General features: G+C 34.1%; 3 protein-coding genes and 2 long non-coding RNA genes across 5 annotated transcripts; 4 read left to right on the forward strand and 1 right to left on the reverse strand.

The window, feature by feature from the left end:
- Positions 1-3,695: 3,695 nt before the first annotated feature.
- LOC123564554 (uncharacterized) lies at positions 3,696-10,800 on the forward strand. The gene is made up of 5 exons (XR_008368078.1): positions 3,696-4,110; positions 4,580-4,702; positions 7,054-7,146; positions 7,351-7,435; positions 8,472-10,800. It is a non-coding gene; the product is annotated as an uncharacterized LOC123564554 (long non-coding RNA).
- A 7,832-nt stretch (positions 10,801-18,632) lies between these two features.
- LOC128550118 (heat shock 70 kDa protein 12A-like) lies at positions 18,633-25,602 on the forward strand. Its single transcript, XM_053528347.1, has 5 exons — positions 18,633-18,949; positions 20,581-20,905; positions 21,575-21,793; positions 22,187-22,319; positions 22,469-25,602. Exons 2-5 carry the CDS (start codon positions 20,588-20,590, stop codon positions 23,743-23,745), a joined length of 1,947 nt encoding a protein of 648 aa, XP_053384322.1. The 5' UTR covers positions 18,633-18,949; positions 20,581-20,587; the 3' UTR covers positions 23,746-25,602.
- A 4,068-nt stretch (positions 25,603-29,670) lies between these two features.
- On the reverse strand, positions 29,671-56,862 carry LOC123537217 (uncharacterized). The gene is made up of 20 exons (XM_053528346.1): positions 56,588-56,862; positions 56,181-56,438; positions 55,523-55,753; positions 54,192-54,359; positions 53,634-53,810; positions 52,793-52,906; positions 52,061-52,177; positions 49,469-49,654; positions 48,746-48,948; positions 46,997-47,118; positions 45,880-46,061; positions 44,205-44,342; positions 43,734-43,850; positions 39,169-39,705; positions 37,498-38,545; positions 36,026-36,552; positions 33,824-33,951; positions 32,971-33,019; positions 31,788-32,023; positions 29,671-30,725 (listed from the first exon to the last, which is right to left on the reverse strand). Exons 1-20 carry the CDS (start codon positions 56,817-56,819, stop codon positions 30,588-30,590), a joined length of 4,908 nt encoding a protein of 1,635 aa, XP_053384321.1. The 5' UTR covers positions 56,820-56,862; the 3' UTR covers positions 29,671-30,587.
- Positions 56,863-62,175: 5,313 nt separating this feature from the next.
- LOC128550027 (plasminogen-like) lies at positions 62,176-63,517 on the forward strand. Its single transcript, XM_053527871.1, has 3 exons — positions 62,176-62,436; positions 62,583-62,840; positions 63,276-63,517. Exons 1-3 carry the CDS (start codon positions 62,205-62,207, stop codon positions 63,515-63,517), a joined length of 732 nt encoding a protein of 243 aa, XP_053383846.1. The 5' UTR covers positions 62,176-62,204.
- Positions 63,518-64,700: 1,183 nt separating this feature from the next.
- On the forward strand, positions 64,701-66,243 carry LOC128550250 (uncharacterized). The gene is made up of 3 exons (XR_008368177.1): positions 64,701-64,858; positions 65,255-65,431; positions 66,130-66,243. It is a non-coding gene; the product is annotated as an uncharacterized LOC128550250 (long non-coding RNA).
- Positions 66,244-72,089: the final 5,846 nt, after the last annotated feature.

The raw sequence follows: 72,089 nt of genomic DNA on the forward strand, positions 1-72,089 counted from the left end.
GGCATTTTCAGTAACGCGTGTCCCTGCGCCAATTTTCCTTCAAAACTGATGTCGCGACATAATTTTTAACCAGTTCTTGTAGCCAGAGCTGGTTTTTGCCCTATTTCATAAATTTTCACCATAATTTGCAAGCAAATTACACATTAACACTTTGAAATATACCAAATGTCCCCTCTGAAAGGTATAGATGGGCATAATTTAGAGAGCAAATTTGCATTTTTTAAAAAAAATACCCCCGAGACAGTGAAAATGTGATTTTTTGGGTTTTTACCAATTTTTGCAGCAAAATTTCAATGAAATGCTCATTTTTTACCAAAATCTGACCAAACTAGTTCATTTATATCAGTATCTGGACAAATCTCATTTTTTGCCCACATTTTCTTATAGGTCACAATAGCCTAAATAGTTTCCCCTATATATTCTATATAAAACTGACCTTTTTCAAAGTGCTACCAAACATAGCTAGACCCATTTCAGAGAACAAATCCTTACCTCATTTTAAAGAGTTATGATAAAACTGATATAAAATGAAGAGAAAAGTAGGGGTCATGTATCTTCTAAGAAAGATTTCTCTGGTCACATTTACTTACTGTAAACTGACATCAAAATCACACTGCTGTGACCTGGAAGTACTACTCATACTAAAATGGAGCTTGACTTCACCAAATACAACCTGCTCTCCCATTTTTCCTACCAAAATGTCAACAATACATCCACAATGAAATTTAAACAAAAACTAGCCTCAATTTAGATCTCTGTTGCCATGCCAAGTGAAAAATTAGTGTTCAAATACCTGGCAGCCCTTACGCGACTAGACCAGATGGCTCCCACGCTGGTTCCTTTAGTTTAGTTAGGCCTAAAGCGTCCGCATGATATTCATGACGACCTTTTCTGCCGATTCGTTCTTTAATAACTACATTACTTGCTAGGATTCCTTTTATTTTTTTTTGCCTACAATTTAAATTAATGATTGTAAACTATAAATACAACTTGTAGTCTCTGTAATTTTTGAAATACTGATATCTACTAGATGTATAAAATTTCTGATACATTCATGATTTCCCCCAACAACAAAATAATATTTGCCTGTCGGAAGTTCATGTAAACATGTTATTATGTACTGTCATTATGTTTAATCCCCATATTGTATAATTACTTGGGTGTAATAAAGATCATGTTCTGTTCTGTAGAACTTTTTTCTATGATGAGATAAACGCTTGTTTAACAATCTAACATCTATTAAATCAGTCGATCATAATTCGCACCTACTTTACTCTTAATGACTGGCTGGAGAGCAAATAGGTCACACTTCCTATTAATGACTTAATAACAGGCGCTGGTGTCATAAGATAAGGTAAGATTAAATATTTTATTAGAGTCTCACTTTCCATGATACATATACTATACATTGTTAACATAGGATTTATCAAGGAAACCTTTCTTAAAATAGAAATACGAGAGACTATTATTAAATTTGTACACTTTCTATGTTTAAAACACAGTAAAACATATACCAAACATTGCATATCAAAATAGCAAAACATATTACATAATATTATTTACTTTCTCATAGCTGAGGTAATAGAAACTGCTATTAATTACATTCCCTGTTTAAAACTTTGTAAAACCTAACGCACATTTTGCATCCTAAAATAGTAAAATGTTTTAGTATTTAAGTATCTACATATTCAGGGTTAACCTGTTTACTTACTTTAAAATTTAAGAGTATAAAAAGTTCCTTCTTTTAACTAAAATTTCATGGCAGATTCTGCTCCAGATGACAGAGTCATACAGTTTTGAGAAACTATTGAATGGCAGACCACCAAAGCTTTTATGTTCTGAAATTAACAGTCCAAGTGCACGGTTAGCTGATTTTGCCACATTTTTAGTCATTATCGTATAATCTAAATGCTCTGTAAGGAGCAGACCTAAATATACATATTGATTTGCTGTTTCAATTATTTCAGATCCGATATTAAATTTTGCTGTGGAAAGTGTCACTGACATTTGTCTGAAATGTACAACCTTAGATTTTTCAATGTTTACAGTCATAACATTCCGATCACACCATCCTTTGAAAACATCAAGCATTATCTGAAGATCACCCTCATTTTCACTAAGTAAAACAACGTCATCGACATAAAGTAAAGTGGCAACTTTCTGTCCATCAATGTCAATACCAAGTTCCAGTGCTTTCATAGAAGAGACGAGATCGTTTATGTAGAGATTAAATAGTAAAGGGGACATACTACATCCCTGTTTCAATCCACAATTCATAGATAGATCAAGTGTGTTTGTAAGTTTATTGTTTCTGTTTATTCTTATTTGTGTGTGACGATTAGTTTTGTTTTTTGAAATGTTTATTACTTAGGTAAAATTACTTTTGTCAAGTTAGATATAATTCATTAAATTTGAATTCATCAAACATTCTGTTGAATGTAATAAAAGAACGTAATATACTCACATTTACTTATAATATCTGAAAATGAAACAGTCAAGTTTGTAAGCACTTTTCAAATTATAAACTTTTCCTGCTTTCTATTGTTTTCTCCTTTTTTTTTTTTTTTAAAGATTATAGTGTACTATATGTGCTAAAACATGTTTCATGTACGTGTATGTTACGCTACTTTTACCTGTTTTGATTCGCCTAACATATATGATTTTGTGTATTTATACTTTTTATGTCTTAGTTTCTTTAAAACAAAATAAAAATAAGATGATAAAGATCATATATTCATATACTGAATATATCTTATGCAAAATAAAAGAATAAAAGAATAAAATTACGTAAATGTATCGTTCGTTGTCTTCTTTTTTTCCCGTTCTGTATTGTATATTATTGTAAAAGCGAATTAAATAAATGAAATAAATTAATTAAATAAATGTTGTTACACTGTATGTAACATGGTAAAAATCATTTTAAAGAAGACTGTATTTGTTGTTGTTGTACCGGTACTAAAATTGGTACAAAATGAATTCTCTATTCTCACGTCTTTATAGTATCTATAATCCTGGTATTTATGTTCGGTACCTTCCGTAGGTGTGTTAAGCGGAAATAGCCGAAGCATATCGTCTGCAACACTCGCTAAAATATCCCATATTGATCTGTTTATTGAGTTAGACGGTGGAAGGGAGACAACTGTGTATAACGTTGATCTTGATAAAACAGGGAGAGCCATTATCTCCCTTGCTTTTTATCCTATTTTTAAATGATATTGAACAATGTATAGATCTTAAGGTACATTCTATAGCCAAAATATCGACATTTTAGTGCTTGTCTTTACAACCATTTTGCGAATTTTTACTGAAGAATTACATAATTTGATGAATGAAATGCCTATTGAAAATGATTTAGCTCTCCTTTGAAGTATATATCTTGAAAAACAAATGCCAACTTGTACCCGAAAATCCGGACAGAAGACAGAAAAAAATATTTTTAGATGGTCATATTTTTTCAAAATCGACAGCTGCTACATTCAAGCATTATTCTGCCTAAAATTGTGACCAAAATGTACCTAGATAATATATCTACTTCCTGCGAGCAATCAATTTTTAAATAAATTTGATGAAAGTGCCTTTTAGAGTCGATAATTTCAGATAATTTTTATTTTCTCTTTTTTTTCATGCAGACATCATCATTTCACAACTAATTTGAGATAAACATGCGTATCTATGACAAAAAATCCATAATATCATTACAAGGGCAATACACATAAAAGTCAGATGTGTCAATTTTATTTTTAGAAACGGTTGTAGTCACAAAGTAATTGACAGAATAAAATGTAAATTTCAGCATATTTTTTCCCACAAAAATGTGTTAGTGCGTAGAAATGTGATCAGGCTGAGCACATGGTCTTATGGATTTCATAATTTTCGGCGCTTAACGTGAAAACAGTTAAAGCACAGGATTCACAAACATTAAATTTATGCTTAAATCTATATGCGATACATTATGCATATAATTATAATTCACGATAATACCACATATGGAAGTAACTGGAATAAATTTGGACTATTTCCTTCGGAAGTTTACATGACTATCCTGTCAAAAGGCCTCCCTCGTGTTTACATATTTTGACAGGTCGAGTTGTTCTGGGACTAGGAACAATGGTAAGTGCAAAGTTATATAGATTTATATAAATTAATTATTTTTGCAACGAGTTCAAAGTAAGGTTGATAATCAGTCGACTCTATTTCAAGATCTGAGAATGATTTGCCTATTTTTGGGCGGAGAACATAGCATATGCATGCTTGTATCACTGCCACCATAGATTATCATTAGATACCACAACAAATCATTCTCAGATCTTGAAATAGAGTCGATGCAGAATTAACGCATTGTTTCATAGATAGTGAATCGATCAGAATAGACAGAATAGATCATTGTCATAGAAAAAAACGTTGATGTACTTTTTGCATTCGAATTGACATAATTTGAACATAGACTCTGCATTTATGCCATAAAATATGTCTGATTGGACGTGCTGAATCATCCGGCAAAAACCATCAATATTTCTAAAGTAACATTAATTAGAATCAAGGTCTACTGTGCATTTAATCCGTCATGTGTTTGTTTCAGATGAATGAATACCTGCACCATGGAAACAATGTCATTTGCAAACTTTTTGAACCTGTGCTGGGCGTTCACATTGACATTTCTTGTTCAACAGGAATACATGATGTCGACCAACAGTACAGCTAGGTAAATGTCAATGTTCTATAGATATATATATATTCTACAATAATTTCGTAAAACAATTGAACAATGTCTGTAAGTAAGCCAAAGAAAGGACACCTCTGCATAGCTGACATTAGGTCAAGGGTCTGAATGAAGCATGATCATGCACCAAAATATCAACAAATTTATACATTTATACAATGGAATGAAATAACATACAGTAGGCCTATATTACAGCAAGATGTGATTAATAAATAGTATCATAATTATTTATTTTACATGACATGTATGAATTGTTCAACTTCATAAATCAACTGTGCTGTAGACCTAAAGAATCAGCATAAAGAAATGAAGCTACATGAGTAGTTTTAAGATACATAAATCCATACTTGTCAAGATTCCATATATAATGCTGATTTCCTTATAATTATATGGGTGGTTTTCAAAATAATGAAGCTTTTTCTTCTTTTTCACCTTACTTTAATTCAGCTCAGTTTTAGAATGTGTTTTGGGACAAATCATATCCAAATTAATGTATTCAAGAAATGTGTGCAATTTCAGATGAATGACTCAAGCATTTTTAAAGTTATGTTAAATTATATAGCTAATTTTGTCCCCTCTGCACCAAAAGTGTGACATTTCGCATGAAGGATAGTTTTCAAGTGTGTTTTACTTTTTTCAAACCAAACTTAATTGTCACAACTTTGGCTTTTCTTATGTAATCTAAACTCTGCACATTTAAAACAAAGTACTTCTTTACATTAACTACATTTTATTCTTACCAATAGTTCATGTCTTAATTGTGATGGAAGCCCCTTCATAAAAAAATAGTGATAAATTTAAAAGTTGAACACTACAATTTCATAACCTCATTACTTTTCTTAAGATCTTTATCTTTAATACAGCTTTGAAGACACCTTATGATTTTATTGTTTTATAAATCAACTTTCTCAGAATCTTCATATATGTCTATACACCCAAAAATGTCCCTTGTAAGTATTCTTTAAATAAAATGGGTTTTTACTTTATTTCCCTCTAAATGGAAGTTACAATGGTTACAAAAGCAGCTTTCAGCTTCACATATTAAGCCAAAGTGATGTCCCCTGTGCACCTTTTTTTGACATTCATCAGTTATCATAGCATTTATATTGTAATATGTTGTGGCAGTTCTATATTCATAGCAGTGTGTAAGTTAAATGCGGGCATTACTTGATAATTAAGCATTATATAAGAATCCTAGGACAATTTAAATTTTATTTTTTGCATTTTTCTCAAGTTGGCAATTTTCAGGTTTAAAAGGGGAAACATCAATTTTAATTAAAGTTTACCTACATATGTAAATATTCAGTAGCAAGTATTGTGTAGTTGAAAGAATTTTACTTACTATGAACATATTCCATGAATATATATTTTGCTGCCATTTGTCCCCTGTGCATCTTCTTAAAATTAGTAGATGATGATTATAAAGTATGTATGGATTTTACCATTCCATTTTACCATGCATGGCATTTTGTCATTTTTCTACTGTGAATAAGCAGTGCATGTAAACTAAATGATTTCAATGTATTAACTGTGTTTAAAGTCACTTATTTTTCATTTAAAGCATTACATGCTGCTGAATTTTCATGTTTGTGTTGTGAAAATTTTCAGTTTTGTAGTTATTTTGTGGAATAAACTAATTGTTCAATAGACTTTTGTCTTAAGATGATCACCATTAATCTTGTTTTGAACAGAAAAACTAATAATGAATTATATTACACTGATTTTTAGTATGTGTCCCCTGTGCATCTCTTAAATAACTCAATTTTGAGTTGACAATTTTAGAAATTAAAATCACCAGACATTTTTGAAATTTGGAATGTGGTTTATAAACCTGCAAAATGTGAGAAAAAAATAGGTTTTATAATAATATGTTAATTATTTTTCATTCAGCAACCACTTTTCTAGGTAAAATTTTAATTTTATGTCAGATTTGTGCAGAAAGGGTGATTTTAAAAACCAAAGTCCACAAACATTTATTAAATAAGTTTCAAACTATACACAAACACCTATTCATATATGTTGAAAAAAAAATACTGTTATACATATTTCCTGGTCATAAAACAATATTTATCACCCATCTTACTGGAAATTCTCTGAACTTATGAACTGAAGGCTGTTCAAAATATTATCTGATTGGGTTTTCTCAACACTTTCCCGAAGTTGTATATTTCCTTGAAATTTGAATTAGTTGCTATCATAAAAAATAGGTGAACACCAAAAGAAATAGGTTTGAATTTCCAAACCCTATGTCACACTTTTGCTTCATTATTTTGAAAACCACCAATATGTTTCCTCATAGTTTTTTTTTATATACTATACTATACTTATTTCAGATGAAGATATAAATTTATTCAAAAAAATAATGGGACAATGAATGCTAAAATTGCCAAGAAGAAGACTGCCAATTTACACACCATTTTATACAGGTAGGTGCTTAAAAGTGTTTTGAAAATAGCTATGGCATTCAGCACTTATTTTACAAACTAACTAATTTTATAATTATGTACATTGTACTTTTAAATTGTTTTTAATGTGAAGTGTCAGCAATGAAAATTTATAGAGAAATCACAGTTAATTGTGAAAGAAAAATTTATGTATATATAAATGTACATGTTGTGCTTTTTTTTAAGTTACAGTATGATATGGTGAACAAAAAGCCCTCAATGCAGCCAGTTCTGGAGCTTTGGTTAGACTATGAACAGTAGACATCAAAAGGTACAGGATAGTTTAGAGCTGCATTTATTAATTTTTTTATGTAATTACTATTTATCAGTTCAAATGAAACTTGGTACATCAGCATGAAGTGGACAGGCACATATTGTCAGGACTATCAAATTTGATTATTTGTTTCTTCAGTTATTATGTCATTTTCTTTTTCAAATTGTCATATCATAGCTTCCTTCATACCTTTTGCATTAAAACTCTCTTTCTGCAGATTCCATCATATTCAAATGGATCATGGTATACTTCATGGCCAAGCAGCAGAATTATACACATACTATAGTGGATTTTACATCTGATGACAGTTTTCTAAAGTTATGGTCCTTTTAGAATCTTGAATTAAATGAAACAGTTACAGTTTCTTTTCTTTTGTTCTTTATGTACTCAGCTCCTCCCCCACTTTGTATCCAATGCCCTTGAAACTTGTAATACACTTTTACCTTAAATGTAAAGGCCTTTATCTATTTTAGCCTAAAATCTAAATTTGGAGTGTTATGCCCCTTTTTTATATTATAAGAATTATATTTCATCTCCTCCTACAGTTTTCATACTGTGTCACATGCAAAAGTAAGTTGATATGAAATTATCAACATGAAGTAGGCATGCACATATTGCAAGACTTCATTTCAGGTTACTTTTTATTGAGTGATGTCCTTTAAAATATCACAAATACACTTGTACATTGTGTATGCCTACTCACAGTTTCAAACAATTCATAAGAAATTTAGTATACATTATGGACATTAAGTGATCATGTGCCTATATATAGTGTTAGTTGAAAATGGAATGCATGAAGACATACAGACAAATATATATCCTCTGTTTGAATTCAAAGCTGTATTTCTTAGTCTTTATTACTTGTGTAAGGTACTGTTTTTCCACTTCTTAATGACATTTTCTTGATAATGTCTGTCAGACTGATAATATTATAATTGTAAGATTTTACATTCTAAAATTTTGTGTTTTTATGAATATATAAAACATGTAAAGTTTATACTAGTGTAAAAATAGCTAAATTTTTCCATTTCAGATGATCATCTGAAGGGCCACAATTGTTTAAAGCACTGGTCAACAAAAACTGAACTATTTGATGGATCATACATGTGCAGAATGTAGTACCATATTTCCAGAATCAGAGAAATAGAAATATCAAGTATTAGAGAGAAAGAAATGTATGCATCATGTATGAAGAACTGCCTAAGAATAATTTGCAAAATACATTGAAATCTAACAATTGCTAATTGCATAATGCATATGGAAGTTAAGAAAGGTGTACTCTTCTGGAAAATATGTGTCCAATGCAACATTTCTTTTTCAATTTTGTGAGCATAATTCTACATAAAAATTGTAACATGGCTACAGGGATAATACAAAAGGTTTAATCTTATTTCCAAACACATTGGGGGAATCAGAGAAGAAATATCAAGAATTAGGGGAAAAGAAATAATTGTCATGAATGAAAAACTTGCTTTTTATTAATTTACAAAATACTTTTTAGCCTCACAACTGTTAATAATATTATGAATATGGAAGTTAAAAGTGTGGACTTTGATTAATCTTCAAGTTCTACATAAAAATTGTAACTTTATAAAATAGTCTTGTAGAAAAAGTGTAAGACTTTCATACTTGTTTTATAGAAAATGTTTCTGGATGTTTCAATGTAAGTTTGCTAGACCCAGACCACTAGCTCCTAAGTCAAGGTTAGACTTAGATGTCAAAGGTTAAAAGGGTCTGTTTCTGTCTGGTCAATAACTGCCATACATAAAGGGATTTTGGAATTACTCGGCATAAATGTTCACCATAAAGAGACAACGTGTTATGCGCAAAACCCAAACCCTTGCTCCAAGGTCAAGGTCACACGTAGAGGTCAAAGGTTAATAGAGTCTTTTTGGTGTCTGGTCAATAACTCTGCGATCCATGAAGGGACTTTTAGATAACTTGGCATAAATGTTCACCATAATGAAACAAGGTGTCATGCCCAAGACCAAGACCCCTAGCTCGAAGGTCACACGTAGAGGCCAAAGGTCAGATACAAAAATGACGTTGTCCCTAGCATTTCTTGTTCATGCATGGAGGAATTTTGATGTACAATGGCAAAAATGTTCATCATCATGAGATGGTGTGTCATGAGTAAGAACCAGGCCCCTAATCCTTTGCTGTTACTATAAATAGCTATTACTGTAAAGTTCTATTCTATTAACCCTTATGCTGAACATGATTTATTCTGTCTTTGCGACCAGTGTAGATCACGATCAGCCTGCACATCCATGCAGGCTGATGATGATCAGACTGTTCGCCATTCAATCAGTATATTTTTGGTAAGCATCCCTTTTAACAGTTAATGGTACTGTCCAAATTGAAAAATGGACAAGTTCATTATAGAAATTCAGCAGGGTAAGGGTTAATATTAGCCCTAGGAGAAAATTGGGACTACTTTTCTGTAGTACAACACGCATGTTACATCCAGTTTTTGATGTATTTTGACCTAAGGCTACCTGATAAGTACTTTTGTGTGGACTTAGATTTTTTTTCAGATTAACTTCTCTTTGTTGTCACTATAACAAACGATTATTCTTGAAACTTTTTATCCTGGTTGTTAGAATTGGATATGTCACTGTTTTGGCTTTCTGTCTATCAAACTTATAGTTTTGTACAGAAAATACTTTATTACATCATCTACCTGACGAGCATATATTTAACATCCTGGCACTCTTGTTTTATTTTGTTCATGCCAAGATGCTGTATTGGCATACAGTATGTATGATGAAAATGTCCTTAGGCAGGGGACGTTGCTAACTCTGTTACAAATTCTTGTTGTTGTTTTTTCTGGAGTTGTTGCCCTATTTGATCTTGAACTAATTCATCACATCGTGAACTCGTGAACTTAAGTCGAACAGATCCATCCAACTGAATTGAAACTAGGTATACATCAGAAGCATGAAATGAATATGTACATGTTGCTCTGACTTTTATGATCGATTATTTTGTCTGGAGTTGTGGCCCTTCTTTAACGACGAATGACAACTACATTGTAGTTTCCTTCTCTTCATTTCAAATAAAACTTGTTAAGCATCATAAATATTATGTAGACATGCGCATTTGTTTCTTGTTCAGTTGTTTAACTTCTATATATTTTGCCTTAATAACATTATTGACCCGTCGTTATTATAAATTATTGAATGAAACATTTTTTACCTCCGTGAAGGAATATTGTCAAACTATACCGATAAGGGGAAGAGTTTGCTTCCTTTTGTAGCACAACTGTCTATGCATTATTGTGTCTTGCTCATATATAACACTTTTATTTGTGTGAACATGCATGAATTTGTTATACTGCAAATTAAAACAGTCATCATTGATTACTTTACTTGTCGTCACTTTCCTCCTTTTTATCGTAAATAGTACAGTCATACACAGAAGATGCTGTATACTAAACATATTTTCTCAAAATTCAGACCAAAAAATCTATCAGATGCCACCATTACATAACTATATTTCAAACTTTTGCAGGGGGAGAACACCCTAACTCCTACTCACGCTGGGAGCTATGTGTCTCGCTGGTGACACATTCTTTCTAAACTGTTGCCTCGCTGCATCAAATAAAGGTATTTCTGGATCCGGACTAGCGTGGGAAGCCGTTGACAATAATTGTCAGAAGAAATCTTTACCTACATTAAAGATCCAACTTAAATTGTGCTAATTAATGTTAATTGGCATTCATCCGAGTTTCTTATATTGTCAATTTGCAGGTAGAAAAATGGTTAGAAATTGTCAGACTGGATTCCCAAGCTAGATCCGGACCTGCCCTTAAGTATTATAAAGGCCTTTAAGGTCGATGTCGGAAGAGGGATCTAGCAAAGTTTTACAACATTTAAGCTTATCAACGACGTCGGCAGAGATTATGAAGTTGTTCTGTTGTCAGGCTCAAGATGCAGGCATACTTAAACTCCAAAACGACGACCGTTTTTGTACAATAAAACTCCATCAAGTTTGAATAAATAGTTCAAATGGTTATGAATTTTGTACAGTAATCATTTCTGCGTACAGACTGAAGTATTACCATTAGTGGATTCATAGCGGAGGTCGGGGGGGGGGGGGGGGCACCGGGACGCTCCCGCCCCTAAAAATCGCCGGAGCATAGGTAATTTGTCTTATGTTCTGGGTAAAATAATTGCAAAATATACATTTTTTCTCGCTCGCTACGCTTGGGTACATAATTTGTCTTTTATTCTGACTGTAGAATATGAAATATGCACTTTTTTCTCGCTCGCTACGCTTGCACTAATAATCTTTTGTTCCGGCTGAAAAATATGCATATTTTTTCTCGCTTGCTACGCTCGAAAACTTAATTTGTCTTCTGTTCTGGGTGAAACATAAAAATGCATTTTTATCTCTATCTCACAGGTAATTTGTCTTACTTGTTTTTTTTTTGTTTTGTTTTGTTTTGTTTTTTTATTGATGGAAAAAATGCATTTTTTCTCGCTCGCTATGCTGGCACATTTAAAATCTGACAGTTTGCATGAGCTCCGAAAAAAACTTTTTATTTTAGTCCTAGGTAAACCCTCCCCATGAAAATCCTCAAAAAACGAACGGCTAAGAAATTCCGAGATACTCGCGCAAGAATAAGTCTGACAATTCATAAGACGTGACTATAATTAGCATGTTATTTGTGTTGATTTTGTCACAAAACCTGTCCTTTGTCAATAACAAATAAAGTACCCCAGAACGCTCAAAATGCACCATATGGATCCATTATTTTCATAGTTTTCCGGGGAATCATGCCCCCGGACCCCCCTATTTGCGCTAGTCTTCAAATATTTTACGCCCACTCTTACACCAAATACTGAATCTGCCCCTGAGGTAGTCATTTTTTTAAAAAACGTAATGGATGTAAGAATTTTTTTACAAAGTTTGGAACGATAACGCTTTTATCATATTAAGTAGACCGTTTGAAAAAATGTTGGATAGTTCAATGAATCAGATATTCTAGATTTCATTTCAGGTCGTAGAATATTTTGAAAAAAAAAAAAATTTATTATTCTTCGAATACTTTTTGACTGTACTATTAGAATAGTGTTATTGGATCTATAAAATCTGCCGAGAATGATAATCGGGATAAAGAACTCTCCCTTCAGGTAAACGGCGTGAAGAACTATCCTTTATTTTATTTGGCGGGAATCGAGCATGTTTTCACCGTGCAATATTAGTATTTATAGGAACAAAAAAGTAGTCCGTCATGTCAACAAAACACGATGAAAACAATCGTCTGAAGCATTTTAAAGTATATTTTCAATCGTAAATTGTCAGCCTTTTAGAAAAAGTTTGGGTAATTTAAAGGGTGTCAGGAACTAGATACATGTCTTGTCTGTCTATTAATACATTTTAAATGGACTCCGGGTGTATTTTGAAGCAACCCTTGATTTTGAAAAAACATGACCAATTTTGTTATCAAATTCGTCGTCGTACGACTTATGAAAGAGTCGTAGTCGTAGTTTGATTATCTAGTCGTATACTTCGTTCCAAGACAAATCTAATGGTGTATACTTTTATGACTTTTGTCCAGTAACAAACCCGCCAATCTAATTTATTTAGACCCACTATTTTTCCAATAGAATGAACCTTAACAAAATGTCAAATACTGACCTGGAGTTAATATCCAAATATTTGTTACCTTTTGCTGACGATATCGTACTGTTTACGACTGATCCTGTATGCTTGCAGGCGTAAGTAGATAATATTTATGACTATTCATCAAAATGGGGTCTCAAGATAAATGTTGATAAGACTAAAGTGTGTTTTTGAGAAACGTAAATCAGTCCATAATTTTATCATAACTATAAATGGACAAGTAGTAGAAAATGTTGATGATTTTACATATCTAGGAGTGAAATTTTCTGATACATGTAGCTTCGTTGAAGCAGCCAAAACTCTCTCAGATCAAGGTCTCTGAGCCTATCACAATCTTTTAGCATTATTTGATAGAGTTAAACTTGATGTTAAAACAAAATTATACCTTTTTGATACGATGATTGCTCCTATCCTGCTGTATGGATCTGAGGTTTGGGGTATATATAAACTTAAAGACATTGATAAACTTCAGATTAGATTCTATAAATTTGTATTAGGTGTTAAAAAGCAAACCCCTAATTTTGCAGTTTATGGAGAATTATGGAGATTTCCGTTGTCGGTTTTGTGCAAGGAAAGAGGATTAAAGTTTTGGAATAAAATTGTTAATAACTTGCAGTCGCCAATTTATGATATATATTTGGACCAATGCATCAATGGTAATGATTAAAGGTTGGTCTAAATGTATTCATTCGGTTATAAGGGATATGGGTTTTCCATACATTTTAGATAATTTTGTTGTCAATATCAATTATGAAAAGTTATTTAAACAACGACTAAGAGACCAATTTTTACAAGAGTGGCACGACGGTATTGAAAATATGCCAAAACTTGATTACTACAAGAAATTTAAATCACAATTTTGTTTCGAGGAATATCTCAACATTGTTAAGAATGATAATTTACGTAAACAGATGCCTTGCTTTAGATTATGTTCTCATTCTTTAGAAATCGAAACAGGAAGATACACAGGGACGAGCAGAAATGAAAGACTTTGTAAAATGTGTACGCAAAAGAACGTTGAATCGGAATTTATTATGTTGTCCTTTATATTCAGAGCTAAGAAAATCATTTATAAGACATGTATCTTTTCCAACATTGAATAAGTTCTGCTATATAATGTCAACGAAAAATAAAGGTAAAATATTTCAGTTTTGTAATTTTATAGATAAAGCATTTGCATTAAGATCTGGTGTTATAGGAACAATTTTAGAATCGTAATAATATGAAATAAGGCACTGCCTCAATTGGGAATCGATCCGACGTACTTCAACTCATCCAATAACATTTGAAAAGAACTGTCTAATGACAGCACGGAAGTACACATTTTTTAATTCAATAGTAAATATCTCATTCGGTTTATCGCACGTTACCGTAGAGGGATCGATCCCGATTTTCGCGATTCCCTATCAATTTTAAGGTAGATTTTGGAATAAAAACAACACTGCCCATATTGTATTGTATTACAGGTAATTTCCGCCTCTTGGATAGGCGCACCCTCCGGAGAGGTATATTTATTTATATGAACTTTGCTCACTAGGTGCTTTTATTTACAAGCGTACACTACGTGTATATATACCATATATCCATATTTTGTACATGGTGTGCAAGATATTGCGGTTCGGACAAGTTATGTGGACGCTAATTAGGCACAAGGAAAAAGCGTATTCTTCCATAAAATCCGAAGTCAGACGCTCTATGCACGTGCCGGAAGTACACATTTTTTAATTCGATAGTATATATCTCATTCGGTATATTGCATGTTACCGTAGAGGATCGATCCCAATTTTTCGTCGCTATCGATTCCCTATTACATTAGTACTGTTTTTGCATTATATATGTGATTTGTATGTATGTCAAATTTCAAGTGATGTATATATTATGTTTTGTATGTATTGCCAAAGGCAAGGATTTGTCGAAAATTGCAATAAAATTTGAACTTTGAACTTTGGTTGATCTTAATAAACAAGGAAAGATAATAAAATCGATTTTTATCCAATTCTATTCTTCAGAAACGTTATTGGGTCAACACGAAATTGCCATTTAATGACCTTTCAAATGTTAAAGATATATGGTCATGTCCTATAGATATCCTGTGTTTCACCTGCCCAAATATTCTTCACCGTTACATAGCAAGTATTTGTGAGACTTTAGTCATCAAAACAAAGACGCCAGTCTTTTTTGCTTAATTTTAAAATTTATCATACTCAAGATAATCTTTTTGCTTACTGAGACATATATATTCCACCCGCATAAATTACAATCAATTCTATTTGGGAATGAAAGATATGCGGAAGACGGAAACAGTTTCATTATTATATATAAGTTCGAAAACACCAGAAACAAACAGGCAGATTCAAATAATTTAATTCAATATTTCAATATTGATAATAATTCTTCTTATGTCTTTCTCGCCTATTCGCTTTTTGTAATAGGCCGTTTTGCTGATGTTGGGAGAACTTGCGGCCCGGTCCGTTTGCTTATTTTGGGGGCTTGTACAATTGTTGTACCATATCATCATAAATAATTAGGAATGCAATATGATTAAACTAAATTTGAACTAAATTTTATATAAGGCAATATATCATGCCGTAACCATTAAAAGATAATAATGTATTTAAAGCTGCTTTCCACACTCCAAATAATTCTACTTGTACGTCGTCAAATAATTCTGGTTTTAATAGTGAAACATTGATAATTGTTAAATTCGGCGTACTTTCAAAGATTTCAATGGTAAACTACTAACTGTCGTCGACGACACTTAGCAGTTATAAGATAACCACTTTTTGACCAACAGTAACAGAAACAGCAGTAACACCGTTTGCAAACACTAACGTTTATTGGTCGATGGAGCTTAAAAATGTGCTGCACAGGTTCCTTTTCAGGGAATATAATATATTAAAACAATTCATCATACATCATTTTACAGATATTTAAAGATATTTACTGTCTTTCAAATTCATTATGGCCCAGGTTTTTATCTCTGGTATGATTTAGGTAGTTCATTCAATCTTCTACCTTATGTCTTCTATGAGAATGCCGTTAGAAGCACTTTCCCCTATAGAACATTGCATGTTCAAGCATTTGAAAGACAATATAAATACCTTTAAAATGGTGTACAGTAAGTGGTGTCATATTCCCTTGCATAGTAATTGTTTGCTCTTCATTATGTTCACTAGCGGCGTTTCTCCCTTGGCAGCTACATACAAAATTGATTAATACACCATATTCATTCTCAAAGTATGCGCGTTGCCCTACATGCATTTAAAAGAAATTAACATCACGTTTAAATTCATGTATAATAAATTGTGTCACATTCCCTGACAGTTTGTCTTTAAGCTGTTGAATATACCCCCAACGAACATTTACATTGCATATAAGGCCGTATATTAGAATATTCGCCGTTAAGTACCGAATTTCTTTACCCAGAAGCCTTACTGTGCACTAGGGCAGCCATTCTGTTCTGTTCTGTTCTGTTCTATATTAATCCTTTCCCTCCTTCGTAGGAGAACCGCACTGATGCGTAATCCTTATTAAAGTCTGGAAACCCTCCACCAACACACGATAACACAAGTTCTCAGATTTCAATTTGGAGACAGTAGGACTATAATTTAAGCTAAGCTATAGGCCAGTTAAGTGGTAAAGCGGAATGTCTGTAGGCCTTTAAATTTTCCCACTAGCAGTAAAAAGTTTTTTCTAACATATTTAATCGTGACGCATTTAAGCAGTATAGCAACCTCCCACATAGTGTTTGAAGTTCATACATGTCACTGTTCTTTTTTATCAAATCCCATCAGCACAGGCCGACAGTTTATAATTAACTGAGTTTTTAGTTTGGAGTTCATACGGTTAAAGTTAACTTGAAATGAATCCATCAACTCTTTTTCAATATCTGCTATGATAGTAACCCTAACTGAGTCAAGTATAGGACATTCTAACACAAAATGTTGCGCAGTTTCCGCACAGGACCAACAAAGTTGACAAGTTTCACCAATGTTATGCTGATTAAAACTTTTACGATTAGTCTGTAATAGGTATGTTCCCGTTGTTAGCCGGAGTTGAACTGACTGTCTTTCTACTTCTCTTGCAGAGAATTTATTGCTGTACGAGGGGTGGACTTTGCCTGGAATATAGGGGTCATTTCTGCAGTAAAAGAGTGATTTGTAAAGAGGGATGATTGCGTTTATCTTCTCAGCCCAGTGTTTATAAACATTCCTGTGTACCTCCTTTTTCCAGCGGAACTTTGTAGTCGGGGTCTCTAACTGTTCTTCAATGGTACCAAGATCGTATTTCCACATTAATTTACGAGTCTCTGTTAACCAACTCTTACTTTCAATGGATTTGACAGCACACTGCCTTATCAAAATTTGCCTTTCCATACTGTTCTCACTTTGATTAACTAGATTGTTAAGGAACGTCAATATTTTGATATCAATTTGTGCTTGAATGGGAAGGATTCCTGTGATAAGATACACGGCCGGGTTTGCAACATTGTTTGGTAGCAAAAGTAGCTCCTTAAGGAATTTTCTTTGGAACTTTTCCATCATTTCAGTAAGAGAAGTAGTTGGCTGGATCAGCTCTAAACCGTAAAGCAGTACTGGTATAACATATGTTTGATATAGATGTACAACCGTTGTTATGTCAAGACCTCTGTGACCTTGTAATCCACTACCGAAAAGGCTATATGCTGCGCGGCGAGCTTCTTTAATGTTTTCTTCAACGTTTAACTTTTGGTTGTTGGCTATAGATTCAGTCCTAGTTATTCCAAGATGAACAGATTTGGTAACTGATGGTATTTCTCTGTTATTAAGCAGCATTTTGTTACTGTTTGCCAGGTAAGGTGGCAGGGGAGCGGTTTCGTAGTTTTGGCCCCTGTCGATTTTCTGTATAAACAGGACAGGGTAGATATAAAGGCATATCTATCTTACTGGTTATTTATCATTATTAATTCTTTAATATATCTGGGGAATGTGGAACGGTTAATGATTCTACATGGCGGGTGTTTTAAAATTCCTAGCTCCGTACTTCCGGTTGAGGCCTAAACATAAATATCAGAACAAAAAGTCGGCCGGACGCGCGGCTGTCGTCCATCCACTTTTTTTTTCAAGTGAAAATTAGGGAAATAAAGTGGTGGTTGGCAGACACATTCCACACCAGCTGGGTATGCATCTATGTTCGTACTATACATATATGCTAAGAAATTGGATTTAAAAATAGAAATGGATGAATGACAGAGTTCAAACTGAGGCCCGGTTAGGCTATTTTTGGTCTATAAAATTTGGGTGCTTTGGACGATTTTCACTACATCTGGCGTGGAAAGCGATAGGTGCATAGGACCGGAGAGGCGTCTTTATGTAGCCTATTGTATCTGCAATAGTCCATAGTAGTTTCAAAGAAAAATAAGCAAAAACGAGATTTCTATGGATATTTCAACACTGGTACCCACACGTCAATGTGGAATTCGCAAATTTGCACTCCCCTGCCACCTAAGTGTGCGCTCTTTTGATAATCATAGTCTACTTTCAATTTCACATTCTAAAAATAGGTTTCGGTACTCCAAGGAAAACTTGCGATTACAAAGTAATAAAATGGAATTTAGATAAAATAATTGCTATTTGCATAATCTGAAACCATAAAGAAAATATAGACAAATGATAAGATTGCTTGCGAGTCTATGGAAAGTAGCTTTAATTTTACCAACAAGACACAGAATGCGTCTAAATTCCATGAAATACGTCCAGGAAGTCAATTGTGAAGTACACTGTTTTTAGAATTGGAAGTTGTCCTAATTTACCTGTAACAACTGGTTGGGCTTGGCTAGTTTTGGAGGCGGTATATCGATGTGACATTTTATTGTGAATTAAATTGGATAAATTCACAAATGTAAGTTTATTTATTTCTTACAGAAGGAAAATAGATGGCATATAAGAAAATACTTTTAAATCACAATATCGCTGTAACATTTTGTTTATTATAAATGTTCATCTAATTAACTTCGAAAACCTTCCCCTTCCCGATGTAGGTTCGGAACTCCTCGGAGTCCTATGAAGAAGGATGATGTATTTTTATTACCTCTAATGAATATTCTGAACTCATTGTTGTTATCATTTCTCGTCCTTTTAAAACATAGTTTAACCATTTCCCTGCAAAATTTCTATAATGAACTTGTCAGTCTTTCATTTTGACTGTTAAAAGGGGTTCTTACCAAAAAGATAATGACTGAATGGCGAACAGTGCAGAAAATGATCAGACTGAAATGATCAGACTGCACGGATGTGCAGGCTGATCTTGGTCTGCACTGGTCGCAAAGGCAGAATCACTTGCCGGTTAATTCTGGTGCTAGGGGACGTAAGTGTTTCGCATTTAATCTTCTCTCGTGAACAGACTTAATCAAGGCAATTTTTCTATTACTTTTATTGGTCATCGTAAAGGTGCACGTACACGCACTTATGAAGTGGTGTACATTAAGCTATAACCCTGATTAAGACAGGAAGTAAATTGTAAATACCCATTCTTCGAAAACAAGTAAATAACGTCCTTATCTAATAATATTTAGCACATAATTACATTTTAGTGGACGGACATAGATAAATAGATAAAAGGGTAACTTTTAAATATACATTTATTTAATCACGTCTTCAAACCGAATTTCATTATGTAAAAGAATTTTCAATATCTTTTAATATAGAAATTAAAACTAAATTGAATGTTTAAATTCTTGATACGCTTACACCATTGTGTCCCTATATTTATTTATTTTATTCCTGCTGTGTAATTGTTTAATGTTTGTGTAATTGTCAATGTTAATAAGTATAAATACAGATTTCAGCAGTTTGTAAATGACGTAATAAACACACTAAAATGTCTGCCTCCATGATCAGTCATTTTCTTAGATTTCAATCTGCCGTATCATTTTAAATAGTGGTTCGATTTTCAAATTCTTTCAGCCTTATGAAAGACTTTAGAATGGCTTTTATATAAAATTGACTTATTGTCAGGCTTTCCTTGCCCTTAAAGGCAGGCGGTTGCTCTCGCCAAGCTGTAATTAGACAAAATATCTACTAAAGAAGGTAGCTGACTGGCTGCCTAAGGAAAGTGGCTGCTTAATACAGGGGGTCGCTAAGCCCCATGTGGTTCTGGGACGATCTGTGTATGAAAAGAATTAGAACCACTGCCTTACCCTTGCATGATCGTAAGAGGCGACTAATAGGGTCTTAACACTTGGTTTTGCTGTAACTCTGTGATTCCAGCAGGTATGCAGATTTTGATTCCATACCTCATGTTTTTATTTCGATGTAAATGAGATGTGAAACCAAAATTTGTAGTCCTGTTTGGCGCCATATAACCTATACCGTGTTGGTGCGCCGTAAAACCCAAATAAATAAATAAATACAGGTGGTCGCTAAGGCAAGTTTAACTGTATCGTTATCCAGTTAAGGAACTTCTGTAAATAGGTTAAAAAGCTGCAGTTACTTACACCGAAATATTTCAAATTAATGTTGTTTTATTCATAGATAAGTGATGGCTGGAAAAGGAGCAACAGCATCATCATCAAGCCATCTACTGGTAGCAGCGTTTGACTTTGGTACAACATACAGTGGATATGCATTCTCTTTTCGAGATGACCCCATGAAAATACAAACAAATCAGGGTTGGAACGCCGGGAGTGAGAAATTAATCTCGTTGAAAACTCCTACCTGTGTACTCTTGAGGCCAAACAAGCAATTCGATTCCTTCGGGTTTGAGGCAGAAAACAGATATGCTGATCTCGCCGAGGACAACAAACACCATGGATGGATGTTGTTCAAAAGGTTTAAGATGTTGCTTCATAACAATGACGTAAGTATGTACTGATATAACTATGTACTTATTACATTAATATGGGGTTATTTTAGTGTAAATGTTTACTTATAAAGATGTTTTGTAGACGTTTCATTTTCCATGGTTGCTGTATTCTGGAAGTGACTAAAATTATCAAAAACCACCTCGATAGCCTAGTGGGTTCGATCCACGGCCTCTTCATACCAAAGATGTGAAAAATGGCACCATTAGCTCCCTCATTAAAAGGGAAACTAACTTAACTTCTCTCATACCCTCATGGTGATGAATTCCATCAGGAATGAGGTGTCGAGAGTGATTAATATAAGCTGCGGAACTTACTATAGAATTAATTAGTATAAACCATTTTTTAAACGTATGTGATCCAAAAACTGCTTATAAAACTTTCGTAGTATTTCAACACATGGGAATCAACATAGTTTTATTATCATTTTCATATACATGTATGAAAATTACAAAACAAAAAATGTAAATACATGTAACATATTTCATGATGTTTTAACAATGACTTTCAAGAAAAAAATGCAGTGTTTATTTAAACAAGAATATAAGAATATAATACAGGAAATAACCACAGCATAAACAATGAACTCAAAATGAAGGGAATCAACATACTTAATATAAGACAGATGTTTCCAATAAATAAAGAAACACATCATGTTATTGAAGGGGTTGACTAGAGCATCAACAGTTGAAGACATCAATGGAAAGTCCATGCCGGCGATGCAGATATTTTCTATGGCAATTGGATTTCTTCGCGATCATTTGCTTAAAGCCTTGAACACCCAGACAGCTGGTGTAAACGAACATGATCTGCAATACGTGATTACTGTACCAGCTATTTGGAATGACAATGCCAAACAGTTCATGAGGGAGGCAGCAACTGAGGTACATGCAACTTGATACTGTTGTCCTTGGTTACATTCATCAATGTTAAAAGTCTGCGTCTTAGACTTAAGAATGTCAAATATTCAACTTGCTATAACTTGATTGTGGCTTATTATTACAAATTAAATATATATGAGATGTCTGCAGCTGTAAATGCATAACCCATGCAATGTATGTTTCATTATAATCTGTGTAAATATAACATCGAAATGCCGTCCTAGTCACACTTTTAAATAAGATTTTTCTCATCACTTGCATACACACCCCGCACTTTCTTTACGTGTTAAACGTCGGACATCTGAAATAACAGAAGTAAATCAGAAGATGCGTTTCATTACACAACGCACACTCTGTATATAGATAATCAAGTTCTTTCGTCAATATTATTTGTAGGCAGGACTTGATTCATCTCGATTAAAGCTTTCCCTAGAACCTGAAGCAGCCTCGATTTGGTGTCAGACTGTAGCAACGGATTTGAAGAAATCATTTGATGTCGGATGCCAATATATGGTCGTGGACCTTGGAGGTAATTTCTACGACAGTTGTAAAACGATTTAAACACGAATGATACTTTTAACACGAAACTGCCTTCCTCACGAAGATGCATTCCTTAAAATGTATTTCGAAGGTTTACGAATTTCATAAGAAATAAAGACCTTAAACATTTCCTTTCAGGTGGGACAGCGGACATATCAGTTCATGAAAAGAAAGCTGACGGCTCTCTCAAAGAAATTCACAAAGCAAGCGGGGGACCGTGGGGTGGTACCGCCGTTGACAAGAATTATTTTCACTGGTTGACAAATCTTTTTGGACAAAGGACAATGGAAAGGTTCAAACGAGAACAGATGGCCGACTATTTTGATGTACAAAGAGAATTTGAGATAAAAAAGCGGAACATAATGACCGATACCACAGGAAAAATTACATTCAGATTGTCTGCTTCACTTAGAGAAATATATGAAGAGGTAGAAGGAGCAAATCTGAAAAGGAAAGTTGCTGACATGGGTCTCGCTGACAAGGTTACCTTTACCAGCGACAAACTGAGGCTAGATGTTTCGATCGTAAGGGGCTGGTTCAAAGGACCGATCAATGAAATAATAGTGCATATGAAGAACCTTCTGGCAGAAGAGAAGATGAAGAACGTAAAGAAAATATTACTTGTAGGCGGATTTGGAGAATGCCAGCTTGTACAGGAGAATCTACGCAATCAACTCCAAAATAAAACCGTCATTGTCCCGAATGAGGCCGGCTTGGCAGTCCTGAAAGGCGCTGTAAGATTCGGACATTTGCCTACAATCGTCTCATCTCGAGTTATGAAATATACCTATGGTGTGGCTGTTGTTCATGTCAATGATAATGAGTCAAAATCTGGTTCTGATACAGAATACAATCATGCAGGTGACGACGACTGCTATGCTGTTCACGGGTCTGTTTCTGATGATGACGATCAGCACCATTTGTATGTAGAGTATCAAGGCGATGACATATTTAATTCAGGTGAAGAGACAGATGACGAAAACTCTTCCGTTGATGATTATTCTGATGATAATGATGAGCACAGTTCAAGGGTAGAATACCCTGACGATGAAAAATCTAATTCAGATGAAGAATCCGATGACGACAAATCTGTTGTTGAGGATGTGTTCGATAAATTTGTTGAGGTTGGGGAAGAAATTCCTATAGGACATGAAGTTAAGAGAGATTACACTCCTACAAATCCAGAGTGCGCAGATATACTTGTATACTGCACCTCAGATCCTGACCCGGCGTTAGTTACCGATCCTGGCTGCGAAGAGCTCGGCGTACTTTCGATAGAATTTCCAGATGGTGAAACATGCGAAGATAACAAGATTGAAACGACTTTAATATTTGGAGATACTGAATTGATTGTAAAAGCGAAAATCTTAAGGACGGGACTTGAATTTTTTACAAGAATTGACTGTCTGAAGTGAACATTAATGCACATTGCGTATGCAGTCATACACTGATTATGTACTAGTAACCAGATTTCTTTTCATTGGTTTAGATTAGAATCACTTCAACACTTAAAGCGACTAGCCCACACATTGTGATTTGTAATTTTTAAAATAATTTATCACCGAAAGGCAAAATGCCGCCACTGTTTCATATACTTACATGAAACATAATGGTTGATAGTTTATAGTTTCCAAAATTACAGGCATTCGATCTTTTGTAGTTTTCACATGAACTTTTATAAACCGTTACAACGCTTTAATTTGTAAACATTGATAAATATAGAACGAGACGCGACAGTATTTTTAGACGTTATCATCACGTGGTCAGCAAACCAGACGTTCGCATGTAGTTTGATGGTTTAATTTATATACTCGTCTACCGATTAGGGAAGTCAGCATGATTTACTTTGCCTTATTTAGATAAGAACCACTATCGTACTGAATAACACTACCTAAATAACGGACCGTTCCATTATTAAAAGTACACAAACATCGCTCACCTCAAAACCGAACTATAGGTAGCGCACAGTATTATGGCGTTTAGAAGTGAAAACAAAACAATAACATAAAATCAAGTCAATACACTAAGTTTACGATTTAGTCAGTGATTCTTCGTTGGCCGAGCGGTTACGGTATTCGTATTATACCTTTTCGTCGGGAGTTCGATCTCCATTTTTTTCAGTTTGCATTACATACTTTGTGTAAGTTTGTTTTTCTCTGGTTTCTAATTTATTGTTTTGTTTCTTATTTTCGTATAAAATTGGTAGTATCTATAAATCAATCAATCCTAAAATTATGGCCGGGCAATGCTTTTATTAAAGTGAAGTGTAAGATTGTTATAAAACTTATAAAACTAACTCGTACAGGTTTAAAAATATCACAGGAAAGCTTAAAAACATTAGATCATATTAAAGGTGGAGTGTATTTAGACATAATTACGTTCCAATTGTGACATATAATTTTAGTGAACATGTTAGATCTAGATTTACTAACTCGTTTTGTCTTCATTGAATTATATTGAAAAAAAAATTAAAGACAATTTAACGGGTCTGGGAATCGAACTCACGACGAAAAAGTATAATACGAATACCGTAACCGCTCTAGGCCAACGAGAAATCACTGACTGCATCGTAAACGTACTAAGTGTACTGACTTCATTTTATGTTATTGTTTTGTTTGTTTTCGTTTCAAAACGTCACAATATTGTGCGATACCTATACGTCTGCGCTCTATTGATAATCACGTGATGTTTGCTGACGGGAATTCCGTTTTTTTATAAACCGGGAAACCCTTATCAGAAATTGTAGACGAATGTTTTTATCTTAAATTTATTAGGAAAACAACGATTTTCAACAGAATTTGATGAAAAATACATTGTTAGAACATTGAATATGCAGCATTGAATATAGAAAAAGTTTGATTTTTTAAAATCTGACACCACGATGTGTGGGTTAGTCGCTTTAAGGCAGATACTTCAAATAGACAAAAACTCTTAATTTAAAATACAAATCTTGTGAATTCCCTTTCCTTGTTCTTTAAATCTAATAATATATTTCCTGTTCTGGTCTCCTTTCAGTCCTTCGATGTTAATTATTGGTAATGGATAGAAAATCATATCAGTTATACGTGTAGTTTCATTTGAAATATGTAAAAAATAATGAAAAATATCATTGATTAGACAGAAGATATTATGCAAAAATTTGATACTTCAAAATATAAACAATTAATATAAAGTGTCTAAGTAAACATAAAATAAAACACACTTGTATGTAAACAGTACTGTGTATTTTGCTTAATTAATATAAATAAATAAATGTATAAGTAAATAGAGAATGACTATGTAATGCTGATAAAATACTAGTTGGCATTTAATCAGATTGCAGCTCTATGTACTAGTATCTAGCCGATATCAAAATATTTTAACAAGAACAAAGAAATTGTCTCTGCGAATTTGATGGAACTCTATCTACAAGAAGTTGAGTGAGAAAGACAACAGTTCATAGTGTGTAATGATATAAATTGGTTTATATTTGTTGGTTATCAAAATTATTTTTACTATATTCAGCTACTTTCTATCAATTAATAGTCCTTGAGGAGTAAGCTTTTCTTGGATTCAGTCCAGCCTGGATGTGAAAACACAAAAAGATGGGAATGCATGGCCATGCAGCTTTCCGTTTTGGTTTTCACTTATCCACCCACCACCTTCCTTTCTTACCTTTTTGATTTTTAGTATTTTTATCACTTTATCTTCCTGTTTAGACTTGCTTTGTCCAAATGTATGTCACACTTTTATAGTGATTTTATTATATCTGTACTTTCGTTTGATAATGAAAGTATAATGTTTAATAAAATGTCGGATAGGGGTTAGATGTCAGACATTTTCAATCCACACTTGCTTTGTGTTTTTACTGTGGCTTCATTGTTAGAGGAGTAAATACGCAAAATCCTTACCGCAACAGTCTTAGGTGTGTTGGCTTTGTGTGTGTGCGCGCGTGCGCGTGTGCGTGTGTTTGTGGTGTGCACGTCTGCGTGCTGTAGGTTTCGTTTTGGGGAGGCTGCGATTTTGGTACGTGGCATTCCCTGTTTGATATTTGTCTTTGTTTTTTTAGGGACAACACAAAATATTGCATATTACTATGGGATATTTAAAGCCAAATTTGACCTGTAGTTCAGCCATTGCTTCGTATGAAGTACATATTTGTCAGAAATTAGGGAGCCACAGTTCCAATCTCCAATGACCGTCATGGCTTTTATTTGTTTTATTTTTATTTTCTACCATACGAGCATGCATCCAACAGCAATGAGTTTGGATTCATCAAAATGTGAGAAAAACGTCTTATCAAATCCTAGGGGCAACTGACCCGCTAGATATTCAAGGTTACCATTTGTCAAAATTTTGATTTCCTTGGTCATCATTTATATAGTTTTAATTCAGGGGATGCTTCCAACCAAATCTGGTTGAAATCCATAAAGCAGTTTTTGAGAAGTTTCTTTTGATGAAAATTAATGTTTACATAATAGGGGCTTTATCCTCCAGCCCGAAAGAGTGTTAGCTATTATCATTAGTACAATTAAAATCATCTCTATTAGCGGAGACACTCAGCAAAATTTGGATGACTTCCTATTTCTCGAGGACAAATTAAATCTATAACAAGACACTTTGAAAGCACATCTTGCAGGTAAATGGAATAACATCCGCCAGGCTTTGACAGAGTCTGTTCAAAACAGGTAATGAAATATGTAACACCTTTCAGGCACACCCTTTAAAATGGTTTGAATGGAACTCTATTTTAAAGTGATGTATAATATATAATAGACTAAATGATCCAATGGACCCGAGCCAATAACGGAACGGTGTTTGGATACGAAGTGAAATTTTACGACCGCTACACGGCACTGCTGTTGTAGAATATAATTTCACATGAGCCCCATGAACTCTTTAAATCGTGGTTTAATTATGTCATAAGTTATAATAATCTTATATACGGGGAAATATAGATTGAACACTGCTTGTTATGCAATAGAAAAAGTGGAAACTCCACAGGTCGCTCAAACCAACAAAAACGAAAATGTTGCAGGCTCGGTTTGATCGAGCCTGTTCATGGACAGTAGTGGAAATGCATGCTACCGTCCACGCCCTCTAGCCCCGGGTTGAGCAGAACTCAACATTTACACATGCTAAAAGTACAAAAAACAATTTCAAGACATTCACAGATGTGTTCATACGGCGGTGCACATGGAACCTTCAATGATCCACTAGCGTGTAATTCCATGAAAAGCGGCATATGTCCCCAGATAAAATAATGGGTTTGCCCTAAACGAGAAAACAATGGGCAGAACTAAACAAACTGGAATTTAGAAAGGGGAACTTAGGTTATGGAGCCTGCATATCACAGGAACTGCCAAAAGACAAAATTAAAAAGCAGGCACCATATCCAAGGGATGATTATACAATACCCAAAGCTATGAAAGCGGGAGTAAAAGTCCAATTGAAGAATACAACTGAAGACAGCGATGCTGTTTTTGAAGTTTATTTTCTTTAAATTTGTCTAAGTTAAGGTCTGATTGTGAAATCATAATTCATGGTGATTTTAACATTTGTTTTAAAAAGAAATCAAGTAATATTTTTCAATTGTATTCTAATATTTTAAGAATGTTTGATCTTAAGCAGATTATTTCTGAACCAACAAGAATTACAGATACTACTAGTAGTCAGTTAGACCATATAATTTGTAATACTTCTGAGAAATTTCTCAGTCAGGAACTATCCCTGTTGGAATTAGTGATCACTTTCTCACTTTTTGTACTCGAAAGTCGGTTAAGATACCCACAAAGAAACAAAATATTGTTAAACTGAGATCTCTAAAAATTACAATAAAGAAGACTTTGTCTATAAATTGACTCGTGAAAATTGGGTTGCTTGCTTGTTTTTTAGCAAAATATGTAAACTCGGCCTGGCTGCCTTTTAAAGACAATTTCTTGAAAGTATTAAACACTGTTGCTCCCATTTAAGAAATTAAACTTAAGCAATCAACTGAACCATGGATGACCTCAGATATTATTGACCAGATTAAGCAAAGAGACCTCTAATTATACAAATGTCCGTAAAGAAGATTATAAAATGTTTTGTAAACAAAGAAACAATTTACAAAGGCAAATCAAAAAAGGCAAATCAGAAAAGTAAAATCTGAATATTTCTCGGAAAACAAATTTTGTCCCAAGAAGTTATGGCAAAATTTAAAGTCTCTTAGATATAAAAATAAACAGAATCCATGTTCAAACATTGTACTTAATGTTAAAGGTGAAAATTGTCATGACTTGACATCTGTTGCAAACCATTTTAATGAATTCTTCACAACGGTAGCTTCGACATTAGTAGCTAGAAGCTTCCACTTGGAAAAAAACATATACAGTGTGTAGATTCTAGTGTTGTTAAAGATTTCTACTGCAATTCTTGCAGGAATAGGGAAACTTTTCACTTGAAAACTGTGTCTGAGAATTTCATATATAAAGAACTTTTGAATTTAAATGTATGTAAAAGTACAGGTCTTGATGGAATACCTACAAGATTTTTGAAAGATGGTGCTGATTTTTTAAAATTACCTGTTACTTTTATTATTTATATGTCATTTGCTGAGATTTATTAAAGAATATCATCCAAGAACTAGTTTAACTCCTTCTGATTTTTCAGACGTTATCATGCTAAATATTGAAAACAGAGTTAAACAGTTAAGACTAAATCATATGCATATCTTTTTTACAACTAGTGTCCTATGTATATGAAACAAAACTTTGTTCGTTTATCTGATGTTCATAATTATGGCACTAGATCAAATAAGTTTAATTTTTCCATCACACATTGCAATAGTTCTTGTACTGGAAGTGCATAAAAGACTGGAATATATAAGAAACCCACCCTTGTTTAAATCTGCTGTTTAAAGCCGCCTTGCAACCAAATGGAAAGCACAAACTGAAGACTGCTTTTATATTTCTAATTTTGTGGCTGTTGATACTAGCTTTTTAACTTATTAATTGTGTTATAATATAAACATTATGTGATAGTGTTACTAGTCTGTAGTATTTAAACATCTTATACCTATAGAGCATATTTTTTATTTATAAATCTTTTTACTTAAGTATGGCTTTTATTGTTAAAAACATATTTTTTATGAATTACTAAATTAGTTTCCGTTACTTCTCCGGTTCCATCTTGTTCCCTTCTGGTAAACTGGACCCCATTGGAAATAAGCTTTTGGGCTTAATGGGTTATCCATGCAACCATAGATCAAATTTATATTACATAAGTTTTTCTATTTCAATACGAAAATATGCTATTAACCTAATTATTGCTCTTAAGTAGTTATGCTCTTATTTATCACTTCTGCTTTTAAGAATGCTGAATTTGCAATATGTCAAATTTAATCTGTGCAGTAGAAATTCTGTTATTTTATTTAAATGTCTGTCTAATCTATTTTATTTGTTAGAATTACTTTACATTGTCATACTATATAATGTGTGCTAATGCTGTGATCTATGTAATTGCAAAATAAGTAAAAATAAATAATAATAAATAAAGATAATGAATAAAGTCCACACATTAATGGCTGGTAATTCCAGTATATCGACAAAAACAGTTCCTTCAAATGTTATGAAATAAAACTGGTAACCCTAGTAATGTTATTCGTGTACGACAATTGAAGTTTAAAATCACAACTATAAAGTTAATCCAAAATGTAGAGAAATTATGGGGGAATCGAATCTTAAAAAGTAAATAAGAAACTTAGTTGGTGGCGGTATAGATCCAGCCAATGATTTACTTGATTTGTTCTAAATGATTTCTGCATTTAGTCTTTTACAAGAAAGACTTTAAAAACGTTTACCCAAAACTGATACGGGAAAAATATCAACTTAAGCAAAAATGGAAATAAAATTTGATTATAAATCAGGAAACAGACGCAAAAGTAGCGATACATGCTAAAATCTAAATAAAAGGTTTTAAAACTAATTAAAGCTTATTCAGGCTGTATTAGTATTTACATCATGTACTCGTCTTATATTAAAACCTTTTGAAAGCGAACTTGTGCATTTGAAAATTCAAACACAAAAATGACAAAACTAAATTTTCAGTTTAAAAAGGTTTAACATGAAATTTGGTTATCAAATAATGCAAAAACAAAATGTCTTAAATGTAAACACATAACACTGACACCAACTATTATTGTATTTTCACAACATCTAAATAAAATTTCACAACATTAAAAAATATGATAATAATAGTAATAATAATTGTATAAATAAAGAATATAAATGGTGCAATATCAACGCACGTTTCCTCTTCGGGAGTACTGTGCGACCAAAGCACGTAAGACCTTTCCAAACTGAAACATATCATCGTAGCTATCTCCCTTATCTGACAACATCTGCGGTTTCATTTTTAACTTTATTTGTCCATTTATCTGGAAATTAAGTGAAAATACAATTGATATATATTTTAATGAGACATCGCAACAAGATGTTTACATAGTTTTCTAATGACAATAAATTCTTTTTGTTTTCTTAATACGTTTTACCTCACACCGACACAACTATATGTCATATGGCGACTTTCCAGCTTTTTGATGCTGGAGGAAGACACAAAGTGCCCCTTCTTTCATTATTCAAGGTACGGGCGGACACCTGGATAGAACCAGCGGCACCACAGGAAAGAATTCTACACCCAAACCTATGTTTCAAACCCATAGGGGTGAGGTACAAGTGATCTGAACTCAGCGACCTTAACCATTCAGCCTTGGAGGCTCTTAAATACAACAATAATTGCCATCAATGTAATTCAAGCAGCCAGCAATTATGCATACACAGTTTATCAAGGAAAACAATTTAAGCACCGTGCATTTACGCATGCATGATTTATCAAAGTTGCTCGAGAGCATACGGCAGTTATGCATACATAATTTAGCAAAGTGGACTAACTTTAGCACCAAGCAGTTATCCATACATAATTAATCAAAGTAATTTCAGCACCGAACAGTTATGCGTAAGTAATCTGAGCACCAAGCAGTTATCCATACATAATTAATCAATGTAATTTTAGCACCGAGCAGTTATGCGTACATAATTTATCAAGGTATTTTCAGACTGAAGGCTTATGCATGCATACTTTATCAACGTAATTTCAGCACCAAGTAGTTATGCGTACATAATTTTTTTTTTCGTTTGTTTGTTTTGGGTTTAACGCCGTTTATCAACAGTATTTCAGTCATGAAACGGCGGGCAGTTAACCTAACCAGTGTTCCTGGATTCTGTACCAGTACAAACCTGTTCTCGGTAAGTAACTGCCAACTTCCCCACATGAATTATCAGAGGTGGAGGACGAATGATTTCAGACACGATTTCTTTTACCAAATCATCATGGAGAACATACGCCCCGCCCGGGGATCGAACTCGCGACCCCGCGGCGCAACTGGTGTTTAACTTAACAAATTAATTAACTAATACTAATTCTATAACTTTGCACTTGCCTTTCTTTCCTTTATGCTTACGTGTATTGTATCACCATTTAGCCGACCGACAACTAAGGAGTTCTCGTGCACCACTTCTAAAACTGACGCAAGCCTTGATGCTACTTTCAAAATATCCATTGCAGACAAATCAGTCTTCTTTTCCAAAATATCTGCAATGTTTCTGTAGCTTGGTCTGACACGAGAACCAAAGTGTTTGCTTATTCCTAGGATTGCCAAACTTCGACTGCCCACAGCTGGAAATTAATAGTATACAGTAATAGATTTATATTTACATAACTGTACGTCGAGTAATTTTCGCGTCGATTCTATTTATCGATTTGATTAATTAAGTATTATTTGTATTATTTAAGAAATATTATATCCCAAACACTGATTTGTCGTCAAATAAAATCACTGTTTGGAGTTAAGATTTGTCAAGAGGGCGCAACCCGAGCGATATAATAATACGCATCTGAACGACAATGATTTAGTTCAAGAGAAAGCCACTTTTTGAGATTCATCATTCAAACTCTAACACGATATTAAGAAATATTATCTACATCCTTGGCGATATCGACCAAATAACTATTTTGTGTGGTTTTCTTTTCCAGTGCGCAACTCTGTGACGTAATAATTATGATATACAAACAGTGATTGTGTTGCGTAATAACATACAGTTTCAGTCTTCTTTGTTTGATAGGGAAATGAATCGGATCGTATTAGAATAAGACTTCATTCTTGCTTCACAGTTGTTTGTATAGTTGGAGATAGATCTACTGCTGTTTGTTATTTACGAAAGTTTTGAATTCGCGTTAGCTCTGATTGTGAAAATTAGCGAAGGTATAACCCTCGCGAAAATTACCCAATCTACGTATGAACAGATCATTATCAAGTGTCGTGATTTATAGAATTAAGGAAATAAAGCCAAAAGGATGATCAAATGATTATTTTATGTGGTAACATATCAAAGAAGAAATACTTTTAAATCTTTTTAATAGAGTAATTGATGTTTACTGATGTGCGTTATTACGCTTCATATGGCCCTTTTTCTGTCTATTAAGAGACAAAAACCGTCAGTGTTTTATTCATTTTGTAGTTTTATGTAAAAGAGTTCAATAACAGAGAAACTCGGAAATACAATATATGTTAGCTCGGCATGATGCATCTTTCCTGGACAAGACTAACACTTTACTTAACTCACCTTCCGATAGTTCGGTCCGGTATTGCTCATCCGCATTTGGGTTGAACTTCTGTAAATGAAAAAAAAAAATATCTGAACATTAACTTTATTTAAGACGATAAAAAGATTTGTAAAACATTTTTTAAAATATATCCAAGCACTGAAAGTCTCGTTGGACGCGAAATAGCCTGAAAGTCTAGTCAGAGCAAACCAGGAAAAGCAAAACAACTACCTTAAGTTCATTAAAATCATACACGGAAACAAATATTCTAAGTGTTCTGGCATTTGACATTGTTGTTTATCAATTATTCTTAATGAAAAGTGTCCTAAAACATACCCTGGTATTCACAAAAAAGCATTCAGAATTTCATTTGACAGGGAATATGTTATTATATAAGGTTAGATACGTTGCTTTGAATCTCCTTACACAAGTACGCCTCGAAAGGGATATAGTAGTATGGGGAATTGTAACATCCTTTCAGACTATTTTCAAATTATTGTCCACATTAAGCACAAAATTGCTCTTCAAAGAAATGTCGTCATAGTTTTAATTCTAAATACTTTACTTTAAAAGCGCAACATCACTATGTGATAGAACGAGTGCATTTTTGTTTCAATACAAAACATACAATTACTCAACGTATCGATAATATACGTTTAATTGTTCTATAAGTCAGAAAAGTCAATGGGTAATGAACATTTTAACGCGACAAAACGCATTAAATGATGTCATAAATGACATCACACATTCTTCTTGAAATTTACGCGTCAATATGGAAAAATACAGACTTTTTTAAATTGAAACTTTACGAATGCTAAAAATAGTGCAGCTCAATAGTCACGTGATATATTGATAACAAATCAAAGCAATTACTTTTTGTCCAACAATGGCTGACAACGTATATAGAATTGGGTTCAATGCGGAGTTAACTGGCAGTATAAAGACTGCAGCCCATGCATAAACGTCCCCTGATATAACATGTCCGCTCAGTGCCATCATACCTGAAGTGCAATGATAGATCAATACTGTGAATATTATTCTATACATGTATTTTAACAAACGTTTAAATAATAAAATCCGCACGTATTTGCGATAATTCTCTATATACACAATATCGCATGAGCTTTAAAAGATTTTTAAGGTAGTTATGCACGTTTGGATCAATATTTTTTCTACATTGTAGATTTTGATTAAACTCTGAGTTTTCAAAACTTCAGAATATACTTAGAAAATTCGACAGATAAAAAAGAGAGGGCCGTGTGCTCGACTAATTTGATAATTTTTGACCTCACACAAGTTTTCATAATGGGAGTCCATGGGAAAATCACAATTCTGATAACGTACTCGCAATATAATTTTTTCTACACTGTAGATTCAATGAAACTTCTTAAGGTCGTAAATAAACTTATGACCTACAATATGGTGAAATAAAATGTATAGGTCCATGTGCCTATTGTTTAGATATTTGCCAATGATTGGGGAGATCCGCTCATTTAAGCTGATTTTAAGATATTTTTGCAATTATTTAACAAGTCGGATGTTTTAATATTACGAATGGTGTTCGAAAAGAATTGCTTATTTTGATCTGGAACGTTCAAAATGTAAGTTATCACAAATTTCTTTATTCCATGCCCTCAAAGTACTCCCCATGACTAGAAATGCACAATTTCAGCCGATGAATCTACTTCCGGAATGCGTCACGGTACGCTGATTAGGTATACTAGTAAGGTCCTGGTATACGGCAGATCCAAGCGCCTGTCTGGACCAATATCTCTGTCCAGCGAGAAAGGTTTTCAATTTCGGAAAATGGAAGAAGTCACAAGGGGCAAGGTCTGATGAATATGGAGGGTGTGGTAAAATCGTTACCTTCTCTTTTTTTTGGAAAACAATTGTAACAATGGCAGGCGTATGGGCTGGGGCATTATCATGTAGAAGTCGGACATGTTTGAAACCCGTGACTGGGCGCCTTTTCTGATAGTATTTTTACAATTTCTTCAATACCACATCTTTGTAGTATTTTCCAGTAACGCTTTTGTCCTTTTTCACTGGCATCTGTATTGCAACACCTTTGCCAGAGAAAAAGATTGCATACAAAACATTCTTTGCACTTAACGTGCGTTTAGCAATTACTGGTTTTTTGCTGTTTTGGTTGCCCAGATTTTATTGCTAACCTTCCTAACAGGTTCAAAATAATGAAACCCAAGTTTCATCGCTAGTGACTACATTTGCAAATTTCTTTTCATCATATTTTGAAAATATTTTGAGCAATTGTTTGGCTATTTTAACTCTTTGCTTCTTTTGACGATCACTCAACAAATGAGGCAACAACCTGGCAGAAATCTTCCTAACATTCAAGATATTCTTTAGAATGTAATGAACTCTTGATAGTGAGATGCCAACCATTCGTGCTATATCACGTACTGTATACCTAGCATCACTTTCAACAATTTCTTTTACTTTTGATACATTTTCGTCACAAGATGCAGACTTTGACCTTCCTGATTTGGGTGCTTTTTCGAGCGACTCTAACCCAGAATCAAATTTCCTTTTCCATCTACGAACCGTGTCATAAGATACATTAGTAGATCAGTAAACAGCAGAAATGTCAGCAAATATTTGTTTCAAAGAACAGCCTATCTTAGAGCGAGCTTTTATGTAGGCCCGTATTTTCTTCTTCTTTGCAACACTTTTACCAACCATATTTACTACAGTAGTCAACGACTGCGTGTATTCAAATGGAAAATTATCTATCCTTCAATTAGATTTATGGGCACATGTACCATCATTGTGTATGTATTGGATAGCGCTAAACAGGTATGTATTGATTTGTTTCAAGTTCCACGTGGATATCGAGCAACGACACAATAAGCAATTCTTTTCGAACACCCCTTGTATATCAATGTTTTAGAAAGATAGTATTGTTGCCGTTGTAATAAATCTACTCATCGGTTGCCATGATTTCATTTCCGTATACCTAATTCAGGCTTTATTATACGTTATCATGATCACATTACAACATTACTTCCGGTTTATTAGTCGTACAGAACTACCTTAAATACAGGCAACAAAGCTTACCCATTACTCCAATCGGAAACCAACACAGGAAGTCGGTTGTCACGACAAGAAGCAAATTTCTAGCAATCGTTAAATCCTGCTTTCTGGCATTCAGCATACTAATCTCCATGTTTGCTTTCCTGAATTCCATGAAGATAGCAATCTGACCAAAAGCGACAAGAACAAACGTAATGAAGTTCAGTCCCACGAAGATTGCAACGGAGTACAGCCAACCTGGTGGGCGATCTCTTGTCAGAGGGAGAGCGATACAGACTCCGGATTTTGTGTAGAATGTGTCCTGAAAGTAGCTACTGAATACAAATGGTACTACAGCTATGGCTATTGACACGACCCATGCAATTAATGAAAGCTGGCCCGCGATTTTCCAATTCATCCGTATCTGTCTCATGGGGAACTTGATCATAAGAAGTCTGTCTATTGTTATGAGACAAAGAAATAAAACGCTTGCTTCAGAGGAAACAGTCGACAAGAAACCAGCCAGGTTGCACCATACACTACTTCTCCAATAATCATCCATGAAAATGTACCTATAACGAAGCAATTCTAAGAATGAAGTAACAGGTAACAATTTTGCATATAATAGTCTATTTATAGACACGATTGTAGTCTTTTGTTATTGTTATAAGGTAAGAATATCCATATTTTAGTTTTTATGTAAAGCTTTGAATCGTACTATTTTAAACACAACTAGTGTAATTCGTACATAAAATAACTTGAATCGCGATTCGTACCTTTCATTTTCACTTCATTTGCAATGTTTTAAATGATCCAAAGTTGCATACTTTTGAAATCTTTAATACAACCATATCGACCTGAATATTGCTGTATCAGCGAACATTTCAGTATTGCGTAATAATGCAAGCTTTTAGAATGGTGTTCAGTAGAGCGGTGTGAGCCGAAAACAGTACTTCCATCAAGTGTATGTAATTGATAGCAATTTAAATACGACGGATGTACGAATAAAACCCTTTTCTTGATATTCAGTCGTGTTCTTTACAAATATCAATTATTCCACTGAGACTTGTTGTATTACCGTAAAGCAATTTACACATACTAAACATTTCATGAAACAAAACTAAATAGATTAATTTATTCACCTTTCTCTTGAATATTATGACAGATTGTCCCTCCATTTCTATCCCACGATATTATTGTCTTATTTGCATTACGAACAATATATACAATACTAAAATCTATAAAAAAATTCTTTGGAAGCACAGAATGCAACCAAGCAAAATAATAGCAGACTCGGTCTGATTGAGTCTGCTCATGAGAGGTAATGGAAAGTGCTACATCTCTCATGCCCTCTAGCACCGGCTTAAGCGGAACTCTATTACAAAGATATTGAATGGACTCCATGATCCCAAAGGACCAGAAAACATATCAACACTGAAAGTTATATAATGAATTTCAAAATGAAAATCTTAAAAGGCTAAATGAAACAAACAAAAGACACACAAACTAATCCTTACTTTTTTCTAAACACAGCATCAGCTATTGCAATAATGATAAGATATATCCCCATCAAAAAATCGGCTACAGCAAGGTTGGTTACAAATATGCCATATCCTATCCGAAGCCTTCTTCTGTCATAAAACAGTCTGTACAAAATTGAAAGGCCGTTTCCAATAAGAGCTGCCATGCCAATGAGCCACAGCAAAGTCTGCAGTGCTGAAAGTCTCATCAGATCTTCACACGATGAAAACTCGTCTTTTGGCGGGAAACACTGGTCTTCCTCAAGATAGTTTGGTCGGATACAACAAAATTTGAAAGCAGGAGTTTTCAATTTTCTTAGCGACGAAACGCCAGTAAATATCTCCTTGTTAAAGCTCAGTATTTTGTTTCCGTCGAAATGTATTTTCGAAACGGATACATCGCTAAAAGCGAACGCTTCAATTTCTCCGATAGTGTTGTTGGACAGATCGATAACATCCAGGCTGAGTCCAGCAAATGAATAGGCAGCGATCTTTTTCAGTTGAGCATCCGCAAGAATTAATTCTCGAATTGAGCCCAATCCATTAAACGCCCCTGCTTCAATATTGGCAAGTTTGTAATTTCCTTTTAGTTCTAAAATCCGAAGATGAGTCAGCTCAGAAAATACATTCGCTGGCAAAGTTTTAATATCGTTGTAGCTCAGATCAAATGTAAAAACGTTTAATAAACCATGAAAAGCAACTTCCGATATTATTTCAATATGACACAAAGATAGATTGAGAATGGCCAAAAACGGGAACATCAGGTAGGAACGTTCTAATATCTTTGCTAGATTTGCGTTCCTACTTAAATCAAGATGTCGGGTGGTTTTTGATATGTTAGAAACGGCATTCAAGTTTATGTTCTTCTCGCTGCAAAATACGGCATATCCTCTACAATGACATTCGTTTGGACAATGAAATTTACAAAGACTTTCATCATCACCATGGTAACATTGAGTATGTCCATCACATACTTGGTCAAGTGGAATGCAATTTCTACTCCAGGCACACCTGTAAGCATTTGGGCACTTGACTTTCGTGGTCACTGAAAATAAGTCACAGTAATATCACAAATCAGTTAAATGTAATAATATGAAGGACTATGAAAATTCATCACCTGCTTTGCCCAAATTGTTTATAAAATATATGAGATTTCAATTATGTAACGAAACAAAAATAAATCTTCATTAAGTTCCTCAAAACTGTCCAAATGATACATTCTAAGCTATTTTCACCAATCTTTAATAAGCTAAGCTTTCTAATGTTTCAAACCTAATCAGTCTTAATAGTCCAAATATGGTTTCCCTTCCTGTTGTGCTTGCTTGCGAGACATCATTCCTATCGTATCCTATTGCACTGGCTACTGAGATAATAAACGCTAAGCACGTTTCAGATTTTACAAAAGTCCCCAACCAATTAATTATCATATTTATCAGTTATCTTTAAAATATTTCCCTCCTTAATTACGTGTAGAATTGCATGCTTTGTTTATAAAATTGTGGTAAACAAAACTTCCATTTAAGCGGTGAGAATTTTTTTTAGATAACACCTTTAGAAATGTACCCGACATTTTCGAACGACTTAGGGAAATGAGTTTAAGTTACACAAAAAACCTCAGCAAAAATGGATGGTAAATTACGTATGTTTGGGCTAAAGTCATAGACATACCTGTGCATATTGTAGGAAACCATTGTGTGCCGAAAGAGTTGAGACTTTCCCATCGCTTGATTGCCACATCTAGCACGTTATCATAGAAGTTGGAAGCATTGTTGACACTGGAAGTTGGATCTTCAATGACTCGATATACACTAACATCGGGTGGGAGCTTCTCGGATATATTTGAAAATAATTGACTTGCAACTGACTTGGCTACCTTGCTATTTTCAAGGAAAATTATACCTCGTTTCGATGTACTGTTTTTAGTTAATAGTATATCTTGCAGAAACGTTTTTGCCATTAGTCTGTAACGGTATTCTGGTAATCGATATACTGACGAAAACGGCAGAGCCATTGTTTCCCTTACATGCATTACAAAATGATCGATATGAAAGTCAGTTTTAAGTGGTTGACTGGTTGTGTAGCTCAGAATTCGAACAGCTGCTGTTTCCGTGTAAAACTGGTTAGCAAACTTTTCGACATGTAAACGCTCTTGAAACAGACCAACATAGTAAACAATGAGTATCTCACTGTTTTCCTCAGAGCAACCTGGAAACATTTAATACAAACAAGAGTTACTTATAAAACATATATGCATTTGAGGTAACAGTTGTTATTCAAGTCCCCAGAGTGTTGTGATCTTGACAAAAAATAGAGGTCTGGAATCATCCTTTGAAGTTTGACAGTTCTATGCCAAATAATTTTTCAATTAAGCAAAAGGCTATGAAGTCTGATCGTGCTCCAGCTATTGATCAGAAACTCATTTTGTCTCAAAGTCACCGTGACCTTATTAACCGACTGATCTATTAAGATAAATTAAGTATGAACAAATCTACAAGATTCGATGATATTCCATCTCGTTTCCTGAGAGACAGTGCTACTATTATAGTTTCTCCAATTGTTCATATATTTAATGCATCTTTAATCAATATTTATTTATTTATTTTGTTGGGTTTAACGTCACACCGACACAATTATAGGTCATATTGCGACTTACCAGCTTTGATGGTGGAGGAAGACCCCAGGTGCCCCTCCGTGCACTATTTCATCACGAGTGGGCACCTGGGTAGAACCACCGACCTTCCGTAAGCCAGCTGGATGGCTTCCTCACATGAAAAATTCAACGCCCCAAGTGAGGCTCGAAGCCATATCGATGAGGGGCAAGTGATTTGAAGTCAGCGACCTTAACCACTCGGTCCCGGAAGCCCCGCATCTTTTATCAAGGAGACAGATCTCGATAACCTAAAATGTGTTAGGGTAAAAACCTGAAAGTGGGTAATAATCGCCGGGTGTCCATACTCCAAGCGAGTCGTTTATGGTGAGACTGGATAAGATTATACTATACATGTTTCAGTCCTGTCTGAAACGAGTTTTTACAGCCATTTGTCAAATATTTCAGATCATATTTAGTTTGACATGGATAAAAATAATTGTATCGGTATTGTTTGACTTGATCCTCTGAAGGCGTTTGATACCGAAGCGTGTTCTGTTATGGGTTCCTTATTATTTTAAATTTAAGTGCATATGATCAAGAATAACTTGTTACTCTATGGTGATCATGGTTGCTGGTAAAAATAAATTTGTTGTTGAGAAGATATGATTAGTTGATTTGGTGTCTTAAATGTTAAAAATCGGGAACAATTAAATATTTAAGGATGTACGAGCGTTTGTTTTTTCAGGATATCCGCCATTTTGAAAAATGTTTCTTCGAATATTGCTTTCAAACAAAAGTATTACCAAAAATTAATGCTAAATAATTAAAATATGGCTTATAATGTACCATTTAACCAAATAGATTCTACTTTTTGCGAAAAAAAAATGTTCACCCTTATTTTTGGCTGGCATTTGCCTAAAACTGACGTAAGATTTACAATGGGGTAGGGGTAGGTAATTTCAAATACATGTATCTTTTAAAGTAGATCAGGTTTGGTTTTGATATTTTCCTGACTGATACATATAATGATATTGCTATCTTTGAAATTAAAGGTTTCAAGATAGCACTTTATATTACCTAGAAAATCTAAATTAAATCAAAACGAACAAAAAATATCAAAATTCACCAGTTTTTAACAGTTTTGTCTTAATAAATCTCTTAGATGCACGATGACCCCAACTTTTTTTTCTTTCCATTTTGAAGCATGTTTGTGTGTCATTAAAGCTGCAAAATATTTTGAAAATCCTTACGTCAGATGTTTTATGTAGATCTAAACACGTTTTTTCCATTAAAAATAAAGTGGATGGGGTAATTATATCAACATGTAAATATGAAAGAGATTTGTTAGTGACATTTATACTGACATCACCTTGTATTCATACTAACCTGTAAGACCTGAAATCCTTATAATATTAAGTGGGATATTATATGTTTTATAAAGAACCACCATTTTTTCAACTTAACAAAATTTCAGAAATGCTTAAACAGTGGATGAAGAAAATGCCCTATAAAATTAAAACGAGTTCGGTGACCTGTGTTTTTTCTTCTCTTGTTTGTCTTGGAAACTAATGTTCTTCAAGCTCACAGAGTATGAAAAAAATTCCTAACTTTTATTCGCTCCTACATCCTTAAGATAATTAACTTTACAATTATCACATTCAACGATAAGATTATTTTCTTTTTCGGTTCTTTTCTTTTTTCAATTACTTTCATAGCTACCTTTATTAAAAGTTATTTAATTTTCTTGAATTATTTTCAAATGTTACAAAATGTTAAGAAAAAACTGAAAGTGGTATGATTTTATAATTATCCAAGTTAGATCATTGATTCTTGCATACCAGACTGGGACTTCTGGTGATTTCACCGGTGCTGGAAAACTCCATCTTACACCCCGGGGTGTAAGATGACTCTCGTGTTGTAAATGACGTATAACGAACTACCTATGTACAGAAGATGTGTGAAGTAATAATACTTTTTTACGTAAAATGGGATAAAAATCAAATACCTTGATAGTTTCTCTTTGTTCCTTATAACATATTTCTCGATTCAAAAAACGTCATTTTACGGAAATAACATAATGTTTCACTGCAGATGATAAAACAAAACCGGAACTATTACGTTGTTTTCGTCTTTGTAATGTCATGACGTACTTCTTGTTTACGGACGTAAATTTCCCGCGCTTTGTTAATACGCTACTATAAGGAAAATGTGCTATAAGAAAATCATTTGTTTGAATTTATTTTTTTCTATTATTTGTTGAATATGGTATGCAAGAAAAAGATTATATCACTGGCTGTAGGTGCAGATGGGAATATCCGACTTTCGGATAACTGTTTACGCGGTAACTCGGCAGGAGCCTCGTTACCGCCTAAACAGTCATCCTCGAGACCGGAAATTCCCATCTGCACCTACAACCAGTGAAAGAATATTATATTCTTGTATACTTCACTACCTCTTGTCGCCATCTTTTATTTTATCGAAACCCATAAACTTCCTTTAGAATGAATCGGAGTTATTGGTACACATTTTAAAGGTTGAAACAACAAGAATTTGTAACAGAGTTACTAACGTCCCCGCCTAGGGACATTTTTCACAAAATGCCAATACAACATATTCTAAGTAATAGGGCAGCATACTAACAATGTACATAAGTCATAACTATATATCATATAATTCATGAAGACACTAAGAAGTTTGAAAATGACTTGAAATCTATAATTGGTGAATGCTTTCAAATGCTAATATCTGTATTATAAAGATTTAATGTGATTCTATTTTTAAATTGGTAAGGAAAATAAACAAGAGTACCAGAATGTCGCAATATACGCCAGTCATAACAAATTTCTTTACACTAGCACCTGTATTTGCATATGGAATTTTTTGGCCAATTATAAAAAAGTTATAATATAACTTATTTATAGTAAAACCAAAGGGAAGTTAATCATAAAAAAAATAAAAAAATCTATATAATATAAGTCCACACAAAACTCTTAACCAGGTAGAGATAGGTCATAATGCACATAAAAATTGGATTTAACATGCATGTTGTACTACAGAAAAGTGGTCTCGATTTCCCCTACGGCCAGAAATAAAAAAGTTACAATATGGGCTATTTACAGTAACAACAAAAGGGAAGAAATTCCAAAAACAAGGGTGTCTCGTGGTGGTAAACATTTGTGCCAAGTTACATCAAAATACCTCCATGCATGAGAAAGAAATGTTCCGGACAAAGTCATTCTTGAATTTGACCTTTGACCTCTGTGACCTTGATGAACGGCAGAGTTATGGACCGGACACGAAATAAACCCTGTTAACCATTGACCTCTAAGTGTGACCTTGACTTCGAAGCCAGGGGTCTGAGTCTTCCGCATCACACGTTGTCTCATTATGGGGGAAATTTATGCCAAGTTATTTCAAAATCCCTTAATGGACAGCTGAGTTATGGACCGGACACGAAGTGTGACGGACGGAAGGAAGGCCCCTTTTTTCGAAAAAGGCGGGGGACAAAAAAAAAAAAACAGTAAACAACTTTATCATTTTTGAAAAATGAGTTCCTTATAGTTTCTACCTTCTTTAACCGCCATTGTATCAAATAACACCATAAGAAATAAGACGACTGGTGAATTTGTAATTTTCCTCTTACCACAGTTTTCCTCATCCTGGCCTCCCGGACACTGCGCAGTACCATCACAAACAAACTTCATAGGTAAACAGTAGCTACCTGGACACTTTACTGTATCTTTTAAACACTTAAATGTATCTAGAATGTACAACATAACGATTTCTTTAAATTTGATTCAGTAAAGAAGAAATTCGGGATATGATTTATGGCAATGTACAGTAATCATGCACATAGACATTGTCTATTGCATTTATAAAAATCCAAAGTACTCATATAGTATATGCACTCATTTTACATGACACATTATAGAATACGTTTCAACCGTCGCAAACAAAGGTTTCCTTAAATCATAATTACAAAAATATCGACAGTTCTATGCAGAAGAGTAAGATCAATCTCTTTCAAAGAGTTGTCGTTCCTGATTTGTCTTTATTCCTGTCTGAAGTGGAAGAACGACAACTCTTCGCAGGAAATATGGGAAAGATGCATTACCACAATTTTCCAGATGACTTCCAGACCTGCAGTCAAGTATTATTCCAATGTCGTCAACATCATACAGACATCTACGATGAGCGGGAATAACTTTACCTTCTCCTTCACATGTAAGGCTTTCTTCTTCCGGAACAAAATCTAAATTAAGATATTTAAAAGCAGATGAACCAAGAAACGCTATTATTGACAGGTCATATCAATATCTGGACATCACCGGCATTGATACTCTAAAGGAGGCAGTTTATTACCTTAGTATATATTAGTTATTGGATGGAAGGAAGTACATTATCACATTTATCAGTGTTGTGCTAGTAACCGAGGTATTTGACCGAAATATAAAAAAAAACACAAGAATCATTAAAGTGATTAAATGGATAGCACACGAACTATATAGAAATTTATATTTCAGTCTTTTAAATAGTGATTCCCTAGACTTCCCCCAGAAAACAAAATTATTCGAATTCTCAACTATTGATATGCCGTTTAATTTAATATCCCAAATTTACTAAGAATATATCTTAACAACACCGCATTGCGATATTGAAATGTATGAATTAGACAACTCCTGTTTCTCCTGTTTTTTTTTATTTCAATAATAACCATCTTTTCACAAAATATACAAAATAAAGATATGTTGTTTCGCTAAAATATTTTCAAAATATTTCTGAAAATAATAAAAAAGGGGATGGCAAACCTATATCCAGCCATCAATGGACAGATCTGTCCATCACTGGACGACAGCTTACCATCAATGGACCGATCTAGCCATATTGAACGATAGCTAGCCACCAATGGAACGATATCTAGTAATCATTGGACTGATATCATTTGTATATCGGATGAATATTCTTTAACCTTTGGCGATCTCATGCTGGTCAGTTTTTGACAACATTACTGTTTTTTCCCCCAAATTTAAAGAAAATTCGCACGTAAAAAGTTAGCATCGAAAGGCATTCAAACGTTCGTCTTTGCACACATATCAATAACAATCACAAGCACAAAATGCTGCAGTTCATATTTTGTTATTGGGCAAATATCGGGTCGTTATCGAACCAATCTGTCGATATTCCGACCACTTATCGGCATCGATCCGATATGGGAATGCTCACAGGGACGAGTTATACGTGAGTTCAAAGTTAATAAACGTATGTCGTAGAACTGAAACAGGTTGTTGAATAATCTAAGACGCATTGCCTTCAGTCAATAACTACACAGAAACAAATGCCTCGCCCGCAGTTCGGACCTACGATTTTCATGATGAGATGTTATGTCATTGTCCTTTCACTACTTCATTTGAATGCAAACTATTTTTTTACTCATAACTTCAAGGAATTAAATGATCGCAGGACCGTCCTGTAATTAATTCAACACGACAAAGCTGTTGAAATTAATTAAGGGAGCTTCAGCGTTGTATTACTTTGATTCTAATGTCTTGTATATACACAGCAGGCAATATGGTCCATACAAGAAGGTCAACGTATTGTTGTATTACTTTGATTCTAATATGTCTTGTATATACACAGCAGGCAATATGGTCCATATTAGAAGGTCAACGTATTGTGTCCATGTAGTTAAAAAGCAACATGGCTTGTTATACTAAAATTGTCTTTGAACTACGAAATCCATCTCGTTAGTTTTACCTAACAGCATTAATTTTAATCACTGATTTTCTTACCGTGCTCACATCTAATCGGGCCAGGAAACAACTGGACATTTTCTGTATACGAGTCCAAGAAGGCCATAGATCTATAAACTTCCCTTTCCTTGTAACTAAAGGTTAGTTTTGACTTCGTTGAAGAGTACATGTTTTCCACAGCTTCTGATCCATTTCCGGACTCTATACACGACTTTTCCACTCTAAAAAGTAAAAAGTCAGTAAAATTATATGCATTTGGTACATTATTGTGTTATATAGATAACGTTTTATGATAATGATGCCCCCCACCCCCAAATTTCATGCGAGACATACTGATTTTGTCATCGCCGTCTGTCTGTCTGTCTGTCCTTGGTTCCATTAGCATTTAGCTTGATCACTTTTCCTCTCCAAAACTGCTGGTCAGATGCCAATGAAAGTTCACCGGAGTGATTATTATAAAGTCTAGTTGTGCATATTGTCGGTATGTCCCGTTCCGATTATTTTTGAGGAGTTCAGGCCCATTAAGGTGATTTTTTTAATAAATGACTGAACTGCTGCCTCTATAGTGTTGGCGGGACTGAATAAAATTTAAGGGGAATGTTGCCTAGTTGCGTGTATTCTGCGGGTCTTACGACTGAATGAGTTTAAATGTGCCCTTTGATAAAGTATGTGTAGAGGCACTGTCGGCACTCAGTCAAACCGAGCCTGCAACATTTTCGCGACCTGCTGTTTTCCACTTTTTCTTTATTTTATCCCCAAGACCGCTTCCCGGAGTAAAATTAAAGTTCATAGGAGTGAAGTGACTGGTATTTAACCTTGTTGCGCATGTAGTAGGGATGTTTCGATCACTTTAAAGTATTTTCTAATAGAATTTATCTCAAGGAATCTTCCGCCACAAAAATAGTTTACTTTTAGTCTTACGCTGAGAATAAATTTTGAAAAGCAGAAATATATTTTATGAAGAAAGTTAATTTTAAACAATATCTAATATGAAAAGCTCACATTTCTTCTTATATTAGAACTCAATGTCATAAAACATCAAATGATGTCATTACCTTCTGAAATTTCCAAGAATTCTGGGTCTTCTTCTTACAGAAATCCAACGTAAACATTTTATCTTTTAAATTATGAACTGAAAGAGAAGAAAATAACTTACCTGTTGTCCGTGTTGATGGTAACTTCCAGCATTACACAGTTACATTCCTTGTAAATATGATTGAAATGTGGGTCATCCAATATGGCGGCTACAGCGTGTGACGGATGGCAAGTTTGCTTAATCTGAAAACAGCTACATCAAGTAGTTGCGTTAAATTGTTACCAGTGTAAAACTATTTTCACATAGGTAGTTTATTTGGAATACCCTTTTTACATATTGAAATGGAGTATTCCGAATGAAATATGTACAGTGAGAGAATCAATTTCACCTATTAGGCAATGTATAAAGATGAACTGCGAGAAAATATTTCTACCATGCAAAACAGCTGCTTGATCATCTAGTTTCAGATAAGTCCAAAACCTCAGTAGACAAAACTTTAAAATCAAGTGGAGTTTTCTTATATACAACATAAATACTCGAGATGGCACCTCAGATTACCTTTTCTTCAACAACTTCAACAACGAATCAAAAGCACAATTGAATGACCTATTGCTTACCTCACGATAACAAGATTTAAATATAGCAACGTGCTCCGGTTTCTTTGTTATGGGCGGATGGCTGAAGAAATATGATTACCTAAAATTAACATTTCGTCGATGCTAGAGAACAGTCTGCATATCATTAACAGTATCTTTTGTAACTGCAGTTCGTCAAAGCAAATGCGATTTTGAATGCAAATTATGTATATTTCTGAACACAGGATTCCCGTCATAAACTTCTGGTACAATTTCTGGTATGGTTTTGGCTTCACTTTCAAACTGGTTATCTATTTTATATCTCTGTTATTTTTCTGATGCATGTTGGATCCATGGTTATTCTTGGAAAACGAATTAGTGCGAAATGTCGATGTCGTACAATTCATAGACTTGTACACTATATTCTTTGTTATGAATGCTGCTTTTTGTCTGCGATCATACCGCACATTTAAATCATGTCTAACCATATAATATTATACCCCGTATTCTTTACCAGATAATTATTGTCTTTACCTCTATAGCATCTCGTGGATTTGACATTTCGGATCACACTCGGTGAAAGCACCCCCTGTGATCCAGACATGATAAATTTTACTTGAGCCGAATTACAAAATTGTCGATCAAGGTACAGTTTAAAGGACCCCTTATTACAAATGTATACCTATTTCTTGTGTAACTGACTGCAATATTTGACAAATAACACTTTAAACGGTTAACTTTTTCATGCATGGAACGCCAAGACGCCATCATTACGTCATTCCTGAGATCATATTTGGCGTCACTACTGAAGCAAGTAGTGCCAGTATTGAATAGTTTTCCGTTTCCGTTTTGCGAATTGAATACAGGGTGTTATATTCGTTAGTGAAAAAACATGCTGTATTTAAACCAGAAAAGTCTTCGGTGCATTAAAAAAAATCGGTCACTTTACCATATACCTACATTCCAGTGTCTATTGTGCATGCATATTCCAGTCGATTTAACAGATAATTATATTTCAGACTTTTTACAAGATATGTATTGTCTATACCATTTGCTTGCATGTATATCCTGAACTCTTTACCAAAAAATTATATCTTGGTTTCTTTACCAGAAAAGAATTGTCTTATCTCTTATTTGCACTTTTATCCTGGGCGGCTATATACTAGATTATTGTAGAACTTACCTCTAGTTTGCATGTTTATTGTGGTCTTTTCACTAGATTAAACACTGTCTTAACTCCTTGTTTGCATGTATATTCAGAGTTCTTAACCAGAATAACAATTATTGTCTTTACCTCTTGTTTACACGTATATCCTGGTCTCTTCACCAGACTCTCTACTAAAAAACCTTCCTTTCCTTCCTCAATGTTGCTATGTAGAAACACCTTAACGACAACACAACATTCAAAGTCGAAAACGATATCTCTGTTTTCTACTATCGTGTAGATCTTGCCAGCAGAAACAATGGACTCAAAATCACACTTAACCTTCAGTCCCCCTGAAAGTATTGGGAATTATCTGTTAAGGAATCCACAGTTATACCTAAATGATGCCACGACTAAAGGGAAATTGTCTGAAATGTTGACAAGAAAAAGGAAAAGTGTCTGAAATGAAGTCGTTAAAAATCACGTCACGACCAAGATTCCGTGTCTAAAACGACAGCATGAATAAAGGATTGGATTAGTGTCTCAACAGAGTTGAATATAAGTTTTACTCAAAAGCTTATTTCTTTATTCATAAAATTTAACTAATGAGAGTAGCCAATACAAATAATTAAAACAGTATTAGAAAGCTCCATTATTGTAAAGTATGAGCTTAAATAAAGTTGCCTTATATGTATAAAAAGATGTACAATCAGCTTTAGATAGAAGCTTAAGTACATAATCGGACACAATCTAAATAATAAGAAAGGTAAAAGTCATTTTACGTCTTCTTCTCCTTGTCAAGCTACATGAAGTCTTTTCTGACTAACAAATAAGTAAATAAGTTCAATTGGAAAAGTCACACTCATATCTTACCAACAATATATGGACCTGAAGTTCTGTAACCATGTTGCCACCACTCGTCACATGACGTAAAGTCTTTTTGAGCACAGTTAACCTCGTCGGTACCATCCTCACAGTCCATGTAGTTATCACATCGTAATCGCGCAGGAATACATCTGGCAACGTCACAATGGAACGCTTGTTTCGTTTCACATATATCTGACAAAACGTGACAAATGTCAACGTTATGATATAATACCAAATAATTATACAGTGAAATTATTAATTCCAGTCCAATTTTTATTACAGTACACCAGCCAATGTGTTGTGACCGTGCGTTGGTAAGGGCTTGTTGTACAGTGGATCTACATTTTTCAAATCGCGGCGGAAGTGTCTTTTGATTACTTTTAAATCTAAAACCCGATTGAAAATTCAATAGTAAACTTAAGTGAAGTATTTAAGCAGCCTGTGATAACGTGATAACGTTCATTTAAGTCCTCAACATGACTACAAGCTCTTGCAAACCTGAACAATTGAGAACTAGAAAATGCTTTTGTAAAAAAGCGCATGTCTCCCCAAATGCAAAGTCCTATAGGCAAGAAGTCAATAGGGGTCAGGAGCGAAAGTCAAAGAGACACTGATGGTTGGCTGCAATAGGGATCATCTACTTGGCATGTCCAGTCATCCCGCTAAATTTCAACACTCTTGGCCTAGTGGTTCTCAAGTCACTGTTCAGGCTCCTGTGACCTTGACCTTTGATCAAGTGACCTCAAAATAAATAGGGGTCATCTACTCTGCATGTCCAATCATCCTATTAAGTTTCAACATTGTAGGTCAAGTGGTTTTCAAGTTATTTCCAAAAAATGATTTTACATGAACAGGCCACTGTGACCTTGACCTTTAATAGACTGACCCCAAAATCAATAGGGGTCATCTACTTTGCATGTTCAATCATCCTATTAGTTTCAACATTCTGGGTCAATAGTTCTCAAGTTATTGATCGGAACTGGTTATCAATGTTCAGGCCCCTGTGACCTTGACCTTTAACTGAGTGACCCCAAAAACAATAGGGGTCATTTACTCTGCATGAACAATCATCCTATGAAGTTTCAACATTCTGGGTCGAGAGGTTCTCAAGTTATTGATTGGAAATGGTTTTCCATGTTCAGGCCCCTGTGGCCTTGACCTTTAACAGAGTGACCCGAAAATCGTTAGGGGTCATCTACTCTGCATGATCAATCATCCTATGAAGTTTCATCATTCTGGGTCAAGTGGTTCTCAAGTTACTGACCGGAAATGGTTTTCAATGTTCAGGCCCCTGTGACCTTGACCTTTCACAGAGTGACCCCAAAATCATTAGGGGTCATCTACTCTGCATGACCAATCATCCTATTAAGTTTCAACATTCTGGGTCAAGTGGTTCTCAAGTTACTGACCGGAAATGGTTTTCAATGTTCAGGCCCCTGTGACCTTGACCTTTGATGGAGTGACCCCAAAATCAATAGGGGTCATCTACTCTTCATGATCAATCATCCTATGAAGTTTCAACATTCGGGGTCAAGTGGTTCTCTAGTTATTGATCGGAAATGGTTTTCAATGTTCAGGCCCCTGTGACCTTGACCTTTAACAGAGTGGCCCCAAAATCAAATGGGGGTCATGTACTCTTCATGATCAATCATCCTATATAGTTTCAACATTCTGGGTCAAGTGGTTCTCTAGTTATTGATCGGAAATGGTTTTCAATGTTCAGGCCCCTGTGGCCTTGACCTTTGATGGAGTGACCCCAAAATCAATAGAGGTCATTTACTTTGCATGACCAATTATCCTATGAAGCTTCAACATTCTGGGTCAAGTGGTTCTCTAGTTATTGATCAGAAATGGTTTTCAATGTTCAGGCCCTTGTGACATTGACCTTTGACAGAGTGACCCCAAAATCAATAGGGGTCATCTACTCTTCATGACCAATCATCCTATGAAGTTTCAAGATTCTGGGTCAAGTGGTTCTCTAGTTATTGATCGGAAATGGTTTTCAATGTTCAGGCCCCTGTGACCTTGATCTTTGACGGAGTGACCCCAAAAACAATAGGGGTCGTCTACTCCAGCAGCCCTACAATCCTATGAAGTTTGAAGGTTCTAGGTCAAATGGTTCTCCAGTTATTGCTCGGAAATGAAGTGTGACGTACGGACGGACGGACGGACGGACGTTCTAACGAAACGGTCTTTATGTGACACCCGCATTGTTCTCTCTATTGTTCTAACAGTCACATAAAAAGAAAAAGGTCACATAAACAGAACGGAATGAATGACATCAAAGAGAAAGTACCGTTATGCAGTCACTTAACCATCATTTCGCGGGCACGGAAGGACGGACGGACGGACAGGGCAAAAACAATATGTCTCCTGGGGAGACATAAATATATATCTAAATTAGGGAAATGTTTAGGGAAATGTTCAATACCAAAATAAAATTCCTATATATTTTTGGTTGATGTCATTAAATGTAAGGAGATGTTGCTCCAAAAACATAAAATATTTTTTGTAATTCAGTTGAAATCAGCGCTTTTTGTATATAAGTATACGACACGAGATATATAAACATACAAATGAGGACATGAAAAAGCATACCACATGATATTTCGTCACTTCCATCATAGCAGTCACGCTTATAGTCACATCGTTTGTAAAGAGGTATACATTGGCCATTGTCACACTGATACTCTGTATCTGCGCATGTCCTAAAATCTAAATATAGAAGCACATTCGGTGCAACTCTTTTTTATGTTTTTCGATCGTAAAACTCTTACTGTTACCAAACGTATACTATATCTTAAACACCAATGGTTAACTCATCAGTTACATAAAATGTTCGGCTAAGCGTCTTGAATATATGTAATAGAAAGAGCATTGAAACTCGAGGGTAAACGATTTGTACGAGGGGGCGTAGCCCCCGAGTATAAATTGTTTAGCCGAGAGTTTTAATGTTCTTTCTGTTTTGTATCATAGCCTGCCATATATGGTAGTTGTAGGCGTTCCACATTGCCATATACAGCAGTTCAGTGTGTACTAAAATCCTTGCTTTACAAATGTGTAAAGCCCAGGTAAAATAAACCAATGCTAGAGCAGAAAATCAATAAAATACACTTCGCAGTCTACTGTTTCAGACACGCAGGCATACTTTTCTTTCCAACAGTGCGGTAACTAGCGTGCGGGTATTAAATACCTGCACACTTTTAGTTACCGCACTCTGTACTCAGAGTATACGAATTACCTGCACCAAATTTGTTAAGAAAAAACACCGAGCTATGATACAATGTTCTATAATGCACATTAATCTGCAAATAAAGAAAACAAACTCACCACAATTTTCATCTGTCTGGTCGATACAATCAGGTACAAAATTACAGAGCTGGCTGATATGTATACAATCACCTTCTCCGCATTTGTACTGATCAGGCAAACAAGACTTATTATCTACAAGTACAAACAGTTAAAAAACAGAATGTATTACTATTTAAATGACTGACCTACTCGTGTTGTTTCGAAACAGGGTTTTGATATTTTTTAGAAACAAGATTGTGTTTGTTTTTTAAAAATATGGTTGCTCTATATAGCTCATTTAATGATCTGCAAGACCGCTCTATTGCTCACTGAAGTATTTAGAAGGTCATATAGTTGATACGGTATTGTTCATAAGAAAAACAATATGCATTTTTTTTTCAATTTAGTTATATAAAGTGTACAACTGACTTGCCGATGGCATTCCTGTATATTTATTGTTGTATCCTTTGGAGTCATAGAGCAGTCTGTGTAACTGCATAATCTGTTTCAGCTTTTGTTGGTGCATGTGGTGTTCCACATTTCATTATCTTTCGTGGACAAACTCATTACCCCGAGTTTGCTTCGTTGTATTCTATGCATTTAAAGTATCTCCTTAAAGGTTATATAGGCCATGACCAAATGATAAAAATATAAGTCCGTGCAAAACCCACAAACCAACAACCAACTTCATCTTTTGTATTTTGTTTCTAACACAAGTACATTATGTTCAAAACGATTCATATTGCTGTGCACTGCTTTCATAAATACATGATGACATTAAATGCTTGATAACTATTTTAAACACGGATATCACGAAATTCCTTTTTGTTCAAACACGTTGTCAAATTTTACTCATAAAAAATCTAAAGGATGTTCCTACCATCTAAAGAATTGTTACAGGCTATTTCGTCAGATGAATCCAAACAATCTATTACACCGTCGCAATATGCGGTTACGGAAATCCACTCAAATGTTTTATCGCATTGGAAATGGGAACCAGTGTCGAAACCTGGTGGAAGTTCAGAGGACAATGTCATGCCGGAGACAAGCTGATGAGCTACAGGAAAATGAAACGCCATTTTTATGAAATCCATGTAACAATCACAATCTTTGTAAAAGAGGACGCCTCATAACATCTTAGACTGTAGTAAAATTGTACGATTTATTGTCAACCTTTTTTTCGGAACCATGAAATTGAATAATCTATGAAGAGAAATATAATGAGGTCACAACATATAATTATTGGGTGGTAAAATAGTGGCGACTATTGGTAGGAAAGTCATTCAATTCACGTTTCATTATATGTATGGAATAAATTGTTTCAACTATTTTAAAAGCTTTTAATGAAGCGTTTCACGTATGTTTTGGCCTTATAGCATAAACAAAGGAGTAAGAAGTAACAGTAAGAAGCTATGTAATATAACTGTATGTTACATACGTTTAAAGTTTTGCCAACAATCAGTTTCATCTGAATAATCAAAGCAGTCAAATCTAGCGTCGCATTTTCTGGACACTGGAATGGTTTGTCCACTTTTGCATCTGAACAGACGCTTACTGTCACTACTTTCGAATGTGCCATGCTTTTCCTCAAGGTTCTCAAACGATTCTGTTTCAATGAAATAGTACAATAAATTTATAGTAGTATGTATCAGCTCTTTGACGAAGTTCAAAACATTTGAAACTGATCATGTAATTCGTTGGATGCTATTCCTTTCATAACACTTGATGGTGATAATATATTGAACTGTCCTGTACCATAGAACTTTTTTTATTTAAAATGTCTTAAACCGTTGGAAACTAATGTAAATAAGAACATTGTGCGATTAATTTTATATTAAAATGTAAGGTACCTTTCGAACATTGTGGCAATAATTTTTATTCAAACTATTCAGTACCATTGAAACATGGTAGGAATAAGTTTTATATTAAATGTCAATTACCCTTGGAATATGTTGAGGATAAGTTTCATTTTAAGTGTCAACGCCTTTGGAATGTGTTGGGAGTAAGTTTTATTTAGACCGGCCCATATCTTTTGAACATGCAGGGAATAAGTTTGATTTAAAATGTCCATTACGTTTGGAACAGGTCGAGGATAACTTTCATCAAAACTGATCAGTATGGGAATGATTTTTATTTAATCTGTCCATTACTTTGAAACATGGTGGGGATAAGTTTTATTTAAACCTGTCATTATCTCTGGAACATGGTTGGGATAATTCAAACTGTCCATTACATTTAGAACATGGTGGGGATAGGTTTCATTTAAACTGGCCAGTATCTTTGGAACATTGTGGGGATAAATGGTAAGCGTTTCTGCTCAGCTGATCAGTTCAAGCTCCCTAGTAGCGTTTTTGCCACTGACCGTTCCGAGGAAGCTCTTCACTTTGTTCCTTAATATGTTTGCTTCGTCCTTGTTCTCTGTTTGTTTTACTTTGTCTTTGTAGTTTTGTGTATATATCTATCATTTAAACATCTATACATATACTATTGTAGGGTTTAGATGGTTCCAAAGAGGGTAAACCCGTCAGGCGCCCCTCTAAATTCTAGTGAGCATTACTTTTCATATTCTTAAGTTGAGATGTCAATTATTTTACACATGAAAGTTTCGTCAAATATTAAGAACCAATATTATACAAATACACGTCTGCTTGAACCATTTCAGGAATATTTGCGGATATTTTTTTAGGGTAGGGGGAGGAGGCGTGACCTTGGTCTCCGACAGAAGGTCGGCGCCTCCTCTAAGCCAAAATCCTGATGTTTAATACACACCATCAACAGCAACACACGGCTCCCATTCTCGACCAGAAGTGTAACACCACAGGAAACCCTGGTCCAGAGGGTCACGGCAATCATTGCCTCTCAAGTAACCATTCGGGTAATGACTTTCTTTGTAGTCGGCATAATGTGTGTTCCAATGGTGACAAGACTTTCCAGTATATGTTTGCCTCAATGATCCGCTGTATTTTTGGTACACAATTCCCAAACCATCTTCCTTCGTATCTACATGGAATATCTCACATAACTATTTATAATGCATATAAAAAGTATAACTCCAAGTTCATTAATAAAGACTGCAAATTATATTTACTTTAGTTGTAACGGGAGAATCCCTATTGTTGGAAGCGTTCGGATTAGTGCTGATGAAACAGGAGCCTGATAAACTTAAATAGCCTCATAGAACGTGTAATTCGAATTGTATTAAAAAATCATAACAGTAAAACTGTAATGTGTTTCTGGTCATAACATCCATTTTGTAACGTATTTAAAAGCCACAAGTTCCAAACCGTAATGTGTGTAAAGTCCAAGCCAAGCCGTAACTGTAACGTGCAAAAGTTTATAAGGCATGAACCATTAAGTGTTCGAATTCATAAGATCTTGACTGTAAGGTGTTGAAAGTCACAAGATTAAGAATATAATCTGCTCAAACCTTTGAGTACACACGGCTCCCATCTGGTGCTCTGATCCGTGGTAAAGCACCAGAAGTAACCGCTGCCCCAGGGATCCCGACAATAATTGTCCACACCAGCAACACTCTCTCCAGGAAATACATAACCACGTGCAAACTGAGCGTGTGGAGATCCAGAAGCCCATTTTTGGCACGTTTTACCTGAGAACGTTGTATTTAACGTTCCTACGTACCTGAGATAACCATCAAATGTGTTATCTGTGTTATTCTTTGCCGGCACTGAAATATAACAATAGAAAATACAGCATATTCATTGAATGGTCAATTTTATGTAAATAAGCTAAACTGAGACAGAAAAGCATTAATCTATTCATGTAATTAACATCATTTACTTTAAGAAGTAAGAGTAATTAAGAAAAGATATTTACTTATAATATCACACTCATTTTTCTCTTCTGGCTTTTCTTCCGTGTAACACCACAAATATCTGTTATCGGTTGGATCACGGCAATAGTTTTTAGCGGTAACCTTTGATCTTTCTGGGAACATGGTGTCGTCAAGGTAAATTTCTTCATTTGCCCAGGACAAGCAGGATAACCCGCCCGGTGCTGTGTTAACTTTCCCGTTATACTCATTGACAGGAACTTGCTCTGGTATCATCAACCATTTATCTTTTTGGGGCAGGTATATTTCTTTTCTTTCTGAAACTAACAAAACAGTAAAAATAGCAACGTTGTTTTAAGAAATATGTTAAGAAGCAGTATATTAGAATTTTCATATTTATAAAACAATAAAGCAGTATGCAAGAAAACAAATGATTTTTGAGGTTTGGATTATTTTACACTAATTATTACAATCAATGAATTTACATTTGAATGGCTTGGGGCAAAGCTGTGAATATTGTTAAGTACCATTCATATGCAATCACAGATGAAAAATTAGGACATTTTAACGTCCACAAACTACCTTAGGTGTGAGTTTGTTATTGGGCACAAAAAAGCTAATACACAAAGCTTGAATACTTAAAACGTATAAAATTAATACTAATACACAACGCGTCCTTAACAACGAAGGTGACCTAAGTACACCTATGACAAAAACGGAAAAACAAAATATTGTTCATTATTTTGTCACGTGATATTGTTACGTTGAACATTAAAAATATAATCTAGTTAATTATAATTTTCAAGTTGAAAGGTCAAGCACTTCATTTTCTGTCGCTCTAATGCTGAGATTGAGTAAAATATAAAACAGTTTTTATGAGGCATAATTCTACACAGGATTTTTCATTTTTGCAAATAAAAAAGGCTTACATATGAAGTCACAATGATTGGTGTACTATTTACATTTGGTTCTTGCAAAATATAGATGAAATTTTCGTAAAACATTGTTACAAAACTGGTGGGAAACAAACGTATTTTTTATTGTTTGTTTCTCTGTAACAACAACCCTAGTAAGTGTTTCTCTGTAACAACAACACTAGTAGGTAAAAGGCACTTATACAGCCTTAATTTAGAAAGATTTCTATCTGTTTAAACGACAGAATTTAATTTTTATCAAAATAAATGAAATAGTATCACTTGTGCCCTTTTCTAAACGGATGTTTACGTAGATTGCCGAGGCGCTACGGATATTTACATTGTATACCCGCATACAAATGCCGGTTACTTTGCGATGGTCTACGGATATTTACATTGTATACCCGCATACGAATGCCGGTTACTTTGCGATGGTCTACGGGTATTTACATTGTATACCCACATACAAATGCCGGTTACTTTGCGATGGTCTACGGATATTTACATTGTATACCCGCATACGAATGCCGGTTACTTTGCGATGGTCTACGGGTATTTACATTGTATACCCGCATACGAATGTCGGTTACTTTGCGATGGTCTACGGATATTTACATTGTATACCCGCATACAAGTGCCGGTTACTTTGCAATGAAATATTAAAATACATTATATTTATGAATAATTTGAGTTAACTCATATCTTGAAATCCTTTATAATATATCTGATATACGCTAAACATTTGTAAATGTAACTAGGCTTTTAATGCGTCTATGGTCGCCAGTATGTGTGACTGTTTGTTGGATGTTGATAAAGCATTACAAGACACATGTAAGACAGATATCTGTCGTTTAAAAAGATATAAATCTTTCTAAATTAAGGCTGTAAATGTGCTTTTTACCTACTAGTGTCGTTGTTACAGAGAAACACCTACTAGTGTCGTTGTTACAGAGAAACAAACAATAAAAATACGTTTGCTTCCCACCAGTTTTGTAACAATGTTTTACGAAAATTTCATCTATATTTTGCAAGAACCAAATGTAAATAGTACACCAATCATTGTGTCTTCATGTGTAAGCCTTTTTTATTTGCAAAAATGAAAAATCCCGTGTAGAATTATGCCCCATAAAAACATTTTTGTTTTATATTTTACTCAATATCAGCATTAGAGCGACAGAAAATGAAGTGCTTGACCTTCCAACTTAAAAATTATAATTAACTACATTATTTTGTAACTTAAAGTTTTACGTAACAATATCACGTGACAAAATAATGAACAATTTCTTGTTCTTTCCGTTTTTGTCATAAGCGTACTTAGGTCATCTTCGTTGTTGACGCGTTGTGTATTAATTTTATACGTTTTAAGTATTCAAGCTTTGTGTATTAGGTTGTTTGTGCCCAATAACAAACCCACACCCACAGGCTTCACTAAGGTAGTTTGTGGACGTTAAAATGTCCTAATTTTTTTCCTCTGTGATTGCATACGAATGATACTTAACAATACTTCACATCTTTGCCCCAAGCCATTCAAATGTAAATTTATTGATTGTAATAATTAGTGTAAAATAATCCGAACCTCAAAAAACATTTGTTTCCTTGCATACTACTTTATTGTTTTATAAATATGAAAATGCTAGTATACCATTTCTTAACATACTTCTTAAGGAGGTAGGCTACCTTGTTACCAGGGTAAATTCAAATTAATTGAACCGTAACAATTTTTGTATTTCGTGTAAGTTACAGTTTTAACTGCTACAATCTCAAATCTGTTTATCTCTGTCCCTCCAAATAAAATTTTTACCCAGGTTTGAAGTGCATGACCCTCCAAAGGTATTTTATATTGAAAGAAGAAGGAAAATACGGATATTTAACACTTTTCAGTGTATTTTGGTTTCATTATTATCCGTAGAAGTCTGCATAATTGATATTTTACTAGTCTGCGCGGTAGCTTTCTAGTATAAGCTTAAAATGTATAGTAAGTAAGTAAGTAAATGTTTATTTATTAACGTGACATGTGCAATTTACAAATAAATAATACAATTTTCATATAACAAATTATTTGCACCCGGCCCTGTGGGCCTATAAGTCACCTCATATTTTAACATATACAAAGATGTAGTGTGAACAGAGTTATCAATACATTTGTAGCAACTACAGTTTGACGCAGTCTTATCATGTTATAATATTATCATGTTATAATAATAAATAAAAACAATTCAAAGTGTAACGAGAACATCTTTCGTCATACATATAAAAGAAATGTTTCACATTTAATACACAAAAATAGAACACGAATTATCAGTGAAACAGACAATTTTTACGCTTTAAATATGCATCCACTAAGAACTTCGCTAATCTTCTTGGGTAAATGTTCACAAGATATACAAGTTTCTCAGAGTCGCTCATACTTATGTAAATATCCCCTAAAGCAATGTCATTAAAGTATTGCAACCTTAAATTGTTGTAAAAGGTACAGTTGATAACAAAATGGATTTCGTCTTCAATTAATCCCGTATCACACATTTTACAGAGTCTTTGTTCGATGCGTTCTCCTATATATCGCCCAGTCTCTACTCGAATTGGCAAAATGCCACACCTTAACTGTGCAAGAAGAGATCGTTCATTACGTTTTAAATTTAAATCTACATATTGTTCTTTTTTAAATTCAGTTTTAAGCAGTCTGTAAGTTCGTAATTTAGGTACCGTTATAACATTTTCCTTCCAGGCATTTAAGTAATAGTTCCTTATATGCGTGTTTGCTTTGTTTAATTGGATAACTGTACGGTTATTGAAATGGTCTATAAGATCTACTTTTGTTAAAACATCTTTCAGCTCACTGCACCAATTATTGCGACAGTTTCTATAATCCGTATTAAAAGCCTGTTTTGTAATTCTAGTGTCGTCAAGTAATAATAGTCTATTCCAATAACGTATCATATTAGTCCAACGTCTGTAATTTGAAGGTATATGTATATGTATATGTCGCGGGGCTCGGGTTTCCATGGTAACGCATTTTCTCTCCTGTTTTAAAAAACTGTGTGGGTTTTTCGACGGCTTCAGTGGTATTCTGTTAAAGACCAACATTGAATATTTGGGTAATATAATTAGCAAAATACCAATCACTTTACATGGTACCCTATTTTTCGTAAAGTTTAAGGTAACCATGTTTAAAATAGCTTATATCTTTTTTCTTTTTTTTTCTTTTTACATCAGTGACAGTTTATTTCTTTTCAATATTGATAAACAAGTACTTTCTTAATTAATCTTCAATATTCATTTTATTTTTAATAGCTTATATCTTGCTTTTTATCGTAATGTCTTATAAAAAAATGATAAATAAAATTATCTTTCTTGCTAATGTTGCTTTAAAACATCTCGTTTCTAACGTAAGTAATATCTTTTGTGTTATTTGCATTATTTAAACAAATTTTACAGCTTTAAATACTTACAGCAGTAACCCTCGTCTGACATTTTTTATTGAAAAATCGTTCTATATGCTGCTATTATTCTCATTGATATTGTTGAAATGCAAATAAAAAGCCGAAGTTGTGTTTAACAAATAACATTGGTTGCCATCATCCATTTTCTTACATTCCGCATAACATTTCAATATAACTACATAAAAGAAGCAAAATATTGATTATTATTCAGAGCAAAAGACTCATAAAACATATTTCAGCAAATAATGGTTATTTGAAAATAGTTAAAATAAAGAAAATGTACAGAATTACGTACTTTCAAGATAAAAGCTATTAATTTTGCGCGGTAACTGACACGTAACGTCATGACGTCAATGACGTCATTTTAAGGCAACATTGTTTTGAAGCGTTTCTGCGGCAATTTATTCATTATTTCTGCATTATTAAACCATAAAGCATCAGATCGAAGACAAGTTCATGATTTGTTTTCAGAAGAATGAATATACAAACACATTTAGTTTGTCGTAAACGTCGTCGTAAATCGTCACGTTAGCTTCCGTTTGGACATGCGCACATACAAATATGAAGGTAACCTACCTCCTTAAATAGACCAGTGTAAACGCTTTTGAATTTTACATTTAGATATATAGGTCACGAGCTTCGTTTCCATGGTAACATCAATTTAGTTCAAGAAATCACAATTTTCTACTGAAATTTGAACAATTTTAGGGCTTAGTTTTAGTATATAAGTAACAAATTATCAACGCAAACTGGATAATAGGTATTACAAATCAACCTGCCCAATTTCTGTTTGAAAATGGCCGTAATAAGTAACCTTTCACCCAACTATATTCCCAATAAATCAGTTACCATCATCCATTTTCTTACATTCCGCATAATATTTCAACAAATAATGGTTGTTTAAAAAATAGTTCAAATAAAGAAAATGCACATAATTACGTACTTTCAAAATAAAAGCTATTAATTTTGCGCGGTAACTGACACGTAACGTCATGACGTCAATGACGTCATTTTAAGGCAACAATGTTTTGAAGCGTTTCTGCGGCAATTTATTCATTATTTCTGCATTATTAAACCATTAAGTATCATATCGAAGGCAGAAGAATGAATACACAAACACATTTAGTTTGTCGTAAACGTCGCCGTAAATCGTCACGTTAGCTTCCGGTTGGACATGCGCACATAGACATATACAAATCTACAAATATTAAGGTAACCTACCTCCTTAAAACAATACTGCTATTTTTACTGTTTTGTTAGTTTCCGAAAGAAAAGAAATATACCTGCCCCAAAAAGATAAATGGTTGATGATACCAGAGCAAGTTCCTGTCAATGAGTATAACGGGAAAGTTAACACAACACCAGGCGGGTTATCCTGCTTGTCCTGGGCAAATGAAGAAATTTACCTTGACGACACCATGTTCCCAGAAAGATCAAAGGTTACCGCTAAAAACTATTGCCGTGATCCAACCGATAACAGATATTTGTGGTGTTACACGGAAGAAAAGCCAGAAGAGAAAAATGAGTGTGATATTATAAGTAAATATCTTTTCTTAATTAATCTTACTACTTAAAGTAAATGATAATTACATGAGTAGATTAATGCTTTTCTGTCTCAGTTTAGCTTATTTACATAAAATTGACCATTCAATGAATATGCTGTATTTTCTATTGTTATATTTCAGTGCCGGCAAAGAATAACACAGATAACACATTTGATGGTTATCTCAGGTACGTAGGAACGTTAAATACAACGTTCTCAGGTAAAACGTGCCAAAAATGGGCTTCTGGATCTCCACACGCTCAGTTTGCACGTGGTTATGTATTTCCTGGAGAGAGTGTTGCTGGTGTGGACAATTATTGTCAGGATCCGTGGGGCAGCGGTTACCTCTGGTGCTTTACCACGGATCAGGGCACCAGATGGGAGCCGTGTGTACTCAAAGGTTTGAGCAGATTATATTCTTAATCTTGTGACTTTCAACACATTACAGTCAAGATCTTATGAATTTGAACACTTTATGGTTCATGCCTTATAACCTTTTACACGTTACAGTTACGGTTTGGCTTGGACTTTATACACGTTACACACGTTACGGTTTGGACCTTGTGGCTTTTAAATACGTTACAAAATGGATGTTATGACTAGAAACACATTACAGTTTTACTGTTATGATTTTTAATACAATTCGAATTACACGTTCTATGAGGCTATTTAAGTTAATTAAGCTCCTGTTTCATCAGCACTAATCCGAACGCTTCCAACAATAGGGAATCTCCCGTTACAACTAATGTAAATATAATTTGCAATCTTTATTAATGAACTTGGATTTATAGTTTTTATATGCATTATAAATAGTTATGTGAGATATTCCATGTAGATACGAAGGAAGATGGTTTGGGAATTGTGTACCAAAAATACAGCGGATCATTGAGCCAAACATATACTGGAAAGTCTTGTCACCATTGGAACACATATTATGCTGATTACAAAGAAAGTCATTACTCGAATGGGTACTTGAGAGGCAATAATTGCCGTGACCCTCTAGATCAGGGTTTCCTGTGGTGTTACACCTCTGGTCGAGAATGGGAGCCGTGTGTTGCTGTTGATGGTGTGTATTAAACATCATGATTTTGGTTTAGAGGAGGCGCCGACCTTCTGTCGGAGACCGAGGTCACGCCCCCTCCCCCTACCGTAAAAAATATCTGCAGATATTCCTGAAATGGTTCAAGCAGACGTGTATTTGTATAATATTGGTTCTTAATATTTGACACAATGTCATATTTCAAATTCGTTAAAATAAAAAGACAATTTTGTTCAAGTGATGGCTTTTAAATTCCACTGTCTTTGAGCAGTGATAAATACTATTTATACATTATTTTGCGGACGAAACTTTCATGTGTAAAATAATTGACATCTCAACTTAAGAATATGAAAAGTAATGCTCACTAGAATTTAGAGGGGCGCTCGACGGGTTTACCCTCTTTGGAACCGTCTAAACCCTACAAGAGTATATGTATAGATGTTTAAATGATAGATATATACACAAAACTACAAAGACAAAGTAAAACAAACAGAGAACAAGGACGAAGCAAACATATTAAGGAACAAAGTGAAGCGCTTCCTCGGAACGGTCAGTGGCAAAAACGCTACTAGGGAGCTTGAACTGATCAGCTGAGCAGAAACGCTTACCATTTATCCCCACACTGTTCCAAAGATACTGGCCAGTTTAAATGAAACCTATCCCCACCATGTTCTAAATGTAATGGACAGTTAAAATTATCCCAACCATGTTCCAGAGATAATGACAAGTTTAAATAAAACTTATCCCCACCATGTTCCAAAAGTAATGGACAGATTAAATAAAAATCATTCCATGTTCAAAAGATATGGGCCGGTCTAAATAAAACTTACTCCCAACACATTCCAAAGGCGTTGACACTTAAAATGAAACTTATCCTCAACATATTCCAAGGGTAATTGACATTTAAATACCGTGTTCCAACGATACTGAATAGTTTGAATAAAAATTATCGCCACAATGTTCGAAAGGTACCGTACATTTGAATATAAAATTAATCGCACAATGTTCTTATTTACATTAGTTTCCAACGGTTTAAGACATTTTAAATAAAAAAAGTTCTACGGTACAGGACAGTTCAATATATTATCACCATCAAGTGTTATGAAAGGATTGCATCCAACGAATTACATGTTCAGTTTCAAATGTTTTGAACTTCGTCAAATAACTGATACATACTACTATGAATGTATTGTACTATTTCATTGAAACAGAATCGTTTGAAAACGTTGAGGAAAGGCATGGCATATTCGAAAGTAGTGACAGTAAGCGTCTGTTCAGATGCAAAAGTGGACAAACCATTCCAGTGTCCAGAAAATGCGACGCTAGATTTGACTGCTTTGATTATTCAGATGAAACTGATTGTTGGCAAAACTTTAAACGTATGTAACATGTAGATATATTACATAACTTCTTACTGTTACTTCTTACTCCTTTGTTTATACTATAAGGCCAGTCTGTGTTCAAAACGTACGTGCAATGCTTCATTAAAAGCTTTGAAAATAGTTGAAACAATTTATTCCTGATGACATATAATGAAACGTGAATTGAATGAATTTCCTACCAATAGTCACAACTGTTTTACCATCCAATAATTATATGTTGTGAGCTCACTATATTTTTCTTCATAGATTATTCAATTTCATGGTTCCGACAAAAAAGGTTGACAATAAATAGTACGATTTTACTACAGTCTAAGATGTTATTAGGCGTCCTCTTTTACAAAGATTGTGATTGTTACATGGATTTCATAAAGATGGCGTTTCATTTTCCTGCAGCTCATCAACTTGTCTCCGGCATGACATTGTCCTCTGAACTTCCACCAGGTTTCGACACTGGTTCCCATTTCCAATGCGATAAAACATTGGAGTGGATTTCCGTAACCGCATATTGCGACGGTGTAATAGATTGTTTGGATTCATCTGACGAAATAGCCTGTAACAATTCTTTAGATGGTAGGAACATATTTTAGCTTTTTATGAGTAAAATTTGACAACGTGTTTGAACAAAAAGGAATTTCGTGATATCCGTGGTTAAATAGTTATCAAGCATTTAATGTCATCATGTATTTATGAAAGCAGTGCACAGCAGTATGAATCGTTTTGAACATAATGTACTTGTGTTAGAAACAAAATACAAAAGATAAAGTTGGTTGTTGGTTTGTGTGTTTTGCACGGACTTTTATTTTTATCATTTGGTCGTGGCCTATATAACCTTTAAGGAGATACTTTAGAAGCATAGAATACATGTATAATAATATATGTATAATAAACGAAGCAAACTCGGGGTAATGAGTTTGTCCACGAAAGATAATGAAATGTGAAACACCACATGCACCAACAAAAGCTGAAACAGATTATGCAGTTACACAGACTGCTCTGTGACACCAAAGGATACAACAATAAATACACAGGAATGTCATCGGCAAGTCAGTGGTACACTTTATATAATTAAATGGAAAATGCATATTGTTTTTCTTAAGAACAATAACGTATCAATTGCATGACCTTCTAAATACTATAGAGCAACCATATTTTTAAAAAACAAACAATCTTGTTTCTAAAAAATATCAAAATCCTGTTTCGAAACAACACGAGTAGGTCAGTCATTTAAATAGTAATACATTTTGTTTTTTAACTGTTTGTACTTGTAGATAATAAGTCTTGTTTGTCTGATCAGTATAAATGCGGAGAAGGTGATTGTATACATATCAGCCAGCTCTGTAATTTTGTACCTGACTGTATCGACCAGACAGATGAAAATTGTGGTGAGTTTGTTTTCTTTATTTGCAGATTAATGTGCATTATAGAACAATATATTCAAGGCGCTTAGCCGAACATTTTATGCAACTGATGAATTAACCATTGGTGTTTAAGATATAGTATAAGTTTGGTAACAAAAAGAGTTTTACGATCGAAAAACATAAAAAAAGTTGCACCGAATGTGCTTCTATATTTAGATTTTAGGACATGCGCAGATACAGAGTATCAGTGTGACAATGGCCAATGTATACCTCTTTACAAACGATGTGACTATAAGCGTGACTGCTATGATGGAAGTGACGAAATATCATGTGGTATGCTTTTTCATGTCCTCATTTGTATGTTTATATATCTCATGTCGTATACTTATATACAAAAAGCGATGATTTCAACTGAATTACAAAAATTATTTTATGTTTTTGGAGCAACATCTCCTTACATTTAATGACATCATCCAAAAATATATAGGAATTTTATTTTGGTATTGAACATTTCCCTAAACATTTCCCTAATTTAGATATATATTTCTCAGTTGTTTAGGTTTGCACGAGCTTGTAGTCATTTTGAGGACTGAAAAGAAGGGTTATCACGTTTTTAAACCCCGAAAAAAAATACTTCATTAATTTTTACAATTAAATTTTTTAAAAATGGGGTTTTTTTAAATTTCAAAAGAAATAAAAAGACATTTCCCCTTCCCCGGGGTTTGGGAAAAATTGACCCCCTTTGTACAAAAACCCCCTTACCAACGCACGGTCACAACACTTTGGGTTGGGTTTTAAACGGAATAAAATTGGACGGGGAATTAATTTTTTCACTTTATTTATTTTTTATATTATATAAATTTTATGCGCCCACCCCTTGTCAAATATGGGGGAAACGAAACAACGTTCCTGTGACTTTCCCCAATGAAACCCTCCGTTACAGGGAAAACTAAAAAGGGACTTTTTGAGTTTGGAACCCCGACAAATTTTAAACTGGGGGGGGGTTTTTTCAAAATGATTTTAGTAAAGTGACAGGGGTGGCAACAGGGTTTAACAAAAACTTCAGGTCCATATTTTTTTGGAAAGGAATTAATTGGATTTTTTCCCATTTGAATTTTTTTTTCCTTATTTTTTAGTCAAAAAAAAATTTTAAAGTCGTTTGGGCCAAGAGAAGAAGAAAAAAAAATGACTTTTAATTTTTCTTATTTTTTTGGATTTTTTCCGATTATGTATTTTAAACTTCTATCAAAAGGATTGTACATTTTTTTCAAATAAAAAAATTTTTAATTTAAGCTAAATATTTTTACAATAAGGGAGTTTTCTTAAAACTGTTTTAATTATTCGTTTTTGGCTACTCTAAATATTAAATTTTATGAATAAAAAAAAATAATTTTTGGAAAAATTTTATTTCCCCTCTGTTTGAAAACCCTAACCCAAATTTCCTTTATTCATGCTTTTCTTTATTAGAAAACAAAATCTTGGGCCCGGACAAATTTTTTTAACATTCTTTTCAAAACCCCTTTTCCTTTTTTTTTGTCAAACATTCAGACTTTTTCCCCTTTTGGGTCGGGGGAAACATTTGGGTTCCTGGGGGTTTCCTTTTAAACAGAAATTCCCAATATTTTCAGGGGGACGGAAGGTTAATTGTGATTTTGAGCCCAAATTTTTTTCTGCGGGCCCCAAAATCTACACAAAATAGTAAAAAACAGAAAATATCGTTTTCGACTTTGAATTTTGGTTGCCCTTTAAAGGTTTTCCCTGAAATACCCAACATTGGGGGGAAGGGAAAAGGAAAGGGTTTTTTTTTAGTAGAGAGTTTTGGTAAAGAGACCGGAAAATACTTGTAAAAAAGGGGAAAAGACAAAAATTGTTTTCTGGTTAAGAAACTGAATAAAATTTAAAACCCCGGGTTTTTAAGAAAAAAATTTTTAATCTATAAAAAGACCACAAAAAACACCCAAACAAGGGGTAATTTCAAAAATTTAACCCCGTATATGCCCGCCCGGGAAAAAAGTGCAAAAAAGAAAAAGACAATATTTTTTCTGGAAAGAAACCAAGATAAAATTTTTTTTGGTTTAAAGGGGTTCGGGAATACATGCAAGCAAATGGAAAATGGGAAAATACATATTTTGAAAAAAAAAGTCTGAAAATAATTTCTTTTAAAAATCAAACCGGAAATATCATCAAAATAGAAAACTGGAATGTAGGAAAAAAAAAATTAATAAAAAGCCCCCGAATTTTTTTAATGAAACCAAAGATTTTTTCTGGTTTAAATACAGCATTTTTTTTCCCACTAAGGGAATAAAACCCCCCTTTATTCTTTTCGAAAAACCGGAAAGGGAAAAATTTCAATACTGGCACTACTTCCCTTCAGTAGGAGGGCCCAAAATAGATCTCGGGAATAAACAAAATGATGGCCCCTTTAAACTTTTCCTTAATTGAAAAATTTAACATTTTAAAAAATCGTTTTGGGTTTTATTTTCAAATTTGCATTTAAATTACAAAAAAAAATAGGTTTTTATACATGTTTAAACGGCGGGGAAAGGTAAAAAAAGCCATTACTTAAAAATGAAAATACACTAGTGTATAAACCTCTGACGTCGACGTCGTTTTTTTTATAATTTTTTTGGCCCAAATTGGGAATTTTTTATAAAAAAAGGGAAATAAATTTTTTGGTTTTTTCCCGACGGGAAAAAGATAACATGGGAAAAAAGGGAAATATTAAAAACCTTTTTTGACTTTCCACATTAAATTTTTTTTAAACTCTTGAAAAAAATTGGGAAAAATAAAATGTTTCACAAACCCCTTGGGCATTTTATTATTTTATTCAATTTTTTTTAAAAAAAATTTTTCCCAAATAAAAAACACTCATGTAATATCCTCTATAAAACGGGAATAAGGGGTTTTTTTTAAACTGTACCTTGACGAAAATTTTTTGAAATTCGCCCAAAAGAATAATTTTATCATGTCTGGATCACAGGGGGGCGCTTTCGCCGAGTGTGTTTCCAAAAATGCCAAAATCCACGCAGCTATAGGGGTTAAAGACAAAAATTTAAACTTTTTTAAAAAAACCCGGGGGTAACTATTTTGGTTTTAAAAAATTTTTTAAAATGTGGGGTTGTTTCGCAGACAAAAAGCAGAATTCATAACAAAAATATAGTGACAATCTTTTAAATTGTACGACACCGACTTTTCGCACTAATTTTCTTTTTTCCCAAGAAACCCAGGGGACCCCAACATGAAACAAAAAATAACAGAAATAAAATAAAAACCCATTTTGGAAATTAAAACCCAAAAAACCATACCAGAAATTGTACCAAATTTTTATGACGGGAACCCCTGTGTTCAAAAATTCATAATTTCTTTAAAAACCCGCTTTTTGCTTTGACGAACTGAAAGTTAAAAAAGTACTTTTAATGAAAAACAGACTTTTTTCTCTACCCTCGACGAAAATTTTAATTTTAGGTAATCAAAATTTCTTCGCAATCCCCCCATAACAAAAAAACCGAGCACTTTTCATAAAAAAAAATTTTGGTTTATCGTGGGGTCCCCCTGGGTCATTAAATTTTGTGCTTTTGATTTCTTTTTTGAAAAAAATAATCTGATTTGCCATCTCGAGTTTTTTATGTTGAAAATAAAAAAAAACTCCATTTGATTTTAAAGTTTTGTCTACTGATTTTTTTTGGGCTTTCTAAAAACTAAAATGTTTCAAGCAGCTTTTTTTGCGGGTAAAAAAAATTTTTTCTCGCAGTTCATCTTTATACTTTTCCCAAAAATATTTTGAAATTGTTTTCTCTCACATATATATTTCATTGGGAAATTTATCTATTTAAATATGAAAAAATTTTAATTCCAAATAAACTCCCTTGTGAAAATTTTTTTTTACTTTGGGTAACAATTTTCCCCAAACCTACTTGAGGTAGTTTTTTTCAGATTAAGCAAAATTTGGGCCATCCTAACCCCGCTGTAGCCGCCATTTTGGGGTTTCCCCCCAATTTTCCCAATCATATTTAAAAGGAAGGGAAACCCTTTTGTAATCCCGGGGAAAAATTTTTACCTTTCCAACCCACGGAAAAAACATTTAATTTAAATTTTTTTCTCTTTCATTTTTCAAAAATTTTAAAAGAAAAAATTTTTAACTTTTGGTTTCGTAAGAAAAGCCCCCCCAAATTTTTCCTTGAAATTTCGAAGGAAAATGAAATCATATAAATGTTTTTTTACCTATTTCTAATATAAGAAAAAATGTGAGCTTTTTCATATTAGATTTTTTTAAAAATTTAACTTTCTCAAAAATTTATATTTTTTTTCGGGCTTTTAAAAATTTATTCCCCAGCTTAAAACTAAAAGAAAACCTTTTTTTGTGGGGGAAGATTCCCCTTGAGAAAAAACCTTTTAGACAATATTTTTAAAGTGATCAAAAACACCCCTTTACTCCCTGCACAAAAAGGGGTTAAAAATCCCATTTCACTCCCCTCCATGAACTTTAATTTTACCCCCGGGAACGGTCTTGGTGATGAAATAAAAAAAAAGGGAAAAACAGGTCGCAAAAATTTTTCAGGCTGGGTTTTTGACGGGATGCCGACAGTGCCTCAAACACAAAATTTTTATAAAAGGGCCCCTTTTAAATTTTCATTCAGCGAAAACCCCCCAAAAACACGCAACTGGGAAACCTTTCCCCCTTTAAAATTTTTTTTCACCCCGGGCCAACACTAAAAAGGGGCCCCACCCATTTTAGTCATTTAAATTCCAACAAGCCCTTTGCCCTAGGGTTTGGTTTATTCCAGTAAGGCACACTAAAAAATTTGGGGGCCCATTGTTCCTCACTGCTACAATTTGGACCCCGCCCGGTTTTAAAAGACTGAAAAATTTTGAAAAAAACTTAAACCCGAACACCCCCCACCTTTAAAATAATAAACTCCGGTGAATTTTTCCATTGACACTGACCAAAAATTTTTTGGAGAGGAAAGTGATAAACAAAATGCAAGGGAAAAAAAGGAAAAACCCAAACAGACAGCCGCCCCCGGCGATGACAAACTCAATATGTCCGCTAAAATGGGGTTTGGGGGGGGCATCATTACCCAATAACGTTATCAAAATAACACAAAAATGAAACCAAAATTCATAAAATTTTTTTATTTTCAAAAAAAATTGTTTATTTTTTTGATTTGGAAAAATTCTTTGTAAACCCGGGAAATGGGTTTCAAAAGCTGTGGAAAACATTTAACTCTTAAAACAAAAGTCAAAACAAACCCCTTTGGGTTACAAGGAAAGGGAAGTTATGATCAAATTCCCCTTCTTGGACCGTAAACCAGAAAATTTTCCCATTTGTTTTCCTTTGCCCTTTTAGATTTGAGCACGGTAAAAAACCCAATGTTTAAAAATTAATGCTTTTAAAGGAAAACAACGATGGTTTTCCCGTATTTTAAAAGCAATTTTAAAAGGACAATCATTTTGCTTTTTAACTACGGGGACAAAAAATACTTTTGACCTTTTTGGAAAGGACCATAGTGCCTGCTGGGTTTTATTAAAAGACATTTAGAAAAAAATTAATCCCAACAAACGTTGACCTTCTTGTATGGACCATTTTTGCCTGCTGGATTTACCAAACAAATTTAAAACCCAAAGTAATAAAAAATTTCGTGCCCTTTCCTTGTATGGCCATTTGCCTCCTGGGTATATACAAACATTAGAATCAAGTAATACAAGGCTGAAGTTTCCCTTAAAAATTTTTTCAACACTTTGTCGATTTGAAAAAATTACGGGACGGCCCTGCGTTTTTTTAATTCCTTGAATTTTATTTTACAAAAATATTTTCCCATTCAAATAAAGTAGTAAAAAGGAAATGCATAACATCTCATCATAAATCGAAA

Source organism: Mercenaria mercenaria, chromosome 17, assembly GCF_021730395.1.
Source record: "Mercenaria mercenaria strain notata chromosome 17, MADL_Memer_1, whole genome shotgun sequence".
NCBI classification, from domain to species: domain Eukaryota; kingdom Metazoa; phylum Mollusca; class Bivalvia; order Venerida; family Veneridae; genus Mercenaria; species Mercenaria mercenaria.

Coding starts and splice junctions, on each gene's coding strand:
- LOC128550027 (XM_053527871.1), top strand. CDS start 62,205: ATGATACCAGAGCAAGTTCCTGTCAATGAGTATAACGGGAAAGTTAAC. Junction 62,437..62,582: donor AAATGAGTGTGATATTATAA/GTAAATATCTTT, acceptor GTTATATTTCAG/TGCCGGCAAAGAATAACACA. Junction 62,841..63,275: donor GGAGCCGTGTGTACTCAAAG/GTTTGAGCAGAT, acceptor TATTCCATGTAG/ATACGAAGGAAGATGGTTTG.
- LOC123537217 (XM_053528346.1), bottom strand. CDS start 56,819: ATGATACCAGAGCAAGTTCCTGTCAATGAGTATAACGGGAAAGTTAAC. Junction 56,439..56,587: donor AAATGAGTGTGATATTATAA/GTAAATATCTTT, acceptor GTTATATTTCAG/TGCCGGCAAAGAATAACACA. Junction 44,343..45,879: donor CCCGATTAGATGTGAGCACG/GTAAGAAAATCA, acceptor ATCTTAATTTAG/ATTTTGTTCCGGAAGAAGAA.
- LOC128550118 (XM_053528347.1), top strand. CDS start 20,588: ATGGCTGGAAAAGGAGCAACAGCATCATCATCAAGCCATCTACTGGTA. Junction 20,906..21,574: donor TGTTGCTTCATAACAATGAC/GTAAGTATGTAC, acceptor ATGTTATTGAAG/GGGTTGACTAGAGCATCAAC. Junction 21,794..22,186: donor TGAGGGAGGCAGCAACTGAG/GTACATGCAACT, acceptor TATTATTTGTAG/GCAGGACTTGATTCATCTCG.